Genomic DNA, 69,513 nt, shown 5'->3' with positions numbered 1-69,513 from the left:
TGGAAAAGGAGAAAACGCAGCAAGCTGAAGTAAAATCGATCGGATATCGTGAGTGTTGGCCGATCGATCAGTTGAAAAAGATAAAACAATCGCTTCTTCCGTCCCTGACACATGATAATGATGGGATTAGTGTGTTTGATGCGAAGGCTCCATATGTTTATGGTGACACAGAATCACGTTATTGGAAATATGTTGGTGATTTGGATTGAATTTGGTTGTTTGTTTTATAAAGGAATAGTGGGAGAATTGTTGATGGGAGTACTTCTTTTCAGTGTGAGGTTCAGAATGATCATGGACCGACAGTGGACGTGTGTATTTATTATTTGATATGTCAGAAAAATGTAATTAGTAAATTCTGTTAGATGTTGCAATAATAATAATAATCAAGGTCAAATTTTGTAGAAAATAAGGAATTGCAGTTTTGATAATATCAAGGAAGGAAATATCAAACAGGGACAGGGTATCTGTATGAAGGCAATACTCAACATACAGCTACTACCGACAAGAAATAGGAATATACTAGAGCAATTACTATAGAGTATAATAATGAGAATAAACAATAAAGGTATTTCAAACAGGATAGCATCACCACATTTAGTCTATATGATAATAACATTCTATCGAGTAAATAGTAAGAGTATTTGTATCGATTATCATATCATCAAGGATTATTTTTATACCAGTAATCACAAAAAATAAAACAATAATTACTTGAATTATTATTATCAAAAAGACTTTGTGAATATTGAATAAAATAAATTGACAAAAAACAAACACAAATCAACAAGAAATCTAAATCAGTCTAGAAAAGAGAAGCTAGCCTGCTATTCACGTCTAAAAATAGAATAGAATTAATCACATAATACTCGATATTGATTTGCATTCTACGTTTATGAATGAAGAATTTATGTCAACATTTTGCACATTAGGAATATCTATTTACATTAATATGAACTAACAAAGACGACTTTCCAATGTCACTGAATGATATTCACGGAAACTGGAATATGAGGAACTAATAGATGTTAGATTAGGAAGATCTACATTCAATCATTTCGAATCATCATATTCATACTTCGCATTATTAAGGAACAAGAATCTTCATCACTTCCTTGTAGTGTAAACCAACCGAGTTGAATGGATTCTAATGATGGAAGATCTAGATCAACTATTTCCTTTTCCTTGTTGAATACTTTCAATTATCGTTAATGTGGAAGCACGGAATACTTGATTACCTAGTATAATAGATTGAAGATTTGGAAGATCTAATCATAATATAATTAGTCCTATAACTACTTCGAACCACAAACGAACTATTATAAAAATTGTAAGAAGAATTCTGATTAAAAGCACAAAAGAGTACAAGTTCCATATCTTCATTGTCTTCGTATCTATGAGGATTTTTAATATTTCCGATTTTGATTGATCGTAATGAGGGCAGATTCTTTAATTCAAAGTCTCCAGCAAAATCGCTGAAACAGTATTGACCAATATCAATTGATTCTAGTGATTCACAATTCAATATGTGAAACGATTTCGATTCATCTTTTCCATACTTATTCTTTTTTTCGGTAAACGAATTCATTTCTATTTTTAGAGTTCTCAATCGATGCAATCCATCAATTTCGAATGTTTGTACTGATTCAAAACATTTTTGGCAGATTACAATCGATCGTAGCCATTGGAATCGATTCAGATCTAATGTATATAAATCGTTACAGCAATTATATGAAATCATTAAATCCGTCACTTGCAAACTCACTTTACTCAGTTTCATATTTTCTGTTACAGTTATTTTAAGAGGAGCAGGAGCAGGAGCAGGAGCAGGAGCAGGAGCAGGAGCAGGAGCAGGAGCAAAAATTTTAAGAGGAGCAGGAGCAGGAGCAGAAGCATATTTACAAGACAACTTTTGAGCCTTGTTCATTGAAGTAAGGTTGGCTATTTGAGAGTAATATAAAAAAGAATATACTATTTTTGAACATATCAGTACACCAAAAAAAGTATTAATCTACCATCAAAATGGAGAAACTCAGTTTAATTCACTGTTAATTTATAACAGAACGGTTCAAATACACTTTTGGAGATTCACATTGTATATGCAAGTATAATTATTGCGGAAATCAATATAAAAATGACTTATTCAAGCAAAGGATTCGTAGAGTTCAATTAGCTTTCAATTCATGTTCTTTCCGTATTTTATTATGTATTAATCAGGAAAAGGCGCCGTTTGCACAACACACAACATGGCCGTAATATTGTACCCTTACAAAAAACCAACAAAACCAAGAGTAGTTAGTAACAGACTCGTTTTGCGCAAATACTATTTCCCGTTTTTTCCAACCATTTTCGATCAAATTCATCTTTCAGACCCCATCTTCCATCACTCACCGTTGCTTACTCTGGGTAACTCTTATTCTACCCTTCATTACCAATAAGTCGCGAAATGTTAACCTTCCCTGAAAATCGACGACGAACAATGCAGCAAAATTATCGGCCGAGGGCCAAAGTGAATACTTGTTAGATTATTATCACTTATCAGCCAATCGGGAATGCCCGAAAGCCAGTTTATGTACATTATCGACCAGGATCCAACGCTTGTCATCCGTGCAAGTCATAAGAGTCTTAGTCTGTTCCTTGGTGGTGATATCGAATCCCTGGTTATTGATGTGTTTGAAGTTGCCTTCGATGACTTCATTTCCCTTCATCTCTGCCTCAAGAGCACGTTTGAATAATTCGATGTTCTTCACGCTCATCCTCTCACCATCGATCACCACGTTGCGAGGAACTCCCTTTGCTGCGTTGTGTATCACATGCTTCTCATCAACCAAACAGTACATCTTCGGTCTAAGTCCCACGAACTCCGTGATGCGATGTCCGTTGTGCTCGTCCTTGAATATCGGACCAGGCAACTTCTTGTTGAAGTTGAGGAACGAGTCCAATGAAGGGAACTTGCTCTTGTCCACTTCATGCTCGTAATAGTTCACGAGTTCTCCATAGAAGTAGCTCGTGTTGTCCAATTCCGAGAAGTCGAACGATTTGTACATGTCACACATCTTGTAAACGATGTTAGCGCGATCGTGCAACTGCACGATGAGTGAATCCGTGTCCTGTCCCAACAGCTCCACGGTGTCGAATGTGTTCTTGAGCACATTGTAGTAGAAATCGTATATGATGTGTTTGGACATGTCGAGAATGGCGAACCCGATGAAGAACGGCTTCTCCACCCTGCGCACCGGTGTGTTCAACTTGATGCCGATGAGATTCTCGGAATACATGGTTGTCCCAGCGATCATATCGTACCCATGCTTCTGAATGATTGCCTCACGTTCATTCCACGTGTTAGCGAACTTCACTTTCATTCGTTTCAGCCCAGTCTCAACGAATTTGCCATAGGTCGAGTTTGCCAACAGTTTGTACAGGTTCTTCTCCACGGTGGTCTTGGACTTCGCTCGTTTCTCACTCAGCATGTTCACGTACTCGAAGATGAATGGTGCCTGCTTGAATCGAATGAGGTGGTGAATGTGTGTGACACGATATCCCTGTTGAATGCCCAGTTGTAACAGTGAGTAATGCACGAGATACTTTTGACGAGGTACAAGATCGCAGATGAGCTTCGGTGTATTCACCTCTTTCACTTTGTCCACAATGTCGTTCTTCTCTGCGTACTTCTTGATTCCATCGGAGTACATTCCCGCCTTCTGTACGGGGAAGAATGGCAGATCATTGAACTTGTCGTGCAGCTCCACTGGTGCCTCGATGTCACACTCGATGATGAACCCATACTTGCCGAACGTCTTGAGTGATTGTACCCACCCATTTGGATCACGATTGATCTTCTCCATCACTTCTCGTCGCTCAGGTACACCCACCAACTCATAAGGCATCATTCGATGCATGGCTCCACCGTACAGGTTGTTGGCGTCCAGGTAGTAGATGCCTTGGGACGACGTTGCTTGCTCCTTGTTGTCAATGTCAACCTTGGCATGTCGTTTCACTATCTGTGTGATACCTCCTCGCAGGTTCTTCAACAATCGCATGAAGTCATCGATATCATTTGTTTCCATCAATCGAATGCCCTTGCTATCATAGAACTCACCCATGCGATTCAAGAACACTTTCACGAGTTGTTTCTCGGTGAGCCCCTCATTCGCGTTGATGCGCATGATGTACTGAGCCCATTTCCTTGCGAGGGTCATGAGGCTACTCTCACTATGATCGCCCTCCATTGTGACTTTCAAGAAGAGCGAATATGCCATTTGTGGTGCTGTGATGTAATGCATGGGATCAACACCGAATGCATTCAGTGTGGTGTTTCGGAAATGCTCGAATACATCAGCCATGAGAGTCACATCGAGTACATTGTACAATTCGTAGTATTCACACCATGTCTTGATATCGAAGGTCTTCCACAGCTTCACCATATGATCATATTCGTCTTGTGGCATCATCTCACCCTTCATATCATCAATGCATTGCTCGCGAGGAGGAATGACAGTATTGTTCATCGTCTCGTACGACTTGATGAGACTGTAGAACATGGGTTCTTTCCGTGTCAACAGATCGATGTATTCGTCATTCCATTGCTTGCCTCGAGACTCACAGTACTTGCATAGTTGTTGTTTGGTGTGCACATAGAGGTCCAAGTTACCACCGAGTGTCTGTGCCACAATGGAACGCAGTGGACTACTGATGAGCTTCAACGAGTCCTTGAATTGAATGCCATTGTACTCGATCTGCATTTCCTTGTCCTCAGTGGTTGGAATGACTTCAAGGTCCCCGGGCATTGCCGCTATGAGTTTCATGATGAATGTGAAATCATAGTGCGATCCATTGTGGAAGTAGACGGGTAGACGATAGTTCTTCTTGTTGAACGAGAGCTGCAAATTGCATTTGGTACAACAGGTGCCAATGTACTGTCCAGCCTCGTAGAAACGGGTCTCAGTGTCATTCGAATACTCACCTACCACATGTGCATTATGTTTAACCTTATTATCCTGAAGTTTCTTGCGACAGAATGGACACATAGACGTAGACTGATAATCTCTTTCAATCTCGGGAGTGTTCTCACGGGGTAATTCATCGAATAGATACTACTTCACGTTTTCTTGTAACTGAATCAGATTCTCCATGAAAGGACGAAGATCACTCTCGTTCTCCTGTGGTGAGTGGAAGATCCACAGTTGAGTCTGAATGGTTAAAATGTGTGATACGGCCAAACAGGACAACATGATGGGTTTGTGTCTATTCTTGTCATCAATGGCTGACTCGAAGTCAACATACACGACGACCGGTGATGGCATTTCGTATTGCTGGTTCGTGAATCGCAGACGTGTTTCTTCACTCGACAACTTGTATTGATCACGATCATCCATCAGTTTGTGATATGCCTGTACTTCATGGGTTCGGAAAGCTCTTTGTGATCTAAAGAAGTCACAGAACCTGTACTCCACGTTTCTTGCAAGATGCCTATTCTTTGCATCACTCTGACGAAAGATGCGATGTTTGAAATCGCTCAAGTCTTTGATGTATAAGAAGTACTTGGGATTTTTGTTATCTCTCCCTCCCCTCGAGTATCATTTACAATATAAAGAGAGAGGGTGGTTCCATTCACCTCTGACTTGTATACCTGATAACATGTGAATAGCTCATACTCATCCTTGCAGTTGTCAGCGTAACCAGGCAACAGAGTGATTTCTAAAACATTAAAAGAGACTTTCAATTCTTTCAATCTCGCGAATTTCTCTTCACTTTGCTCGAATGCCTTGTTATCACAAATGTCCATTGCTTCCTCGATTTCGTGAATTGTCATCCTAAACACCATGTGCTTGTCGGGTTATTTCCACCATATGTTGTACCCACTCGAATCGCCCATCTTGCGATTCATGATGATCTTGTGTCCGCCATCACTTGTCAGGATGAGACATCGCTGTAGGCACCGGATGTCATTGATATTCGGGTTGACAACTGTGCATCCAAGGATCAAAGGTGTTATGATGTTTGTAACCCACGAATCAGCGAAGTGGGAACATCTCGACATGGAAGCCGATCTAACCACGGTACACAAATCCACTTCCTTCCATCTCTTTCTCTTTCACTGCATTTTTGTACCACTTCAGATAATCCTCCAACCACTCGTCGATACAATCCTTGTGAATGATACGAAGGTGTCCCAATTGATCATCGGTGAGATTGAGTATCTTGAGTTCACCGGCATGTGACCACATGAGGTTGTATGCCATGATGGTGATGAGACACTGTGGATAATCACACATACCATTGAGAATGAACTTCTTCGCTACCTCATTGAACTCACCCGTCTCGTCCATCATCAGGTTCATCGGTTCCACTTCCTCTTCGTTCTTTCCATCAAGAAGTCGAACCCATAGTCTCTTGTCTTCATCGTTCTTGAGGCGAAAGTCCTTCCTGGTTCGCTTCTCATTCATCTATTCTGTGTATATGTTAGTATCCGCGGTGTGATAGAAAGTGAGTGCACATTCAAGTGAGAAAACGATCACATCCGACAAGTTTCTTTCCGCGACTTTGCGATCGAACATAGCAAAGAAATTGTTGCGACGTGTTATTTTTTGTCGCTTCTCCACCGTGTTCATGGCTTCAAATAATGGTTGTTTTCTCTTCTAACCGAATTCATGACCATTCCATTAATATTCGAGATATCTCTCGTTCCATGCTTTGCTTCCCACAATCAGATTCTTGCACTCTCCTTTGGGATCACCAACTCATTTACAAGGAGTTGCGTATTTTGGTTTCTTTGCTGTTTTCAATGACCTTGTATTCTCATTCCATACCTTGTTTGACACATATTCTCGTGAATCAGGAATGAGCTACTCTGTGAACTTCCCATCGATCAGATAGTACTTGGCAGCAAAGCGTTTCCAGGTATGAGCGCCAATCTTGATTATTCGTCCAGTCTCCGGGTTGATAGTATATTCGTTGCGATGAATACTTATTAATATATAGGCAACCAAATTGTTTAAGTCTAAAGTAAAACTTAGATGGCAAGTAGCTAGTAGGTACCAGACCTCAAATGGGATAATCGCATTTCCATCTTAGTCATATTTGAATTCATCGATGTCGTCTGGATAGGACGATGAGTTGTCCGAATCATCTTTCTGGTCGTCCATGAATATCTTCTTGATATTCGAATCATTATCGTACGCTTTGGCTTCTTCTTTCGTCATTTTCACCCATTTGCCGCCTCGTGGTCTAGAGTTGTCACGGAGAAATTGGTAGTAGGCAGATTCTCCAATAATCAAGGAATGATTGTTAGGAGAGAGCAATCTCGATTTGGGAACGTATTTCATCGTACCTGGTGGTAATGGTTTGTCCTACAAACGATTCAATTTCTCGTTGTACTTGAATCCACGCCTGAGAAGGTTCCAGAATCGAACTCCGTTGATTTGAATTTCTCGTCCTGTATTGGGATTCAATGTGTGAGTTGGCTTGTTCATATATGTATTTATATATTAATATTTTCTCTTTTAACCCCACTGGATGCCTTGATAAAAATGAAATACAAGAAAACAGAGAACAACACATGGTCTTCCCTGGTACGCACTTGTGAGGACGAAAATATCGAACTCGCCGATATCATTATCCATACCAAGTATCCGATCAATTGTGAGCGTCTATTCGGTTTCAGTGTTTGCACTCCGCAATCGAATGTGAACTGTGGTTTGATCCTGCACGACTACGATTGCATCGAGATGACCCTGGACGAAGCTCGTCCCCCCATATTTACCGAGGATGAATGGGAATATCTATTGCCTCAATTGGAATCCTATGGTCTGCTCGGTGTGCCTCTGAACGTCTTCGGCAGGACGTACTACACCCAACCCTACGTGGTGTCTGTGGAAACTGAGAATCGTGCTGTTTACTTCTTCTCCAACTACTATGTACGCGTGGTCTACAAGGTCGTGAATGATGAAGTGCCTCCCGAGTTGTCCGATCTGTTCATCGATGATGGCGCGTGTCTGAAGGGTATGTATGTCAAACCCTATGAACGAAATCAACCAAAGTTAATTGTATCAATCAATGTTGTACATATTCAGCAGCAATGGAAACAATTACACGTTCAAGAAGCTCGATAACATGCTCATCAATATGCCAGAGAACGACGGCAAACATGTCCTCGTGCGTGAAACAGTGGATGGTGTTCATCAATATTCATGGACGATACCTTCTGAGTGTTTTGTGAAAGTCAATAATGCCACACTGTTTAATTATACACACACATCCACTCAACCATTCAATAATCAATGCCAATTCGAATTATCTTCGGCTTTATATCTGTCGATCACATCGATTGCATGTTACAATGAGAATGATGCCCTATTCAAACATTGTGATTCCATCGAATCGGTTGTGGATAAGGAATACAAGGCGAGTGTTTCAATTAATGGGGTGTCTTTGCTCGATGTACCATTCATCGATATACTCAACAATCTTGTGCCCCTTTCCCATACCAAACTGATAAATGGAATAGAATGGACAAGTGAGAGTCATATGATCTCTGTATTCACGAATATCTCTTCTCTCGTATGTCTGAAAGGTGTGAAGAGCATCACGATCGTTTTCGAACACTTGAATGAGGTTGTTGTTGCTTCATCTTCTGGGTGCTCGTAATTGGTCGATGTGATCTTGTTGCCTCTCTCAATGCATTGGGTTCCTTTCGACTCTTGGATCGAGTGATGGATGATACTGGTTGTGGTTTACATTTGCTAGCCAACAGTTCCCAATCATAACACTTCTGTGTGCTATCGCTTTCCACATCTTTCACTTCGTACATCAATGGCATGATGTGATCGTCAATATCAACAACTTCAACCAAGTCCTGAGACCATTTGCTCGTCAATGATCGCTTTTCCAGAATGCGAGGTCTTCGTGTCACTCCAACATAATCACCAACATCGAATTGAGGTGTTGTGTTTTTTGTTGTCATGTTGGATGGTTTTGTTTTCTCCATGTACAAGATATCGTTGTTGTTGTTAAGCCAAATGTCATTGGGTGTATATCCGATGTCTCTGTTCTTCCTTCCATTATGTCGACGAACTGCACCATCGATCAAATCAAACCATACACCTTTCCATTGATTGAATGGAATGAAGGAACCATGATGTGTTCCTTGATATCTCGAATTGTTCGTTCGGCTAGTACTGCCTTATTCGCTAAATCCATGTGATACATGGTGATATCATACTTGTTCAAGATGTTGGTACGAAAGATGGCATTGGTGAATTCGGTACCTCGATCCGAGCAACTATGCTTTGGTGATTCACCATATGTTAGAATGATATCCTTCATCGCATGAGTGACTTCTGTGGCACTCTTGCTTTTCAGTTTTCGTGTCATCAGATATTTCGAATATCCATCAATCCATACAAGGACATATTTGTATCCACGATTCATGTAGAATCCAGTACTCTTTTGTCTTCTCAATACTTTCTGTATCGATTTGTGTTGTTTGGAATAGAAATCGATAAAATCGATGAAGTATATGTTTCTCTTGAAGCCACTAATGATCATTCGAGTGGCACCTCTTCGTTTTGCTGGTTTCCATAGTTCCTTGATCTCATTCATGTTCCCCACATACCTCGATAAATGAGTCACTATATTCAAGGAATGAATAAGTTGTGTCAGAGGAAGAATCACAAACTGGTTATAGATTCGAAATACATTTTCTCAACTATACACTATTTCAAATAGAGCATCACTCGCATTCAACATTGCAATGATCGTTTCGATATCATATGTACCTCGTGAAATCGATAGAGTATGGAGACTGGATCCAAATACACTCATAACTTGTATCCATTGTGGAAATTGAGAATGTAGTATTAATCATGGTGTTCAGAATGGCAATGATTTTACTCAGTGTAAAATAATCAGGCGAGATCGTTACCTCTTCACCATTGATGTTTGTCACCACATTGATTGAGTTCACAATATTGAACATGAATTGATTGGGTTAGAATAGAACAGTCATGGAAGTGATAAATGGATTTCTGAACTTGTAAGGATTGATTGAATCGAATGAACCATTGATAGGTGAATCTTGTATGAGAATGGAGTAATGCATGTTCTCTCTTTACCAAAGACACTTATGACTTGCATAGACAACAATAGATGGATTTGTGATGACAATGTACACACATTGGCTTTCGGTCATTACAAATTAGTAAACAAACATGTAAATACGAGAGAAATAACAATAATTCACATTAGCTAGGTATGTCTACTGCTTTCATGCATCCAAGTATAACTGACGCAGCAAGCACAACAATAGAAATGGACACTAGGTTGATAGTAGAAAGGAATAGGAGTAAGAAAGCACGAAACCTGGTTCTTGACCGATGATTGTCGACCAGACAGCCTAGGAACGATAGTTGAGGACTCAGAATCGGTTGGTCGATTACAACAACTGACAAAGGATCGCAATTGTGGTCATTGTGCAAAATAGCATATAAAGAAAACTGCCACCAGGTTTCACACAAATAGTGCCATTCTCTTACTACTATTGTTCCATAGTAATGAGGTTTAAGATGGCTACAAGTTGATAAATCATATTATTATTGATCGAAAGCTTTTGTTATTGTGAAAATAGGATCATTTTTGTTATGTGACATGTATCAAATATGGATGAACTCATCAATAGAAATAGGAAGGATGAATCAGTCATTTATCACAAGTATTGTTGTATTTCCTTTGATATATGACTAATCTGTATACTATAGTCTCGAGATACTTTGAATCAATACTTGGAAAATGAATATCTGCAATAGAATAACAACAAATGTGTATTGTTTCATTTTTGTGCATATTGTGTGATATGAATTGTATCAAAGCCTATAATGAATTCACATTCTAAATGTGACAACTAATAATGTTGTTAGTTCGTGTTCTAAGCTGAGAGAAGGAATGAGCAGTATTAACAAGCAAGAGTCTTCACACTAGTTATTCTCAATAGTATTGATTGTGAATAGTTGATGTTTTGTCATCATCATCATCATCATTATTCTGTATGGGAAAATAGAATAATGTGTATTTGTGATTGATTGTATATTTTGGCTTATTAGTATACTCCATGGAATAGAATACTGTGAAAATAAGATAGATAAGTGTGGAATAATCAGAAATGGCCAATATGAATGAAAACAACAACAATACTAGAATGTAATAGAATAGTAGAAAATAACATATGTATGAAGTAGTAATGGAAATGAAGTCATTTTCACAAATTATGACGAACAATAGCTGAAATGATGATATTTCACAGGGATCTGTTTTAGCACATCCTGAAACGAATTACATAGATCATGCATAGTTTTGCTTCAAAACAAACAAAATCCAGACAAACACGATTCTGTCATTTCATTGGTTTAACACAATGTTTGATTCTGTTAAATCCATTTTCATAAAATAACTAATTCTGAGTAACAGGAACAATACTGTTGATACTTAGTACTGGAATAACCAATCGATGAATGAATGATTGGAATTTGTAGTAAATTCCGTTATTGTTAGTTGGAATGCACAATGATTAGTATATAGTGGTTGGAACTGAATGATTCCTAGATATTATCACAGATTGTATGCTATATGTGAATAGAATAGTACTGGAATCATTTGTGTAATTGGTCACAATCTATTGAATGAATATGAGTTGGATGTACAAAGATTGCATAGCATGGAGATGTTTTGTACCATGAATGGATGAAAGAAAGGCCTAAGGAAAAGAAAAGAAAAGAAGAAATAGTATTCATTGCTTAAGATCTTAATCCATTCAATGATATGTATTAGTTATTTATTATGAATGTAATACGTGATAATGATAATGAAAAGTGAATGAGAGAGAATCGAAATGAATGGGAATGTGATTGGTTGTGATATTGGAGTTGGATTCGATTCGATTTCAGCAATTCAACACTGAAATGAAAACAAATGAATGAATGAATGAATGAGTAATCCTACAAACATCGATTTGAATTGAGTGCATACTGTGATTATGTATATTTTGTACCATAAGAATGAATGATGGATTGTTGACAAGGAAATATCGTTAAATCTGTATAAAGTGGACCAATCATGTGAATTGCAATGGGATATTTGAATGATTATACCATCAAATCAATGAATGAATAAATGAATGAATGAATGATATCTTATCTAAGAATTGATTGACAATCTCAATACACTACTCACAACCAATGATCTGTAAATCAGTAACAAGGATGCCATTCATTCAATCTATTGTATTCTATTCTATTCATTCATAGTATCATATTTGATTCACTTTGGTTTGGATGGCTGATTGAATGATTGAATCAACCAACAAATCATTGAATTAATCAATGAATGAATCAATGAATGAACGAAAGATTCTCTCTCTGTGGAGTGATTCACAAAACAACAAAGACCTTTATCACAACCAATGAACTGTAATTCTGCATCAATAATGTCATCGATTCAATCATTCATTCATTCATTCATTCATTCATTTGTTCATGCTTTTAGAACTGTTTAACGCATGATTGATTGATTGATTGATTGATTGATTGAATCGATGCCTATTCTGTATACTCTTTCATAATATGAATCTATCAAACAACAAAGCAAATAACAATAATAACGACAATGAATTCGTTAAAATGGCACAGCAACAATAATAACAGTAATAGAAATCAATGAAAATAATAATAATAAGATTATGTGTTCAAAAGCAATGTCTAGAACAGAAATGAAATGAAATGAAATGAAGTAATGAGCAGCAACAACATAATAGGAACGAACAATAATATGAGTAATAATCCAAATGGATGAATTGTGAACTCAATGCAGTGTCCGATATCGAATCAATACCAAATTGATGTAGAACAAACAATGTGTATGTGAATAACAAGCAATAATGAGAATAATAACAGTAAAAGGAATAAGAAGAAGAAGAATATCTGAGAACAATCCATAGCTATTGATGATTAATAATAATAATACTAGTAATCATCATAGAAAGAGATACTGAAACAATCATATGTGTAGTTTAATAAAGAAATAAGGAAAGAACCAAATCCATGATAATAATAGTCATATTATTGGTAATATGAGTATTATTATTATTATCATGGATCAATCAATCAATCAATCAATCAATAATACTTACTGATCGATTCTGGATAATAGATCAATTAGATTGTTATGTGGGATGATCGAAATGAAGAACAAACTCGATATGTGAAAACAAACAAATACCAAGAATGCATATCAATTTCAAACAATCCACATAATTGAATGAATCTATGTGAATCGATTCAGATTAAAATATAAATGAAGAGGAGATCATTTGATTGTAGGTTTCCATGGAAAGATTGATTGTTGTCACGAATCATCAATCGGATTGATTTGAAATGATTTCGTATTGTAGGTTCTGATTATTGATTAAATCATTTGATAGATAGTTTGGTCCATTGCTTACAACTACTACTACTATTATTGCTGCTGTTGCTGTGGATGTTGCTGCTGCTATTGCTATTTCTCTCTTTCTCCCCTACCATTCATTCATTGATTCCAGACCATCAAAATCGATAACAATATTTCTTGTCAACAAAAGAAGAAATGGAATCAATGAAAGCAAAGAATCAAGTGTTTCCTTTATGACAATCAATGATCCATTAATCTATGAATGAATAATTGAATGAGTGAGTGATGAAGGAAAACAAAATGAATGAATGAATGAATAAGAACGAAAAACAATATGATCATATGATATCGGATACTGGAAGGTAGGGGAGAAAGATGGGATGATGATGATTCAACTTCATTGACACTTCGAAGTAACAATGAATCGATTAGTTATGATTTGCTTTGGATCTTCCAAGTCTAACATCACTAACTTCTGTATAATGGAGTTTCTGTTGTCCTCGTTTTGGTGACATTGGAAAGTGGATCTAAATATTGAATAGAGATGGTAAATAGATATTCCAAATCTGTTTCAAAATGTCAATCTACTTGTATCATTGGGGTATGTTCAATCGAAATCGATTCGAGTATAGTTGATAAATAGAATGGAATTGATTTCATATAATTTTCATAGATTTCAATTCCATTTGGTAAGTCTAAGCTTATCTTATCTTGTTAGGTGATTTGATTTGATTTGATTCATTGTGTTTCATTCGATTCCGCTTGATAATTTGATTTGATTTGATTCGTTTAATAGGAACACATTTCGATTGATTATGATTGGAACAATTCTATCTGGTTCATTTTACAATGATCTGTGGAATTTGTATTGTTGTTTCAAACTGATGGCACATGATTGATTCGATGATTGGTTAAAATGGGTATATAATAATAATAATAATAATGATGATGATGATGATAAACAGAAAACAAACAGAAATAAGCAAAACAAAACATGGAACAATCCAAACAAATAATCACATATTTCCTTATGAGAATTGAATCAGATAAAAATCGACACAATTCAATTTGTCTGGTGGATAGTGAATAATAAGATGAATGTCAGAATATAAAAAAGGAAATAAAGAAAAAGAAAATACAAAAAAGAATAACTAAAAACAAATTAGAATCATATCATACAAAACAAAACAAAAAGGAAGAGGAAAAAAATGCACAAATATAAGAAAATAAGAAACAAAGAAAACTAAAGAATAGCAAAACAAACAAGAATAAACTAAAAATCAAAATCGAAAATGAAATAATAAAATGAACTACAATGAATTCCAAAAGTTGAAAAACAACAACAACAACAACAAATGAAAAATGGAATAATCAAAAATAGATGAGCAACATCAAAACAAAAACAAACAAAAGAATAATGAATCATTGAGTATTATCCAAATTAATACTATCTCAACAAACAAATATGGATTGTGTCGATTCCTATTGATTCAATTGGATTAAGTGCAATGAATCTTGTCAAAACGATTCGATTGAAGTCGTTCGATCAAGATTCATTCGAAATATGTGATTTGTGGATTCATCGGTGTATAATCACAAACAGCATATTGGATATACAATCAAACAATGGATTCCAAGAAAGGCCATTATCGAAATACTCATATTCAAACCACAACACAAATGGTTCTCACAATATGTCTCATTATTGTATTGTGATTATCAAATGCTGATTCCATATTGACTTGTTCGAATGGGATCTAATGATTTGAATGATATCAATAATAATAATGATAATAAGCAGAAAGAAAGAAAGAATGAATGAAAGAAATAAGAGTATTGTTAGACAATACAGTACAATGATAGATTCCTGCTAAACCAATGATCGAACATAACGATTTCATGAATCTCGATCGATTCAATTGCAAAACAACCATTGAGACTACAATGTGTTTGAGTGATTGTTCCATTTGGATTCGATCGAATCAATTGTATAATTCTATCAGTCGATTAGATCGCTATCAATGAATCATTCGATCCATTCTATATCATTGATAATCGAACAAAAACAAAAACAAAAACAAATAATACTAATAATAATAATCATGAGGATTGATGGTTGAATACTCATCATCAATCTGATTCTGATTCTGATTCTGATTGATCGATCCTATCCAATCATTCTATTCATGATCAACAATACCAAAGTGATCTAATGGTATTCAATATGCTGAAATAGACCGATGAATAATGTGGATGATCATACAATCATAATGATAATAATGATGATGAATGGATATCGAAAACTAACCAAATACACACCATTCATTCAATCAATCAATCATTCAATCGATCAATGGATTGAACAGCCTTTCTATTCTTATCAGTATTATTGAGTGTGAATGATGAATTGATTCTTTACGATATTCAACATTCATTTGCATTTTGAATCAGCTATCTTTCATCCATTGATTGATTGAGTGAGTGAATGAGTGAATGAGTGAATGGTTTGTGTGATATTGAAGAATACGACATTCCATCCAAATATCGAATTGTGAAACCACGATTGATATTATTACGAACTACAACTATCAAGTATCAAACACATCCGATTTGATTCCATTATTATCAAATTGATAAATCCATGTTTTGTAACTCATTGATAAACAAACAAACAAACAAACAAATGATAGATAGTTGAATTGATTGAATGGTGAATCCAATATGATTTCCAATGCTATTCAATCGGATTCTATTCTATTCTATTCCATGTATACAATGATCGATTCCTATTCAATAAGTCAAAATCAATATCCTAATTCAATATCAATCATTGTATTGTATTGTATTGTATTGTATTGTATTGTATTGTATTGTATTGTATTGTATTGTATTGTATTGTATTGTATTGTATTATCTACCGATTTAACAATGGATTCACAAATGTGAATAATCATCCAATATCAATCGATTCCAACCATTCCATTGTGTCACTATCAAATCCAATCTTATTATTCATGATTATGATTATTATGATTATGATTATTCTAAGCAAGCAGTTTCCTATCAATATTGAACAAATCCTAGTTCAAACCTATTCAAACCATCATTTGTATATTATTATTATTAATATTGGTAGATTGGATTCATCATTTGTGAATGTTGAATATGTGATCATTGGGTCATTGGTAATTATAATAATGATAATAATAATGATCGAAAACAATGATTGATTGATTGATTGAAACAACAATCATAATTCAGTATCATTGTTAAAATGGTAAAGAAAAACATCATAATAATCAGGCAGGATTGATATTTTGATAATTATAGAATCATGAATTGTGATCAAGAATCGGTTTGAAACAAACAAACAATCAAACAATCAATCAATGGAAATGTTCCTAAACAATGACGAATCACTGAACAAATCAAATCAAAATTATGGATTTAATGCTTGATTTAGTGGACAAGATTAGCGAGAATGGAAGAAACATCTATGAATCAAATCAAATCAATCAAACTATACTCGAAATTGATTTCGATCGAACACACCCGAATGAATTAGGTAGATTGACATTTTGAAGATTTGGAATATCTAAATACTATCAATATTCAATATTCAGAAATACTTGCCAATGTCACTACACGAGGATTAACGAAACTATATCGTTCAGAAGTTATTGATGTTAGATTTGGAAGATCTACAAAACAAATCATAACCAATCAATTCATTATTACTTCGAATTACCAATGAACAAGAATCATCCTTTAATCTTCCTTGAAGTGCACGCCAACCGAGTTGAATGGATTGTAATGACGGAAGATCTACATCAATCATTTCATTCGAATTCATTCAATACTTTCAATTACTGTTGATAAGGAATCATAGAATGCACGATCACCTAATGTAATGGATCGTAGATTTGGAAGATCTATGCATCATTCAAATAATCAATATCATATCAATACCTCGAATCACAAAGGAACTACAATAGAAATTGCGTGAATCACTTCCAATTGTACCAATTCGAATGGATTGTAATTGTGGTAGATTCTTCAATTCAAAGTCACCAGCAAAATAACTGAAACTATATCGACCAATTTGAATGGATTCCAATGATTCACAATTCAATATGTGGAATGATTTCGATTTCTTGTCCATCTTTTTGTTGTACTTGAACCAGTAAAATTGTTTCACTTGAGTAAATGAATTGTATCCGATTTTGATAGTTTTCAATCGATTCAATCCATCGATTTGGAATGTTTTCACTGATCCAAAACATTCATCGCCGATTTCGATAGATCGTAGCCACTCGAATCGATTCAGATCCAATGCATTCAAATCGTTACAGCAATTCGATGAAATCTTCAAATCGGTCACTTGCAAACTCACATCGGTCCATTTTGTAGATCCAGTGACGCTGAATCGAAGAGGAGCAGGTTCTTTGCGTTTTGGAGCAGGAGCAGGAGCAGGAGCAGGAGCAGGAGCAGGAGCAGGAGCAGGCACAGGCATCGGAGCGGGTTTGGGTTTGGGTTTGGGTTTGGGTTTGGGTTTTGGAGTTGTGGATCGAGTGTACCATCCATCATAGAGATCTCTTCCACTCACTTCCACTCCATCTTTCCATTCCACTTCGCGAGTAGCAATCCGAGTTCCTTCATCGATCCAGTATCCTCGACCATTTCGAAGAAACGATTCTTTCGATTCATCATAAACGAATTCGCCCACATAGAGGGGAATTCGATTCGAAGCGATGGTGTTGTTCCCGCTTCGCTTGAACTCAATCATAATGCCTCCTTCGATCTTGCGGATGATCTCCACCAGCTTGTTCCCCTTCCAGATTCCCTCAAGCAACATGGCACCCGTTTTATCGTCATACGCGATGCCCCATCCTTCTCGTTCTCGCTTCTCATTAAATTCACCGTGATAAATCAGGTGATCACTCGCATGCGAATAGATTTCCATTCGCTCGCCTCGGACATGGTTTATAATACGATGAAAATTCCGATTATCCCAGATTTCATCATAGGATTGCACAAATGCGACGCGTCCCTTATCAAATCGCGTGAAGTCACCGATTTCGCTCCCGTCCGCATCCACCTCGTAACACATTTTTAGTATGCCATTTTGGAATAGGCAAACCTTCCCAGCTTTCGTCAACGTGTATTCATCCTCGTGATCGCCTTGATAATATTGGAGGCTATAGTTGCAGCCACCAATAGTGATTTTCTTTGCTTCACCACGCGTTATGTAACCGTCCAGGAGAAATTCGCTTCCCTTAAGTTCTTGCATTCTACCTATTTATAATCACATATCCTTAGCCTCTACTCTTTGAATTCGTAATTTGCAGCCAAATATAAAGAATTTATGAAGAAAACAGAGAGATCAGTTTGTTTCCGTACACCTAAGTATTCTTCATATTTAAAAATTATGATAGAGTGCTACCATATACACATTGGATCCAAGATTTCCAAGTGAAGTACTCACTTGTGTTTCGCATCATTTTGTTCACATTTTTGTGGTTGAAATAGTTCGGAGGTATAGATATTTATAATAATAATAATTTCAGGATTGTTTGGAAACACTCAGAATGGAAAAGTCCATTTTGTTGTCTACTATGTCTGTATAGGTTGTATATTTATGATATCATAGTGAAATCGTGTTATGAAGCAAGGATTTGGTTGTTCACTCCACTTTGTCTAAATAGTCTATATTATTATTATCATTATTATTATTATTATTTCGATAATCCAATCTATCCATCCATGATTCTAGCCAAATCATTTTGACTTGGGACTGGTTGGGTTTGAAAGCAATTAAAACTAGTAAAACTAGTAAATCAAATGGAAATTGGTTTTGATCCAGTGATTTTCACACAAAGAACCTATCTTCGCACATCGTTAACCATTCACTCCATTTTCTATCATTTCCTTATCCTAAACCAACCAACTCTAAATACACTTTCTATCTATCTTTCTTTCTTTGTTTGTTTCAACTATCAACTCACAGCACCCTATTATTATTATTATTATTATCAACTAGAGTCGTTTGGTTCCTCGTTCTGGATTATTCTGTTCATGTTTCTAAATCATTCCAACACCCTACACACTCTAAATCTACATTTTCCTTCCTTCCTTCCTAAACACATTTTCGATTCTCATTCAAATCCTACAACGCTTCAACCATTCCACATCTCTACAATTCCATCCATCCATCCATCCATCCATCTTCCAAACCAAACACCGCAACCATTTCTCTCTTTCTTTCTCTCAGCAACTGCCAAATCGGTCTGGATCGTGGAAACGTGGAAACATCGCGACCCACGACGCACCAGGCGTGATCGACGAGGTGGGCGCGGATGAGCGCGCCGGTCACGTCGTAGGCGAAGAGGAAGCGGAGGCGGAGGCGGAGGCGGAGGCGGAGGGGCTGGGTGACGGAGACCACGGTGGCGTTCTGCGCCCAGTTGGACAGGAAGAGATCCAGAGAGCCCGGTCGACTCTGCACACCTTCGTAGGGAGCCACGGACCCCACCCCATCGCCCACCAGATTCCTGCTCACTCACACCCACACCCACACCCACACCCACACCCAGAGCGAACCGGTGAGCGAGGAGGTTGGCTCGCCGTCCACCACCAACACCCAACGAATTCCGACGTGGCCATCGTGGACACTCCGAATTGCCTGCCCATCCACTCGGCACTGCCCACTTCGCTCGGGACGCACTCCAGCGTGTAGGAAGTCGCGGGGATCCCACCCTCCAACACGTCCCACACATCGCGTCCCGCGGGGAACCAGACGGTTCGGCGGAAGGAGGAAGGAGGAAGTCGCGGGAGCGCGAAGCTCGCACGTGGCGGTGCAGAGATCATGGAAGGATCCGGTAATCAGCCATCGCACAGTCCCACTCAATGCCCTCCGCCTGATTCCACACACACCGCATACAGAACCGCGGGGATCTTCTCTTGGCGGGAGAGATACCCGGTGAACGCGGCCACGCTCAGATAGATGGGCGTGTGCTGCACGCTCTGCACGCTCTGCACGCTCTGCACGCTCTGCACGCTCTGCACGCTCTGCACGCTCTGCACGCTCTGCAGGTCCAGGAAGCAGTTCGTGCTGGCGACCTCGCTCTCGCTCTCGCTCTCGCTCTCGCTCTCGCTCTCGCTCTCGCTCCGGATCACGGCCATCGACGCCATCCACGAGCGTCGCACCACGTAGTACCGAATGCTGGCGCCGCCCAGCTCCGCCGGCTCTGCCCACTGCACGCGCAGCGAGGTCGAGGAGAGCGCGGCCACCTCGAGGTTCTGCACCGCGCCGGGCGCGACGACATACGCGGCGAGGGTGATGGGAGAGGAGGCCTCGGAGAGGATGGAGCACGCGGCGGAGCACAGCGCCACGCGCACCCAGTAGGCCACGCACGCATCGAGAGAGAGCGAGAGAGAGAGAGAGAGCTCGGGTTGCTGGACGTCGCCCTCTTGGAGGAGCGCGTCGGCGGCGAAGAGCTGGGAGTGGGAGCCAACCAAGGCCTGCACGAAGAGCTCGCACCACCACCAGACCCAGCGCACCTGCGTGGCTTCGAAGGCGGCAGCAGCACGACGGGCGCGGAGGGAGGGAAGCAGGGAGGCAGCACGACGGGGCGGTAGACGGAGAAGGACGCGAAGGCGGACCAGGAGGCGCCCTTGCGGACACGCCAGCTGATGGCCATCACGCTGTTCACAATGGCGCCCGCCACCAACACGGAGCGCGTCTCGAAGAACTGGCTCTGCACATTGCTGCCCATCAAGGCCATCCATCGGGGCTTCATCGGAGATGCCACTGCTCCAGGGAACCTCCATCTGCACAGACACGCTGCGCTGCGCTGCGCCTACTCCACTTCCCTCATACCAATCGCGCTCTCCACAATCCGAGCAGGCCACAACCGAACGCCAACCGAACGCCAACCGAACGCCAACCGAACGCCAACCGAACGCCAACCGAACGCCGGCGCGGGTCGAGAAGGTCGCGATGAGGGTTTCCGCGGGGAAGGGGAGGCCGTTTCGGGACACCAACCTGTTGGCATTGATGTAGAGCGTGCGTGCCTTCGCAGAACCGCGGGAAGGAGCCATCGAAGGCGAAGGCGAAGGCGAAGGCGAAGGCAATGGTGTAGTCGGAGATGGAGATCGCGGTGGTGGGATAGGAGAACGTGGCCTCGGCCAATTCAAACACGATGTGGATGTTCATGGGCTCGAATGGGTCGTTGATCACCTCGCCCACGCCCACATTGCTCGTGCAGTACATCGTGGATTGCTTCCCATCTCCCATCGTCCACAGCGCCACGTCCCTCGCCCCATCGCCCGCCACGCAGCGCAGTGCAGCGCAGCGCAGCATCGGCAGGATGGGCTGGCAGGAGCCCGTCCCCTATCGATCGATTGATCGATTCCCACTGCTGATAGGCGTTGCACCCATCCGTGATCATGCCCCACTAGTCCACATCGCACTTCGTATCCAACACTTGCCCCAAGTGCCCTTCCGGCTACCCCGCCGCTTCGTCCGCGGGGCACACCACCGCCACGCACCTCACCTCTCTTCCATTCCACCACTTCCCACACGCCCGCACCACGCACACCTCCACCTTCCCATGCTCCACAGACCCACAAATGCACAACTGCACCGTCTTGGAACTCGCCTCCTCCCACTGGCCATTCCAGTTCACTCGGCTCGCATCAATCAGAGGCGAGGACCGTACCCACAGCAGTTCGCATACTCCGCCTTCTTGTCCCATTCTCCCAAGTTCCACACACGCTCCGCTTCTACAAACCTACTGCTCTTGCTCCCATAGTTTGCCCTTTCACTCATCGCAAATCCGTTCTCTCTACCACACTCTACCACCTCACAATATGAAAATGAAAATACGAGAAACAGAACAGCTATCCTAGGCAAGAACGTCGTGCCTGTACCAGATACCTCCCACGTTGCAAGTTATCTCCATGTATCCGCGGTCCCACATGCCATGAATGGGTTCGCCACGTTGCACAGTTTGAAGTACAGAAATTCCTCACTCGGAACACACTCCACACAGCAAAAATGGAACCAGGGTCCACCGCCATTATGGTATTGAATGCGTTCACGATGCATATCTCACACACACAGTTTAGTCAAAGTAACGATAGCGCACACTACACTAGCTTCTTCAAACACACCAACTTGACGACAGAACCCATCCCAGCTACAATACTTACACTCCCACAACACAACACACAAAAACACATAGAAGTCCCAAAACAAAGCAAAAGACAGGACATACAAGTCCAATTCCAAATTTTGAATACATTCAAACCCAGTAAGACGAAGCTAATAGCTTTTATTGTAAAACAAATGATTTCAAAAATACACAGGAATTGTGCAATTGTGAAAATAGTGTTGAAATTGGGTATGAGTGGAAGAATAGATTTCGAATAGGGAGGGAGTTGTTTTTACTGTGAAGTGGAAGGAAATGAGCGGAAATGGGATATTGTGGAATGAATAGATCGAAGAGTGTTGTTTCCAGTGGAAGCGTTTTGTTTTTCGTTCTATTCATTTGGAATCTACTCTAGATGGGATAGAAAGAAATAGGGTATGTAGAAGATGATGATAGGAATGAAAATGGAAAAGCTAGCGATAAGCAGTTTTTGGGTTATCATTTATATAAATAATATGTGATATGTATATAGTAGAATCGAATAGTAGAGTTTGTGAGAAAGGTGGGTGTGTCGTTGAAGAACTGAGGAAAATAATGTAGAATACATAATATATTTTATACGAACAAATAGAGATATATTCATATTCCACTGTTTCTAGGTTTTTGGATAGTTGGTGTCCAGTTTTTGTCGTTTTGATGCACTCTGAACCTATCAGAGATTGTTATATTGCCAGAGAATACTATCCCTTATTCTAACCCATATAGTATCCCCCACCTGCCAAATAATACAGAATATCTCCTATTTAAAGGAAGGATCGAATTGTACACCACTTCAATAGGGATACAAAGTGATTCACAATGTTGTTCTATTACGAGCATGAATAACAATAGTATACATAATACTTGCTGTTTGAGTTGGTTGATGAAAGTGAAATGCTTTGGTTCCCAACTCATTAGGATGAATAGAATTACTCACTAATAGTGATATCAGTATTGTTGATGATAAAGCTGAAATCCATAAGAATGGACTCTATGGGAATGAGTAGTTGTCCAATATCAAGCTGTGACACATATCTGGCTGATGATTTGTTGGAGGCAACAATCAAACTATTACTTTTCAGATATATATATATATATATATGTATATAGAAGATAGACATTGATATCTATCTATTTATCATCTTGAATACCTTACTGAAGTTGTGCTAGTAGTATGTAATTGACGAAGAAAGCGCGAATATGATTCCAATCAAAGTCGCCCTCTAATCCCTGGCAACGAGTGTTTCTTGTTGCTCACAGGGGCAACTTGTATTTTTGCCCTTCATAAGAATGAGGTCGAAAAATAGGCTTATTCACATCGTGCGATTTATCACCTCGCGTCCCATCCCATGTAAAATAGAGATTACCCATGCATTACTCCATTCTCATACAAGATTCACCTATCAATGGTTCATTCAATTCAATCAATCCTTACAAGTTCAGAAATCCATTTATCACTTCCATGACTGTTCTATTCTAACCCAATCAAGTCATGTTCAATATTGTGGACTCAATCAATGTGGTGACAAATACCAATGGTGAAGAGGTAACGATCTCGCCTGATTATTTTACACTGACTGAAATCATTGCCATTCTGAACACCATGATTAATACTACATTCTCAATTTCCACAATGGATACAAGTTATGAGTGTATTTGGATCCAGTCTCCATACTCTATCGATTTCACGAGGTACATATGATATCGAAACGATCATTGCAATGTTGAATGCGAGTGATGTTCTATTTGAAGTAGTGTATAGTGGAGAAAATGCATTTCGAGTCTATAACCAGTTTGTGATTCTTCCTCTGACACAACTTGTTCATTCCTTGAATAATGCGATTCATTTATCGAGGTGTGTGGAACATGAATGAGATCAAGGAACTATGGAAACCAACAAAACGAAGAGGTGCAACTCGAGTGATCATCAATGGATTCAAACGAAACATATACTTCATCGATCTTATCGATTTCTCTTCCAAACTACACAAATCGATACAGGAAGTGTTAGGAACACAAAAGAGTACCGAATTCTACAAGAATCGTGGATACAAATATGTACTTGTATGGATTGATGGATATTCGAAATATCTGATGACTCGGAAACTGAAAAGCAAGAGTGCTACAGAAGTCACTCATGCGATGAAGGACATCATTCTAACATATGGTGAATCACCAAAGCATATTTGCTCGGATCGAGGTACCGAGTTCACCAATGCCATCTTTTGTACCAACATCTTGAACAAGTATGACATCACCATGTATCACATGGATTCAACGAATAAGGCAGTACTAGCCGAACGAACAATTCGAGATATCAAGGAACACATCATGGTTCCTTCATTCCATTCAATCAATCAATGGAAAGGTGTATGGTTCGACTTGATCGATGGTGCAGTTCGTCGACATAATGGAAGGAAGAACAGAGACATCGGATATACACCCAATGACATTTGGCTTAACAACAACGATATCTTGTACATGGATAATACAGAACCATCCAACATGACAGCAAAGGACACAACACCTCAATTCGATGTTGGTGATTATGTTGGAGTGACACGAAGACCTCGCATTCTGGAAAAGCGATCATTGACGATCAAATGGTCTCAGGACTTGGTTGAAGTGGTTGATATTGACGATCACATCATGCCATTGATGTACGAAGTGAAAGATGGAAACAATCGCACCCAAAAGTGCTATCACTGGGAACTGCTGGCTAGCAAATGCAAACCGCAACCAGCACCGCCTGTCACTCGATCCAAGAGTCGAAAGGAACCCAATGTATTGAGAGAGGCAGCACGATCACATCGACCCATTACGAGGAGTCAGAAGAAGCAGATGAAGCGTCCCCTAGGTGTTCGAAAACGATCGTGATGCTCTTCACACCACCGAGAAGCATGATAGGAAGATTCGAATACGTACGAAGGACAGGAGAGGTACCAACATTTACAACAGCATAACCAGTATGAGATACAAGACTATTCAATGTATCGATGTATGGCCTGTCTAGGATAGGAGTATTGTCAAACGTGACTAGCACTCAATAACCCTTTTCAACCACCGATTCGATTGAGTCGCAATCGTTGAACATGTCATCGGGAAGATACGTTATGACAGTCGTGGTCACCAGGTATGATCCGGACGGCATAGGTGGCATACCATCACCACCCCACTCGCCATTGAATGATTCGGTAGCTTCTAGCGTGTACTCGAAGACAAATGCTTCGTTCGCTTTCACGATGCATGAAGCACTGCCCCACGAATACGGAGGAACGCTATCCATTGTCTCACGCACGAGGACATGCTTGCGGTTGTTCTCTGGCATGTTGATGAGCATGTTGTCGAGCTTCTTGAACGTGTAATTGTTTTCATTGCTGCTGAAGATGTACTACATTTACTTATTTACTTTGGGGGAGACGATGTCTCCCCGGGGCAACACAGTTGCCCCCGTTTGTCGCTGATATGCACGAACGTACACACCCTTCAGACACGTGCCATCATCGATGAACAGATCGGACAACTCGGGTGGCACTTCATCATCTGCCACCTTGTAGACCACGCGTATATAGTAGTTGGAGAAGAAGTAAACCGCACAATTCTCAGTTTCCACAGACACCACGTGGGGTTGGGTGTAGTACGTCCTGCCGAAGACGTTCAGAGGCACACCGAGCAGACCTTTGGATTCCAATTGAGGCAATAGATATTCCCATTCATCCTCGGTAAACAAGGGAGGACGAGTTTCATCCAACGTCATCTCCATGCAATCATAGTCGTGCAGGATCAAACCACAGTTCACATTTGCTTGCAGGGTGTGAACACTGAAGCCGAATAGACGCTCGGAATTGATCGGATACTTGGTATGGATGATGATATCGGCGAGTTCGATATTCTCGTCCTCACAGGTGCGTACCAGGGAAGACCATGTGTTGTTCTCTGTTTTCTTGTATTTCATTTAATCAAGGCGTGAACTGGGGTAAAAAGAGATAAATATAAATATATAAATATTTAAATGAATAGACCTACTCACACATTGAATCCCAATACAGGACGAGAAATTCAAATCAACGGAGTTCGCTTCTGGAACCTTCTCAAGCGTGGATTCAAGTACGACGAGAAATTGAATCGCTTGTACGACAAACCATTGCCTGAGGGTACGACGAAGTACGTTCCCAAATCGAGAATGCTTTCTCCCAACAATCGTTTCATGATTATTGGTGGCACAGCTTTCAATGAGTTGATCCGAGACAACTACAGACGCGTGAAAGGACAATGGGTGAAAATGACAAAAGAAGAAGCCGAGGCGTACGATAAAGACCCGAACATTGACATGATGTTCTTTGACAGTGACTCGGTTAGCGATAGCGAGTACGTCGACATTGATTAGTTCGAGTACGACGCGGATGGCCATGCTATTTTCCCATTGTAACTAATTCACATCATTTCACTTTGGGTACTTAAAAACTCTGTGACCCTAATATAAATGAGTTCACATCGCGTTGGCTATACTATCAACCCTGAGACCGGAAAACAAATCAAAATCGGTGGACCAACTTGGAAGCGATTGGCAGCCAAGTACTACGTGATCGGCGATAGGTTCACCGATCAGACCATTCCTGACTCGAGAGCCTATGTGTCGAACAAGGTACTCGGGATGAAACAAGTAACCCCTAAAGGGCGCGTGACGCACAGACGAGTGAGTGACCCTGCGGGAAAGCACAAGTACATCTACGTGGCAAGCAAGGCATGGAACGAGCGGTACCTCGAGTACGAGCGGGATGGGCACATATTAGGTGAGAAGCGACAACGTCACCTACCCGGTTACCTGAACACCGTGGAGAAGAGGCGTGAAATGAGACGCAATAAGGCATTCGAACGCTTCGATCGCAAGGTCTCACAGGGGCGTTTGAGTGATGTGATCGACTTGTCTCTGGGATATACACTCGCGTACTATCACACTGTGGGAGGAGACATGTACAAGGAATGGATGAATGAGAAGCGCACCAAGAAGGACTTCCGCCTCAATAACGATGATGACAAGAGACTGTGGGTTCGACTACCGGGTGAAAAGGGCGATGAGGAAGTGGAACCGATCAACCTCGTATTCGATGAAAGCGAGGAGTTCAATGAGATCGTGAAGAAGTTCATCATGACTGGTATGCGCGAGTACAACCAGTGTTTCGTCACCATCATGGCATACAACCTCATGTTGACACATGACGGAGATCCCAAGATTCTCAACCTCACCGATGATCGATTGGGACACCTTCGCATCGTTCGCCGAGAACGCATCGATGATTGGATCGAGGAGTATCGGAAGTGGTACAGAAATGCCGTGGAAGAACGGGAGACGGAGGGAAGTGGGTTCGTGTACCATGGGTGGATCGGTTTCCACATCGAGATGTTCCCACTACGGACATTCGTGGGATACAGACATCCGACTCCGTTCGTCATCAGGCGTACAGTAATCAACCCGAATATCAATGACAACCGATGCCTACAACAATGTCTCATTCTGGCAAGTGAAGGCGGGCACAAGATTATTGCAAATCGCAAGATGGGCGATGCAACCATGTACAACAAGTGGTGGAAACAACCCGATAAGTACAAGGTATTCGGAGTAACAATTTTCGAAGTGGAGGAGGCGATAAACATTCGCCACAATGCACCCTTCAATCATAGTGAAGAGAAATTCGCCGCATTGGAGGCATTGCTGAAAGTCTCTCTCAATGTATTCGAGGTCACACTCTTGCCTGGATACACCGATAAGACGAAGGAGCAATTCGATTTATTCACATGCGATCTAGTGTACAAAGGTAAGGAGAAAGCATGTCTCCCTCTCTCTCTCTGCTTCTTGAACGATCTGAATCTACCCGAGGGCACTCCCAAGCATTTCTTGTACATCAAGGACTTGAGCGATTTCAAGCATCGCATGACACGACAGAATGATGCGAAGAATAGACATCTCGCAAGAAACGTGAAGTGCAGATTCTGTGACGACTTCTTCGGATCTCGCAAAGCCGTTCATGACCCCGAAGTACAAGCACATCGAGAACTCGTCAATGAAAGCGAAGAGTACGACTTGGCGAACGAGGAGACTAGGTTGCGATTCACCAACCAGAGATACGAAATGCCAGCACCGGTCGTCGTGTACGCTGACTTCGAGTCAGCCATTGATGACAAGAACACACACAAGCCGATCATGTTATCCTGTCTAGCCGTGTCACGCATTCCAGCCATTGATACCCAACTGAGAGTCTTCCATGCACCGCACGAGAGCGAGGAGGATCTTCGTCCTTTCATGGAGTATTTCGTGCAATTGCAAGAGAGTGTAAAAACATACCTCTTCGATGAATTGCCATTGGAGAGCACATCGAAGGTCGAGAAGGACTTTCGTTCAGCAACCGTGTGTCCCTTCTGTCGCAAGAAACTATAGAACGACAAGGTTAGACATCATGCACATGTGGCAGGTGAATACACCACAGGGAAGGGAGGGATATGCAACTTCAAAGCTCGGCAGTACATCTTCACCTGTTGCACCAAGTGTAACCTACAACTCTCGTTCAACAAGAAGAATTATCGTCTACCCGTCTACTTTCACAATGGATCGCACTACGACTTCACATTCATCATGAAGATCATCGCAACAATGCCTGGCGGGAATCTCGAAGTCATTCCAACCACTGAAGACAAGGAGATGCAGATCGAATACAATGGCATTCAATTCAAGGACTCGTTGAAGCTCATCAGCAGTCCACTGCGTTCCATTGTGGCTCAGACACTTGGAGGCAACCTCGATTTGTACGTGCACACCAAAAGACAACTATGCAAGTACTGCCCGTCTCGAGGCAAGCAGTGGAATGACGAATACATCGATTTGTTGACACGGAAGGAACCCATGTTCTACAGTCTCATCAAGTCGTACGAGTCATTGAACAATACCGTCATTCCTTCTCGCGAGCAATGCATTGATGATATGAAGGGAGAGATGATGCCTCAAGATGAGTATGATCACATGGTGAAGCTGTGGAAGACATTCGATATCAAGACATGGGGTGAATACTACGAATTGTACAATGTACTCGATGTGACTCTCATGGCTGATGCATTCGAGCACTTCCGAAACACCACACTGAATGCATTCGGTGTTGATCCCATGCATTACATCACAGCACCACAAATGGCCTATTCGCTCTTCTTGAAGGTCACAATGGAGGGCGATCATAGTGAGAGTAGCCTCATGACCCTCGCAAGGAAGTGGGCTCAGTACATCATGCACATTAACGCGAATGAGGGACTCGCCGAGAAACAACTGGTGAAAGTGTTCTTGAATCGCACGGGTGTATTCTATGAGAACAAGGGCATTCGATTGATGGAAACAAATGATATCGATGACTTCATGCGATTGTTGAAGAACCTGCGAGGAGGTATCACACAGATCGTGAAACGGCATGCCAAGGTCAACATTGCCAACAAGGAGCAAGCAACGTCGTCCCAAGGCATCTACTACCTGGACGCCAACAACCTGTATGGAGGAGCCATGCATCGAATGATGCCTTATGAGTTGGTGGGTGTACCTGAGCGACTAGAAGTGATGGAGAAGATCAATCGTGACCCGAATGGATGGGTGCAATCACTCAAGACGTTCGGTAAGTATGGATTCTTCATTGAGTGTGATATCGAGGCACCAGTGGAACTCCACGACAAGTTCAATGATCTGCCATTCTTCCCCGTACAGAAGGCGGGTATGTACTCCGATGGAATCAAGAAGTACGCTGAGAAGAACGACATTGTGGACAAAGTGAAAGAGGTGAATACACCGAAGCTCATCTGCGATCTTGTACCTCGTCAAAAGTATCTCGTGCATTACTCACTGTTGCAACTGGGCATTCAACAGGGATATCGTGTCACGCACATTCACCACATCATTCGATTCAAGCAGGCACCGTTCATCTTCGAATATGTCAACATGCTGAGTGAGAAACGAGCCAAGTCCAAGACCACTGTGGAGAAGAACCTGTACAAGCTGTTGGCAAACTCGACCTATGGCAAATTCGTGGAGACTGGGTTGAAACGGATGAAAGTGAAGTTCGCTAACACATGGAATGAACGTGAAGCAATCATTCAGAAGCATGGATACGATATGATCGCCGGGACTACCATGTATTCCGAGAATCTCATCGGCATCAAGCTGAATACACCGGTGCGCAGGGTGGAGAAGCCATTCTTCATCGGGTTTGCCATTCTGGACATGTCCAAATACATCATACACGATTTCTACTACAATGTGCTCAAGAACACATTCGATAACGTGGAGTTGTTGGGACAGGACATAGAACTGCTAGGACCCAAACTCAAGGACGAGCACAACGGACATCGCATCACCGAGTTCGTGGGACTCAGACCCAAGATGTACTGCCTCGTGGATGAAAAGCATGGAGTAGTGTATGGCTTACTCTCTTTACCATAGACAGCACGGTGAACAGGGGTAATCTTTGATCGTCCAAGAGTAGTACGGTTTTAACGCAACATAGTGTTAAACCCCTGATTACACCGATCAACGACTCCAGGCTAGCTGGAGTTGCTTTGAGAGAACGAGGTCAACGGGTGGACACAATTGTCGACATGGAGTCTCGTGAAACCCCTACGAAAATCGCGTAAATGGTGGGATGGGTTTTACACACTTTGCCTTCAACGTCCGCGTAAGCTAAGGTTACCATTTCACACATAGACCTATACTTTTCTTCATCATTTTTTCGCTTTTACACTTTCTGGTCCCATCCTCACTTGAGATCAACTATCCACTTTTATTTCCCTTTATTTTGCTTATTTCTTTTAACAATCAAACCACAAAACTCTATTCACAATATTATTACTAACTACAGTAGTTTCGCCCCTCGTTCTGGATTATTCCGGTGAAATTCCTGCATCATTCGCAGACCCTCCGCAGTCCCAATACTCATCTTTTCACACGCTTCCTCGCCCATCTTCTTCTCAAACACAATTCCAAACTGCTTCAACTCTTCCAACGCTTCTTCGAACGTCGCATAATGCATCACACCCTTCAACAACTCCAGCGACACCGTCGGTTTCACCCTTCCTTCGCAATCTCCCTCCAATCTCTACGTGAAAAAAACGCTCTGCAACGCCGTCGTTCGCACTCTCCTAAAGAACTGCTTCATAAAATGACGGCATTCGAACGGAATATCCGAACGATCCCACAATGCGAAGAACCCCGCGGAATCTTCGCGTCGGAGCGCCACGCACACGCTCAGAACCAATCGGATGCGCGGATCGCTCAGCTGCTCCACCTTCAGCGACTGCAGCATCGCATTGCAGTCCAAATGCTGCTGGCTGAACATTCCGTAGAGCAGCTGATAGCACGCGAATTCGATTTCGTTCTGTGACTGCAATCCGCGCTGATACAAGTCTTTCAGCTGCGTTTGGCACCGATTGAACTCGTTCATGTCGTTCTATCTCCCACATCTCCTTCGAATCTACGTTGCACAGCGCAGAACGCGCGTGTTCCTCATACACCGTCACCGTGAAATCGTCGTGAATGTGCTGCACCTATCCATCACGCCCGAACAGGAGTTCCACTGTGAGATCTTGGCGAATCGCTCGCATCTGATTGGAGTAGTACTCGTACGAGACCTCCTGTTTCTCCATTTTGTCGTGGAGAATGGAGAGCCATTGCTGCAGAACGGGTTTCGGCCGAATCATATCGGGAGTGGGGATCTATTTCTCGTCGAATTCGAAGAACATTCTACGGTGGTAAGTCGGAAATACTCCTTTTCCATCGTCATTCGCGTTCCCACGATCGGTTTGTCCGTCTAGTTCTAAGGAATTCTGATCGAACACACTGAAACCGGCTCCACCTCCGTCACGTGCGTCGAATTCGAAGGCGTTTCATCCACCGCGAAGCGCTTTTTGCGCGTTTGCATTTCCTGCTGCAGCTCCAATTTCAATCTTCGCTTTTCGCTCGCTAGTTTTTGCTTCTTTTCGCTTTGCGTCATTCGTCGAACCACCGAATTCGAAGGCATCGAAGATTCGTTTTTCTGCGATGAAACGCCTTTCAAATCGGAGGGATCCGAAGACGGCGAATTGGATGATCGCGAATGAGACCGAGACCGAGATCGAGATCGAGATCGAGATCGAGAGCGGTGATGACGATGAGAACGCGAATACGATCGAGAACGCGATCGAGAACGCGATCGAGAACGCGATTTGGAGCGCGAAATGGATCGAAATCGTCCTTTGGATCGGGTTTTTGGCTTAAATTGGGGAGTTTTGTAGAGGCTGTCCAGCATTTTGGGGTCCAGATTGCCATCGGAGGGCGCAGTGGGAACTGCCGAGCTGCTGGGCATTGCCGAGGTGGAGGAAGGCTGAGAAACGGAGGGCTTGGAGGAGGAGGATTGGGATGAGAGGGAGAGCGGGGCGGAAACGGGGACGCTGGGAGGTTCCCGGACGATGTCGACTAAAAATGAGCGAAATGAAGAGAAAAGAACTACATTTGGTGACTCGCTTTTTGGGGGCTGTGGAGGAAGGAGCTTCGAAAACGGATTTATTGTAGCTTGCAAATGGATTTGAACTAGATTCAAAAAAAGCCAGAAAAAGCAAACTAAGCTCCTCCCATGGTCGATGTTGTGCTTCCTGACGGCTGAGACCATGAATAGTTTGTAGACGCGGTAGCCGTAGAAGTAGAGCCTGAAGCGGGCGGAACGGAGGACGAAGCACTGGAAACCGTCGAATTCGCTCCATAGCTCGTGGAGTACATGTTCTGAGCACTTGCTGCAGTAGTTGCCGCGGACTGAGAAGTGCTTTGAGGATACCCATAGCCATAGTACATTGCAGGTTGCTGATACGGGTTATAGTACATCCCGTACGGGTTTAAATACATAGAAGTAGAATTTACCATTCTAGAAAGTGAAACGGGCAACCATGACTCAAACCCATAACTTGGATAGGAATATTGCATCCCCATATAGTTGTAACCCGAATACGGATTCGGCATCGATCCCATAGGAGATGTACCTGTATTGGCTCCCACGGCATTGGTTGCCGGCGATGTTCGAGAACCAACTCCGGGAGGACCATATGACCCCGAACTCATTCTACCGTAACACCTTTTTGTTGATGTAAAAAACAACCTCAACACACAACTACTATTACACAGAAGACACACTCTGCCTCTTATTTCTCAACGATTTCATATCTCTATACAGCTCATCCAGCTCACTCTCGCGATCCCTCAAACATCCCTTCAATTGCTCGATCGCCTGTCGATACACGCCTTCATTCCGCTTCAGCTTCTCATTCGCCGCCTTCACCGTCTCATACAACCTCTCTCTCTTCTCCAGCGCCACCTTCCCTTCCCGCACTCGCTCCTCCAGCACCGTCCCGCGGTTCTCCGCCTCTTTCAGCGCCTCCCGCAGCTGCTCCAACTCTTCCTTCATTCGCTGCTGCGCCGCCTCGCGCTGCGACCGATCCTCCTCGCGCAGTTTCCCCATTTCCTCCTCCTTCCGCCGCAGCTGCGTCTCCAATTCCTCCTTCATCGTCCGCGTCGACGCCAATTCCGACCGAATAACCGCGATTTGGTCCGTCAGCGTCGCGCTCTGGCTCAGTGCCGCGGTTTTTCCCTCCCGCACGGCCTGCAGCTCCTGGTCCTTCTCGGCACGCAGAGCCTCCAGCCGCGCCTCCAGCGCGGAAGTGTGGCTCAGCAGCGACTGAATGAACGCGCTCAGCGCCTCGGGGTTCGCCGTGCTGATCGCTCCCGACGGCGTTTCGATCAGCGACCCGCTGCGGAGCCGCTGCAGCTCCGCTTGGAGGCCGTCCACGCGATCGTTCGCGTGCTGCAGCTCCTGCTTGAGCGACTCCTGGTCCAGAAGCCGCTGCTTGTCCACATCGTCCGCTCGACGCACGCGCAGCTGCAGCATCGCTATTCGTTATCAACCCAACAAGCTAGCTCCCACTCAGTTCCTTCGATCGACTCTCCGAAACCCCACGAAGCTCCGCTGCTTCCGCGGTTATCGCGCGTAACTGCGTCTCCGAAGCCGCCAGCGCCGATTGCAGCCGCGCCGATTCCGTTTTCGCCGCTTCCAGCGCCGCTTGCGCCATTCCCGCGGTTTCCTCGCTGCGTTTCCACTCGGTTTCCACGATCTCCAGCCGATTCTGCAACTGCGCGATCTGCGCTTTCCCCGCGGTATTCTCCGCTTCCGCAGTTTCTAGCCGGCTCTCTAGAGCCTTCTTCGCCTCCTCTTCGACATCCCCGCGTAACTGCAGCTCCGCCAATCGCTGGTCCGCCTCGCTCCGCGCCTGCTGCTCCGCCGCCAGCGCTTCCTGCAGGCGTTTCACGGCCGTTTCATCGGCCAAACAGCCGCCCGCGACGCGGCGTAACTCCTCGGTGAGCGCGGCGACGGCGTCTTCGCGGTCCTCCAGCTGCACGCGGAGCTTTGTGTTCTCAGCGCTCAGCGTCTCCAGCGCGTTCTGCGTCTCCACGACCTGGTTTCTCCGTTTCTCCGATTCGGTGTGGGCCTGGGCGAGCTGCGAGCGCAAACTCTCGGCGAGGGTCTGCGCGAGAAGCAGTTCTTTCTGTACGGACTGCATGTCGGCGCGCAGAGAATCGAGCTCTTTCAGGCTCTGCTTGTAGAGAGACGCGAGCGACAATTCCTCCGCGGCGGGCTGCGGCGACTGCGCGCCGTCCGCGCCGTCCGCGCCGTCCGCTGCGGGGAGGGAGGAGAGGAGGGAGAGGAGGGAGGCGTCTCCCGCGGGGAGGGAGGCGAGCGGGTCGATGGAGTCGGTATCTGTGGGGATATCGTTGAAGGAAGGGGGGTTGGGTTCGATGGAATTCGGTGGATGGGTGGTGGGGGTTTCATTTGTGGTGAGAGTTTCATTCATGATGGGAGTTTCATTCTCATTCATAACGGGAGTTTCATTCATAACGGGAGTTTCATTGAAAGAATCTATGGATCGAGAATTGATTGGAGTGAAACTACTCTGCATCAAATCAGATTCGATAACCGCGGAATCTGCAACGGAAGTGGAGGTTTCCCGCGGTTCCTGGTTGTGATAGTCCGTTTCGATCTGATTCTGCAATTCCAAAATTCGCTTTGATTTCTGCGTGATGGTGGTTTCGAGTTCTTTCAACTCGGCTTTCAATGATTCAATCAATCGGCTTTGCTCTTCCATAATTCGGGCCGATTCTTGGAGTTGGGCTTCGCAGCCCTGCAGACGATTCACTTCGTTCCGCAGATCTTCCAGTTCGCTCTCCTCCCCGCGGGAATCAGCGTTCAAGGGAGGGAAGGATTCTTGGAGAGCTTGATGGGAAGCGTGGAGGGAAGCGATGACGGTTTGGAGCGTTTCCTGCTCTTTGGAAAGATCGAGGATCTCGCCTTCCAGCTTCGATTTGGCTTCGGTCTGCGTGCGGATCGATGCCTCGATGGCTTCTTTCTCGGAGTGCAGCGAAGCCAGGGATTGGCGAAGCGCCGATTCCTGCTGAGCCAACGACTCCAATCGATTCGAAAACTCATCATCATTATTGTCATTATTGTTCTGATTCACATTCACATTCGAATTCACATTCACATTCGAATTCACATTCACATTTTCATTTCCATTTTCATTGTGATTCACATTCACATTTTCGTTTCCATTTTCGTTTCCACTTTCTTGATTGATTTGATTTTGATTGGCTCGCTGCTGCATCAACAATTCCACTTGCTGGCTCAGCGATTCGATTTGTTTCTCTCGCTCCGCCATCATTTCATGCATCACTTCGATCTCTTCCCGCAGCTTCTCTGTCTCCTCGCCTTCCCCAGTTTCTCCATTTCCACCATTTCCGCGCGCCTCCAACGCGGCCTGCGCCTCAGCGAGCGCGTTCTTCAGTCTGTAGAGCTCCTCATTCTTCTCATTCAGCAGCAGCGTCGTGGCGTTGGACGTCCGATTGCTGTCCGCGATCACTTCGTTCAGCAGCAGATTGTTCGTATGCAGCGCCTTGATCTGCGTGATTAGCGCCTCCACGGAGAGAGAATCGGGTGAGTCCGCGGACGAGTTGAGCTCTTGATCGGGTTTTGGATCGGAATTGGGAGCCAAATCGGAGCGAAGCGGCAGCGGATTGGCGGACTCTTCGCTGAGAATCTGCTGGACGACGGCTTGCAGCTCGGTCTGCTGCGTTTGAAGCTGCTCGAGCGTTTCTCGGCTCTGAAGGATTTGCTCTTGAATCGAACTGACGACCTGCTCCATGGCTGTTTTCTGCTCTTCCAGACTCGATAAACTGCGTTTTTCTTCTGTGATCGACTGCTGAAGCGACGCGAATTCGCTCTGCGCAGCGCGCTGCTCGCTCAGAAGAACCGATTTGGATTCTTCAATAGAAGCTCGCTCCGCGTTGAGGGCGTTCAGCGCTTGTTCGAGGGTTGCCTTGTTTTCGGTTAACTCAGCGATCGATTCTTCCAGCTGGTTTTGCTTTGCGGTGAGTTCGCTGGACGATTCTTCGAGGACTTCGTGGGATGTCTGCAGCGAAGCGATCACGGTTTTGAGGGTTTCCTCGTCGTTCATGAGGTCCTTCACTTCGCTTTCCAGCCTCGCACGCTCTTCGCTTTGCTGCCGGATTGCGCTTTCGATGGACGTTTTCTCTGCTTGGAGCTTGTTCAGATCGGCGGAGAGCTGGGATTTGATGACTTCGAATTGCTCGACTTGGGAGAGTTGAGCTTGGTCCAGTTCGCCCTTCAAGGAAAGAACGTCGTTCATTATTTTCTCCTTCTCTTCGCTCAATGATTCGATCTCCGACTGGAATTGATTCTTCTTTAGAGCGATTTCGTGCAATGACTTTTCCTTCTCTTCGTTCATTGCTGCGATTTCCGCTTCTAGTTCATTCTTCTTGATGGTTAAGTCGTTCAATGATTTCTCCTTCTCTTCGTTCAGCGATTTGATTTCGTTCTCGATTTCAAGCTTATTGGCTTCCAATTCATTCAAGGATTGTTCTTTCTCTTCGTTCAATTCGTCGATTTCTCTCTCCAATTCGCTCTTTTTCTCATTCAACTCATTCACACACTTCTCTTTCTCTTCATTCATTGATTCAATTTCATTTTCTATCTCGCTCTTCTTCTCGTTCAATTCATTCATTTGCTTTTCCTTCTCTTCATTCAATCTTTCGATTTCAGATTCCAATTCATCCTTCTTTGCATTCAATTCATTCAGTGAATTCTCTTTCTCTTCATTTAATTCTTTGATTTCATTCTCCAATTCATTCTTCTTCTCGTTCAATTCATTCACAATTTTTTCTTTCTCTTCATTCATCGCATCGATTTCTCTCTCCAACTCGCTCTTTCGATTCAGCAAATCACTCGCTTCCTTCTCTCTTTCTTCATTCATTGCTGTGATCTCTGCCAGTACTTCGCTCTTCTTCTCCTTCAGCTCATTCAATATTCTTTCCTTCTCTTCATTCAATCCTTCAATTTCCTTCTCCACTTCATTCTTCTTTGATGCCAAGTCATTCAACAATTTTTCTTTTTCTTGAGTCAATCCCTCGATTTCCGATTGGATTTCGCTCCTCTTTCCATTCAGTTCATTCACACAATTTTCCTTCTCTTCATTCAATTCGTCGATTTCTCTCTCCAATTCATTCTTCTTCACATTCAACTCATTCAATGCGTTTTCCTTCTCTTCATTCAATGATTCAATTTCCTTCATCTTTGCATTCAGTTCATCCATCCGCTTTTCCTTTTCTTCGTTCAGCGCTTCGATTTCAGATTCCAATTCGCCCTTTCGACTCAGCAAATCATTCGATTCCTTCTCTCTGTTGTCATTGAATGACTGGATTTCACTCTCCAATTCATTCTTTTTCACACTCAACTCATTCATTACTTTTTCCTTCTCTTCGTTCAATCCTCCAATTTCACTCTCCAATTCATTCTTTCTCGCTGTCAAATCGTTCAATGATTTCTCCTTCTCTTCGTTCAGCGATTTGATTTCGTTCTCGATTTCAAGCTTATTGGCTTCCAATTCACTCAAGGATTGTTCTTTCTCTTCGTTCAATTCGTCGATTTCTCTCTCCAATTCACTCTTTTGCACCGTCAATTCATTCATTGATTTTCTCTTTTCTTCATTCAATCTTTCGATTTCATTCTCCAATTCATTCTTCTTTACATTCAATTCATTCACACACTTTCCCTTCTCTTCATTCAATTCTTTGATTTCATTCTCCAATTCATTCTTCTTCTCGTTCAATTCATTCACAATTTTTTCTTTCTCTTCATTCATCGCATCGATTTCTCGCTCCAACTCGCTCTTTCGATTCAGCAAATCACTCGCTTCCTTCTCTCTGTCTTCCCATTCGCGTATCTTCTCCTCCAATTTCGCAATCTTTTCCTTCATCTCCTCATCATTTCCACTTTCTTTCCCTCTCTGCTCGTTTTTCTCCCTCAATTCGCTCAGCTCCGCTTGCAAGAACAAAATCCCTATCCTCAATCCCACCCAACATCGCTACGCTCCGTATTTTCTCGCACCAACGCGTCTCTCTCCTCGCATTTCTTCTTCAACGAGTCGTTTTCCGATTGCAACTGCGAACATTCCTGGCTCAGCTGCACATCATTCCACACCCAGAACACACTACGCTTTCCACTTTCTTTCGCATCTCCTCCGCTACAGCTGGAGGAAGAGACGAAGTCGACATGGAGTCATACAAATTTTTGAAAAAGTTCACGTCACTCTCAAGCTGTTCCTTCTCTTGCATCGACTTTGATATCTCCTCGTTCAAACGCATGATCTGACTAATTTGGCTCTCGTAACGCTGCTCTGTCAAATTAATCTTGCTCTTTAACGATTCGTTCTCTTCTTGCAACAGAGAGAGCTGCTCACTCATGGTGCTGTTATTCTCGGAGAGTTCTTGAAACATCGATTTATAATACTCCAATTCTTTCGTTAGGGACTGAATATCGTACCCTGCACTTTCAGAACCGTTTAAGTCTGCTAATATTTCTGACTCTACCGAATCACTCCGATATTTAGCAATTTACCATTGAAGTAGCGTTGCTGCTGATCTCCCTCATCCGACATCGTTGCATGTGCCTCCACTCCCCTACCAATGCCTGCAGAGCGAGAAACATTGCCATGATTTCCGGAGAGGTGGTTTTCCTGACCATTCTCAGAGTCAGAGTCCGATGAGTGGAAATCGTCTTTCACCATGCTCCTTACAAAATCAGAAAATCCTGATGTAATAAAGGACATACGCAAAGATTCTGTGATGTTCGTTATTGTTCGAATGCATGTGCGAGTGCGTTTCTCGCCACAGCACGCGTGTCCGCACCATGTATCCGCTGAATTATTACCTTTTTCCAGTACATGTCATTCCCGCCCGAGTGAGTTCAACAAAAACACCCAATACATAAAATACGAAAGAATTACAAAACCTTATTCAACAACTGCCTCCACTTCTCGAAGAGATTCGGACCATTGCCCATTCTCCCTCCCTTCAGCTGCTTTTCAATGTCCTTCATCTGCCTCTCGATCTCCTTACTCCACTGCGGCGGAATCGACTGCAGCAGCTTCTGCAGCACGAACATGCCGTAATGATTATCAAGCAGCTGCTGCACGGCCGAGACGGTGAGCAATTCCCTGAAAATCGTGTTGTCTCCCAGCATCACGCTGTTCGTGATCGACTTCTCCACCACATTGCTGCTATACTTCTGCTTGCTGAGCTCCAAATAATGCCCGGCCAGTTTGCTCAGAATTCCCCGGATGATCGAGTAATACCGAGCCAGCTTCTCCTCCGAATATCTACGATCGACCTCTCCTTCCCGCACCGCTACGCATCGGGGAGCATGAGGATGTGCTGCACGACGTAGTTGCCGACGGGGTCCGCGGACAAGTCCTTGGCGTGCTGGATGATCACGCGCGCCAAGTCCTCCTTGCGGTCGATGTCCACCTGTCCGTAGCACAGCCGCAGCACCATCGAGCCGTTGCGGTCCCGCGCCACGTCGTAGCACTTCTCCAGCAGGATCGAGTAGATCGGGGTCCATAGCGAGCTAGTTCGTTAGAGAGCGAGGGAGCGGGCACATGTCGAAGGTCTTGATGATGCGCTGGATCACGTGGGTGCCGCGCTCGTGCTCGATCAGCGGGAGGATCACGTCCTCCGTCGCGCCGGTGCCGGAGTTGACCACGCTGTGCTGGAGCGCCTTCACGATGATCTGCCCGAGCTTCGCGCTCTCCTTCATGTAGTCGATGATGTTCTGGAACGCGAAGTTCCCCGTCTTCTTCACGCTGATCTCATAGATCGTGCTCCCCGGCTCCTCCTTCGGAAACAGCATCGCCTGCAGCAGCGCCTCCTTCTGCGCCACCGTCGCCTTTTTAAACAGCAGCTTCCCGTCACCCTCTCTCCACGCATTCTACCTGGTAGAAGTAGTTCCCGAACGTGTCGCAGATGATTTTGCACCCCGTCGGAAGCACCTCCGCCACGATCTCGCCCACCACCGCCGCGCACAGATCGCCGGACAGCGTACCCAGATAGTGCTGCAGGCTCTTCGAACCGTTCTGCGTGCACACCTCATCCGTCACGTGCCCCAGGTGCGACCGGAACTCGTTCCCGCGCTTCACTTCCTCCGCAGCTAGCGTTAATTCCCCGCGGTGAGACTACTCAGCGTGCCCGAACTCAGCAGCGACGCCAGCGACCGACGCGTCGCCACCGTCTCTCCCATCGTGGAAACCGTGGAAACCGTGGAAACCGAGGACCCGGGATTGGAGGCAGAGCGAGAGGCGGCGGATGCGTTGGGGGGGTTGGAGGCTTCGTCGGGTTTGTGCACGTGCTCGACGGAGTGCATGGGGGACACGCTCTCCTGCGGCGTGGGTCCGGAGAGCGGGGATACGGAGCTGCGGGTGAGGTTAAAAACAAAAGAAAGAAGGTACGATCGGCTGTGGGAGAGATGGACGGGGAGGTCGGGCGGGAACTTGAAGGGCGCTTCGAAGGAGTGGTGGTGCGCGGAGGCGTCGGCCAGCGCGCTCTCCGAGGCGGGCTCGAAGCGGCGCGGGAGCGGGCCGCAGCCCAGCGAGCCCATCGCTGCGTACGACGGCGCGGGCTTGAGGATGTGCGGCCGCAGACGCTCTAGCGGTGAGGGGGCGGAGCCAAGCGCACTGGAGTCGGTGGGGTCGTCCAGCGGCGTGACGTCCAGCGAGGGCACCGTGAAGAGCGGGTCCAGCGACCCGGTCATCGGCGGCATCTCCATCTCGCTCACGCTCCGCGGGAGGTACACGTCGATCCGCAGCGGGTCCGTTCCGGGGTCGTCGTACACCGCGGGGCCCCGCTCGAACGACGGCAGCGTCGACTTGGTCCGCGGCAGCGTGATGAACAGACCGCTCTCTCGCGACGGGTCCGCGCCGTACCCGCCCAGCAGGCTCGAGTCCAGCGGCTCCTGCGAGAACGAGCCCATGAAGCGATGGCTGCTAAAGTGACCTGCGCGTCAAAATACCCCCGATTTCGGGACTTTGGGGATCCGAATCGTAGTCCAGACCCGGGCCGTCGGCGTAGGGACTCTCCGTAGCGAGAAAGTTGACCTCCGCGGTGGTCTGCGAGCGGCGACGGGGGCCCTGGGGGTTACGGAAAGGGGAAACGGGGAACCATGCCAGAGCCGGGGGTGGGGGCTTGATACGGATTGGTTTGGGGGGAGAGCGAGAACTCGAGAGAGTCCAGCTCGCTTACCATCGCACAGTCATCCAGCGAAAAACGACGTGATAGGAGGTTAGATGGGCGGTGAGAGGGGAAGGGCGAATTGGAATTCTTCATATAGTTCCTATAATTTAAAAAAAGTAGAGCGCAGGTACAGTTGGAGCGAGTTGGCCTGGTTCAGTGTGGGCCAATTATCTTCTCCCCCAATTCCACGCTACGCGTTAAGATTCGGCCAAACAACTACGCTAGAAGTATTTTCACCAACGGAGATCGCTTCGGAAGAGCACACAGCCCTCTGTGTCAATCTACAGGGAATTGAACGTTCAAGCACCTACCTAGTCTTACAAGAGGGGCATATGGTTTCTCCGTTAATTTTGCAATGGCAATCTACAGAATAAGCCCACACAACTCAAGTTCACTGAAGCACTCGTTCACTGCTGTAATTGGACTTTGAGATAGCTTTTCTTTAGGGTCCATAGAAATTGGACTGTCTTGACCGTTCCACATGGTTATACAAAAAAACAGACAATAACAAATAAAAAGGTAAGCAACAAGTTCCCTATCGATGCAGAGACTAAATAGACAGACTAGAGACTCAAGTTGTTGTCAACAACAACACCTTTTTAATGGTAAAACTAGATAATTTGTGTCAACGAAACCCCCTTGTCTTTCGTTGCGAACTTTCAATTCTAACCTCAAAAATGGGTTTAACATGGGCAATGGAAACGTGTAGGCGTCGAATTTCAAAAAATGCCAGAATCACAAATGGACTCATTTCGCGCTCTCGATAGAAGGAGAAGAGAAAGGAGCTATAAAACTCCTCCGATACCGATTTTTGGGACCATCATTGACATACTTCCATTTAAACTGCTTTCAACTTGTACGGTAATCCAGTCCACTGCGGGTGGTCCTTTCCACACAAGAGCCCTTATCATTCCAATATTCGCAGCTTTCCAACAAACAGGTTATACTAATTACGATTCAATCAGGCGTTCATATCAATAGTTGCGTATAAATCAGAGTATTAACGAAGACTTTTTTCTTTTCATTATCTAATTACGGTTCAATTCAGGAATGCTCAATCAGTTGTTGCTGTTGTTAAAGGAGCAGATCAATAACGATCTCCTCGGATTTCGGATTATTCCGGGTAGCCATAAAAGAACTATAGAACACTACACAGTCAGCCCCCAAAACCAAACTCCCTACTGTTGTATGTCGTTCGCGTCACTTTTTGGAGACGCTGAGTAACATACCGGCTATGGAAATAAGTAAAAGGGGTTAAAAAGATAAGTGAAACGAACCAGTTCAGGGGCACACGGTTAATGACACGGTGCTATCGGTAACCACTCCCGCAACAACATCTACTCGAACTGTTTCGGAATCACCCGTTTGGAGATAGACAGAAGGAATAATCCCCGCAGCAATCATCAAAGGAGAAAGACTCGAAGTAACACAAATTCTTTTCAGAAGAGAGTAATGTCCAGATCCAGGATAAAGCTTGTGGACGATTCGGTTCACGGTAAAGGATAAGGGTCCGGAGATGCAAAAACTAGAAATCCCAACACAGGCAAACCGTTTGAAATCACTACCCATCAGGAACTAACCTTTACGAAATACAATGGTTTGGCCTGAGGAGACATTTTCTGAGCCACCGCGTCTCCTACCAACATTGTACAACTAAAAGCAAAAGAAGAAGATAGGAGGCTGGTAACCAGCTCAGGATTTTCTAGGACCTTTCTCTGCAATAGGCGAAACATAACTAATAGAATACAAGTACAGCTTTAAAAAGATTTTGAAGGAAATAGGGTGACACAATTATCATGGAGTGACCTGATCACTGTACATCTCAGTGGCGGAAGCGCCAGTCATTTGCCTATGTAAAAATGAAACTCCTAATTGTTTGTATATACAAAATTGCACCCCCATGGAAAAAAGGATTGTAGGAAGAGGGATTAATATGAAAGTTGATGGGTCGTCTTCTCTATTGGTCTGTTCTTTTCTTGTATGGCAAATGAGGGGATTGGTGTCAATGGAAAGTGTGGTTGCTTTAACTGTTTTTGCTCCTATTGTCCGTTTTCGTTGCTGATTGTTGGTGCGTTTGTGAAGCATGCACATAGACACCGTTTTGCAACTCGAAGTTTCCATGTGATGTCACTCTTCGGAGTAAGGATGGATGAAATAGGGCTTTGCCATATCCGGCATTCCATTTCTTTGACTCGATTCTTCGTTTGCACCCTTGTCAAAGTGGCACACTTTTTACAAATTTTGCGCAAACACTTTATGAAACGATACAACACAGACCCAACTTTCTCTTTGAACCTTTATGAAGGCAAATAGAAAAATCTAACTTTATGGAAGAAACAGAGAAAGGAAACTTTTTAATTAAGAGACTAAGGCATTGGGCAAACGTACAGCCAGATAAGGAATGAATCTCTTGCTTTTAGGTAATCGTGTAGGTTGCGCTTCGTTATTGTAATAATTCTGGAAAAGAAGTGACTAGCTGCACGTATTCTGTAAGAATGCGAGGTGATGATCATGAATTAGCAATTAAACTATGTCACATACCGTCTCTCCCAAGTCCTTGTAAATGAGTGGATGTAGTATAGTAGAAATAGTGTAATTTGTAGGATTGCAAGAGGGGACACTGTTCTATTGGTATATCCACCCTGTATCGACTTTCTTATCGTTTTTCTGAGTTGTTTGAGGGCAGGAATCGTCGCTGTCCCTGTTTATCCTCCGTGTACGCTTTTTGGATTTTCTTTTGATTTCTAAGACCCGAGTGGAGCGAAGAAGAACATCCACTTATTTGCAGGAATTCAAAAGAATTGCTCCGCCTCTGTTGTATTGTGCAACAAGTTTTTTATTTATCGAAATCGCATTAAATCTAGTGAGTATATGAGGGTGAAGCAGTTAGCGGACATAAAGAACGTGTTTTCTCGCATTAGTAGCGAGTGGCCTTCCGTGACATGGCGCTGTACGGATAGCTATGTATCGGACCTTTCTCCCTGTGAGATTCCGGACGGTTTTCATTCGCAAGCCAAATCATCCTCTAGACGAACCTGCTCTCTCCTTCCCTGCGTCATCCCTCTGCTTCCTTCAATACACTTCCGGAAGCACTTCCTTCCCGAAAGGCGTCATGATCGCCATTTCCAACCTTCACTGCAACATGGACATCATCATCTCCGCTCTGCACGCCGATTCTTCTTCCATCGTCGTGAGTTGGCTTCCCCAATATCACGATATGGGTTTGATCGGATCATCGCTCTGCCTCCTGTACATATCCCTTGCTACCTGGATCCAATGTGTTCCAAAGTGTTCCAATGATGTCTATTTGTGTTCATTATTGTTCTGTTTGTGTTCTATTTTTGTGAATTAGTGATTATTGTTCATTTGTGTTCCGTTTGTGTTAATGAGTGATTACTGCTCACCATTGTGTTCCCATTGTGTTCCCATTGTGTTCCAATCTTGTTTCTTTGATTCACTGTGGGGGTAGTGGCATCTACTTCTCTCCGCTCGCCTTCATCGCCGATCCTTGTCTCTGGCTTCTCCTCATTTCTCGCTACCGCGCCACCCATCTCCAAGGCCCCAACTTCGCCTACTCCCTTCTCCTTCGCAAGCTCTCCCTCTGCGCCTACCGCCATCGCTTCGATCTTCGCTCTGTCCGCCACATTTTCAACGCCGCCGAGCCCATTTCCACGCTCACCATGCGCCAATTCGCCGCGCAATTGAAGCCTTTCGGGCTGCGCAGCGAGGCCCTCGTGGGCGGATACGGCCTGGCCGAGTGCTGCGTCTACGTCAGCGACGGCGGACACACCATTTTGACCGTTGACCGCGCGAAGATGGAGCAAAGCGGGGAAATTTGCGTTCTCCAACAGCGCGATTTGAATGAGGAGAACGAAACGCCAGACACGCGAGACGCTCCGAACAGAACTAAACCGCGGGAATCCGCAGATAATAGCGATCCAAAACCACACGAATCCACCCTGCAGAACAATGAAAAACCGCGGGAAACAACAGATCCACACCACCCGGCCCACGAAATCGTGGAACCAACCGGGGAAACCTCCCCTCCAACCGAGAAACCGGAGAAACCGGAGAAATCAGAGGAATCGGTGGAACCGGAGAAACTAGAGAAACTGGAGAAACTGGAGGTCCGGGAGTTGTTTTCCTGCGGCAATGCGTCGAAAAACGCGGGAATCCGGATCGCGATCGCGCGGGAAGCGTCGATTTGCGGCGAGGATCGCGTGGGGGAGATCCACGTGCAGTCGGGGTCGGTGGCGCGCGGGTATTACCCCGATAACCGCGCGAGCTTCACGGTGGAACTGAGGGGAGCGTCGGGCGTGTGGCTGTCGACGGGGGACTTGGGGTTCCTCCACGTTGGATTTGATTGTTTGTTTGTGACACAGAACGGCGAACTGTACGTGTGTGGCCGAGCCAAAGATCTGCTCATCGTGCGAGGCCGCAATTATTACCCACAAGACATCGAACAGGCCTGCTGCCTGCTTCCACAGGTCAAACCCGGCGCCGTCGCCGCCATCGCCGTTCCACGCAACGGGCAGGAATCGCTTGTCGTCGTTCTCGAGCTCCGAGACGCCGTGAGAACCGGAGAAACCGTGGAAACGGTGGTAACGCAGCTGCGGCAGGTGATCGCGGAGGAAAACGGGCTGGTTCCGAGCGAAATCGTGGTGATTCGACCGAAAACGATTCCGAAAACGACGAGCGGAAAGATCAGTCGACATCGCGTGCTCGACGAATATCGCAACGGAACGCTGCAGATTGTGTATCGACAGCAGTTCATCGATCTGCCCACACAAGAAGAACAAGAACAAGAACAAGAACAAGAAAACTCTTCAAACAAAGCGGAGAATTCGCAGGCCACAGCAGCGAAATCGATTCAAAGCACGCTGCCTTCGCAGCTCGACGGCATCGATACGGTCCGTTTCCACGTTTTCTCTCATATAGTTGGCGCTACACGGAGAACAGCTGCGTAGCACGCTGCTCGAGGACGTGTGCTCGCTGTGCGGGACGCAGTCGTATATGGTGACGCCGAACGACACTTTGGAGATGATGAATGTGGATTCGTTGCGAAGAGCCCAGTTGCAGGGCGTGCTCGAGCAATACTATGGCGCGAAGGTGGATCCGGAGTTGCTGTACGACGTGAATACGACGTTTGAGCAGCTGGCCAGAGCGGTGGATGTGGGGATAAAGGGATGATGTCACGGATAGAGCATTCCCGATCGGAAACCCATTGTGCAGGAGGTTCCGGCTGGAGAGGCAGGAGAGAATGTGGAACAGCCGCTATTGAAGCCGGTCCACGTTCCCAAGGAAAGAACATGTCTACAAAAGTATTGCTGCTTGGTGCATTTTGGTGTTTGTTTCAAATTCTGCTGCGATGAGTACGAGTTCGAACAGCACAGCGTCTGGCGAAACACAGAAGCAGTCATTGGAACAGCAACAGCCGCAAGAGGTTGCAAATGGAAGTACTGTACGTAGCAAATACATCTATATTAGAATAGACTCTAAGGAACCAAGAGCAAAGAGGGGCAGGAATAGACAATCGTTTGGATGGAAATTTGCATAATAATCAGAGCCTCTGTCTGCAGCAAACCTTTTCAGCCCGATTACGGAACCTATGGATAGGAATGCCCTTCGAGTACAAGCGAAGATTACTTTTCATGTAGGGAATTACGAAGGAGCTGCGCCAGTTGCAGTCTGCGCTTCAGCAATGGAGAAAGAGTCGAAGGCAGGAGATCAAAGACCATGTCTATGTCCCTGCACCTTTCGTCGTGATTAGTCATCATTATACAATCCCAAAACAAGAGAACGGAACAGTTTTTGTGTCATATCGGAATTCTCGTTATTTAAACGCGATGTTGAGCAACGAAACAAGAAGCGAGTCACAGTAGCGTGTTTATCTGTTTGTTTGTTTGAACAACGAGGAAGGGTTGTGTTTCATCACCACAAAAATGCAGCCGACTCTTTTCCTTATTGCTCTCTTGACATTTTCCGTACTTTTCTCATTGTCCATACTCATTTTAGGTATGCCTTGCCACCCCTGGTCCGATTACTTACTCTATGTGTTCGGAGCCGGGTGCGATTGGTAGGATCGATGGTACGGGATGAAGGGTGTTTGTGATATGTAGATGTTTCCATTTCCCCCAATCCTGTTCAACCCAGAGTTGTTACCGTTGTGAATGCGACTGGGACGCTGTCGAAGACCATCAACAAGGGAGCAACATGGAAACTGAGTGCTTCATTTAACAAATTGACCGTGTTGTGGAAGAATGGTGACTTGTGCGAGGATTCTGTGATTAATCTGCCATTCTGGACGGGTCATATTTATATTACGGGTCTGAAGTGCCCTCAAGTATGTGTGTTTTGTCAGTGAGTTGATGTTCAGGAAAAGGGCCAAATCACGCTTCAGGAGAGTGCGGAATTCTCTGTAACGCCTCTGAGTGGCGTTTATGGTATCCACGCTGAAATGTTCGATGAAAACCATGACCAGATCCTGTGTCTGGACATCGAAGTACCGATGTAGTTCATTTTAGCTCTATTCACTACGCTTTGTTGGTTGGAAACAAACACACAACTTCTTCTGCTCGTGCTGCAGCACCAGGTCAAACTGCTTAATGGGCAGGATCGGGCAATAAGTCACATCCTTCAGATTCTCGTCATGGAATCCGCTGCCGATGCTGAACTTCTGGTAGAGGTTGTTGTACAGATAGTAGTACAATCCGTTCACCGGCTCGTCCTTTCCGTTCGCCTTCCCAATGAACACATCTCCATTGAAGTAGAACAGGAAGATCGGGTTCTGATCCAGCAAATACTTGTTATGGTAGTACACGCGGTCTTCCAGCACCATCACATTATACCTCGTGATCTCGTCCGCATGATCGAAATCGTAATTCAGATCCTTGATCGCGTTCGCCACGTGCACCGTGCACTCCCCCATCGGCCGGCCTTCCTTCCACTTTCCCTCGATCCACAGGCCCGACGGCAGCACCATCCGTCCACTCGTCAAGAACTGGTTCTGGAACGTTCCCACCCAGATCGCGCCGGACGACTGGATCCACCGTCCTTGCATCAGCGCGCCCTTCTCGAACTCTCCGCTCTGCACCAGCGCGCCGCGCTCATACCGCGTGCCCTGGCCGTGGAACACGCCGTGGTCCCACTGGCCCTGATAGACCACTTGCTGCAGCGTGGCGTCGATCAGCGTGCCCACGCCGTGCGGAACGCCCTCGCAGAGATCGCCGTCGTAGAACAGTGTCGGCGCCATGCGGACGAAGTTCCGCGAGAGAAGCGGCTTGGAGTCGGAGAGACGCGGAGCGGTGCATTCGGCGTTGAGAGGAAGGCGGTAGGCGCGGCGACTGAGCTCCTCTTCGGTGCTGATCTGGTAGTCGGAGAGCGTGAGCGCGAGGTGGAGGTCGGAGAACGCAGAGGGATGGTTTCCCACTTCGATTCTACGCGATGAGGCGAGGAGAGGAGAGAGAAGTACACGCGATTGTGGTTCTGGAGCCAGAACTCCACGTCTTCTTGCGAAACGTACCGCGAGAGATAGTAGGTGTTCTCGTTGATCTCGCGCCAGTGGAGAACCATCGCCTTCTGCATCGCGCGACGCTCCTCCTCTTCGGCCAGCCGCTTCTTCTGCCGCTCGAGCTCCGCCTGTCTGGCTTCTTCCTCCTTCCGCTTGCGCTCCTCTTCGAGTTCTTTCTCGCGCTTTTCGTGGAACGCGCTCATCGCCTCGTCGAACGATTTCTGATATTTCTCGCACATCTCGCGGTATTCTTCGCCGCTGGCGTTCGACTGCGTCGCTTTGACGAACCATTCGTTGGCCTCGGCGATCATGCTCAGCATTTGGACCTGGTTCAACGCGTATTCATTCACGACGCCGTCCGCGGAGACTTTTTCCCCGCGGACCAGCGAGTTGATTTGATTCAGCATCGTGGAAAAGGAGTTCTGCCAGCTTTTGATGTTCGATTGCTCCTGGTTTGAAACCAGAATGGACGCTTCGAGCTGCTTCGCGGCCGCTAAATCGGAGGCGTGGGCTGCGACTAGCGATGAATTGGAAGAGTGTGTGTGTGGGTACATAAAGCGTCGAGAGAGCGTGGCGCGGAGGCGGCGTTGGGCGCTTTGACGGCGTTCCAGAGACAGCAGATCGGTTTTACGGAGTTGCAGATGGGGGAGAGAATGGATTGCAGCTCGGGCTTTCCGTAGTTCTCGCAGAAGAAGGCGAATTTTGCGTTGCCTTGCATGACCTGATCGATGATAAACATGGAGCCAGGCTTTAATTCGACGTGGAATAAAGGAACCAACCGAGCATTGAATGGATGATTCAGTGAACAATCAAAAAGCCAAGTCATACATTCAAGTCATTCAAGTTATTCATTCAATTCATTCAACTCTTTCAATTCATTCAATTCATCATAAGGATATATTCTGCCCACTACTCTTCATCAATTCATTCAAACGGGTCAAAAACGGTGTCATAAACACATTTTGATTCATCGGCTCCACGCAATCCAGCTTCACATTCCCCGCTTTCTCCACACATTTCTTCACCATCCCGCAGAACACTTCGCTCAATCCTTCCTCTTCAATCCGCTCGCTCAACGACGCGTATTCCACAACAAACGGGAAGTCCTTATCCTCCAAAATCTCCGGAATCGTCGCTTCGAACTCCGAAAACGACGGCAAAAACTGATTTCGACACTCCATTACCTTCGCGGCGATCTTCGAATACACGAACGGAAGCTCCTCGAAGCCGCTCTGCGTCTCCATTATATCCTTATAATTCTTCTCGACCTCGTGGAAGATGAGGGAGTTGATTCTTTGCGTGCCAACGTTCGGCGTGAATTCGTAAGAAAGAATGTCGTAAGAGTCATTGCTGAAGCGAATCACGCAGGCTTCGGCCGCTAAGAAATCCATACCCACGAAGAGAACGGTGCGAGGAGAAGAGAACTCCTTGTGGAGAGCTTTCATGTAGCTGTACGCCACAGCGATGGAATCGATGTTGTGAATCAGAGTGTATTGACTAATTTGCGCTATATTCAATCCCAGCTGGAAGTGACTGATCTGCTCTTCGGTAAAATACGACGGAACGGAAAGCACCAATCTCAAATCATCCAAATGGCGCTCCGCCTTGATATCACGTATCCGGTCGGCAGCGTAACTACCTAGTAAATGCTCTGGGGTGAATTGTATCTTCTTTCCAGCAAACGGAACTTCATAGATTACAAATCCGTCTTTATCCGATTTCATCGAAGGAAAACACTTCAGCGTCTCCTCTTGAATCTCTGATATTTGACAATGGATCACAGCTCTCAAATTATGACAGATGGCCGAGTAGTCCGGGCGGCACTAGGTATTCAGAAACCACATCATTTATACTATCAATCGCGAAGCTTCGGCGGATAATCGCTCTTTATCAGCAAATGCAACGGATGTACTAAAGAAGTAAAGATTTAGCCTAACCATGTCCTACACTGGAAATTTCGATCCATTTCGATCCGCTGTTACAACAACACACGACTTTTCGGGTTCAGAACGGTTTTCAAAAAAAATACCACTCACAGAGACATCGTCTCCCAAATCAATTCCTGAACAAAGATAATTGCTCATAGATATAAAAAGAAATGAGGAAATAGCACATCAGTTTAATATCAAAGGTGTATCCATGTATGTTGTGGAGGCGCAGGCACAGTGGTAATCCCACATGGTAAGAGTTCCATAGATTACTGTGATATTAAGAACAAGATTGTTATAACTGTCTAGAACATCATAAGGTCCTATTTCGAGAGCACAAGACGAGAATCTAGTAGAGTCCAAATGAACTGGTATTCTTCTAGACAAGAGATTACCGACATTTCTCATTATGAGCTGTATCGCTTCCATACAAGGATGTTGGAATATTATCATTAGAAATTAGTGAAAAGCAGATGAAGAACAAAGTCAGCAAGAATAGTCGTTTGATGTAAAGCAAGAAAGGAAGTGAAAATTTCGTTTTACATGTTTGTGCAAGGGTATTCAAAGCAAAATAACTCATTCCATTCGTTGTGAGGAATGGCCGAACCATTCGTGATAGAGATCAGCCAAAGACTGGAAATGAAGTAATAGAATTAGTTTGGTTTGGAAAACACAATATAAAGACAACGACTTTTCTAAAATATTCATAACTTCTTCCACATTCACAGTCATATCATCCCGCTTCGTAAAGGGCGACATGACGGCAAAATACCGATGGCCCAATAGCATCGCTTGCTGATAGGTAGACAGGTGCTCTTTGAACGTGGAGCCGGTAAAGATGGCCCCATTCGGAAGAAACTCGATCACCAAACATCCCTTCTGTGCAAACAAGATATTGCTAAACGCTCCTCCATGCGGACCAATCACTGCTGCAGCGGACGACCACAGCTGCATCAACGAGTCAGCGTCATTGTAGTCTGTATGGAAGAAGGGGACGTACCGATAGCCGTGCTCTGCAGCGAATTGCTTGAGCTGGCCTTCCAGCACGGCCTCGTTTACAACTTTTCGCCCACCTCCAATCGTTCCCTTTCTTCGAGACAAATAAAGAATTGTGTTTTTGGTAAACAAGGAAGGATTCACGATATGCGGGAGCTGCAGCAAGTACTGCGCACGCTGCCACAAATAGGGATGCAGAGGAGGCGTATTGCAAGGAATCACAAGCCTCTCTGCAGAAATTCCATCTCCCAAGTGTTTAATGCTTCGATAATCGAGCAACTGGTCTGCATGAATTCCTAGCCGCTCGAGAAGTGCTTTCACCAGCGTGTACTGTGGAGACAAATCTAGCAGATAACGGAAGGAGGCGTCGCCGAGAAAGGCTTCCAGCTGGACCAGTTTGGGAAGAACACTGTCGATAAAATGATGGATTGTGGCTCCATTCGGAACTAATAAAAAGACCACTGTCCCCGGCACCTTGTAGGGACGCTGCAAGGACGAGGAAAGAGCTTTGGAATGGTCCGAAAAGCAGCCACAGTCATAGGTAAATGGGAGTTCTCCGTTGCTCACCACATCGACTCTTCCTCGAATGTACTCTTTCTGAAAGAAGACAATGTAGTCCCTCTCCTTCATATTCTCAATGTCGGCAGCAGTAAAATCAGTAAACAAGCTCACATAGTGAGAGGGATGGGCACAAATATCCTCGTTCTTGCACTTATCACGTTTGTAACTTGCCAATTCTTGGAAATAGCTGGAAATCCCTGGAAGGGTCCTGCGTCTACTTTTAACATACGTAAAAGGAGGAGGAAGGACAAAAGCAGAATATCTGAAAACATAACTTGCATCAAAGTCAGATTTCCCTTCCAAAGATATAGGCATGATTTGGGATAACGTACCAGCAATCTGCACTTGAGCAGCCGTTGGGGTCTCACTCCCCACCGGTTTCTTCTCTTCGCGCAGATGGTGCACGCTTGTGGCTGACTTTTCTTCGGTATCACTCTCCTGGACTGAAATGACCGAAGGAACTTCCGTATTACTGGAAGGAACAGCTATATCCATAGGATTTTCAAAGTTTATCTTTTCGGAGCGAAAAGACTCAACAACATCCACTTGGTTTTGCAAATTCACTAACTCCTCCGATACGCGCAAAATATTATTGTTAAGAAATGAATAGACAAATATTATACAAACTACAATGGCGAATAGCAGCACACGGGCAGGTACCTTGCATCGACGATAAAACCATATCATAATATTCTTGCGAATACGCTGTACGCTTTTGAACGGAATATTATCCCATGGAGACATAATATAAAAAAAGTGACAATTCTGTTATGTGAGTAAGGTATTTGTGAGTCGAATCTAGGCAGGAGGTAATTTGAACGAATTCGAATTTCGGTAGTTCAGATGGTTTGTTTGAAGAATACTTTTTGGGAATTCAAATATCCGTTTCAATTCTTTGGTAGAAGGTATGGAAGGAACCAGATTTGAGAAAAACACACAAGGTAACACAGGGTCTGAAACAATCCAGGATCTATGTTAAGCATGTGATTGGTACGCAAGGCAGTATTTTCAGTATCGAAAATGAAATAGGTATATTCTAAGATGCATTTTCAATAGTAAACACTTTCGAGAGGGATTCTCACCTGACAATGTTGAAAATAGAGCTGCAATCCAAAATGAGTCATATTTGCAGAGACGAATTTTAGTGTCATATTGAAAATAGCATCAAAGGGAGTGCAAACGATTACTGAGATGATTCAGCGTATAATAGAGTTCCAAAATGTATTCCCTCATATTGTCAAGCATAATCACATAGAAGAAAACTGAGAAACGATCCGAACTTAGGAAACAAAATGGAGAAGTTCAATATTGTGACATAACCGCATTGCCATACAAAAAATAAGGAGCATATAGGACAGAAGAGCCTAGTGTGAACATGATAAGGGTTGGAGTGAAGAGGAAAGTACTGTATCCCTTATTGCATCAACCTATTCGACAAAGGAATATCAGTTCCAGAAAATAATACAGAGATGAAATAAACTGATGATTGACACTGTTACAAAGCGATTATATTACACTGAGCGAAATATGAAATCGAGTAGTAGGAACGATGGATATATCATTATGAATAGGTAGATTGAATAAACTTAAGGGAAGCGAGTTTCTTTTGGATGGGTATATTACGCTTGGAAAACCGAAAGAAATGACTTTGAATGACTGCACCTATATTCTCCAGTGTTATCAAGGAAATCATGCAGATGAATACACAATGAAGAAAGGGAGGAAGGTTCATTTATTCAAAAATGGAGTACTTAAAATGGCTTACGAAGAGGATGATGGTGGAGTTCAAATCGGGGAGTTTACTTACTTTGAGAATGGCTGTGCTGCCTTTGTCCAATCATTTGACGAAATTCTGGATCAGCACAACTTTAATCGTATTGTAAACCACGTTCGAGGCGAGCGTATGGAAATCTATTCGCATGAGAGTGATCACCTGATATATCACGGTGAATTTAACGAAAAGCGAGAACGAGAAGGATGGGGCATCCAGTATGACGAAGAAACGGGTGCCATGTTGCTTGAGGGGATGTGGAAGGGGAACAAGCTGGTGGAGATCATCCGCAAGATCGAAGGAGCCATCATGATCGAATTCAAGGAAAACGGCAACAACACCATTGCTTCCAACCAAATTCCCCTGTATGTGGGTGAATTCGTTTATGATGAATCGAAAGAATCGTTTCTTCGAAATGGTCGAGGATACTGGATCGATGAAGAAACTCGGATTGCTACTCGCGAAGTGGAATGGAAAGATGGAGTGGAAGTGAGTGGAAGAGATCTCTATGATGGATGGTACACTCCATGTCGTCAAATATCCACCATTAGCTCTTTTAAAGAATTGCACAACATTAATTTAGAAGTGACAGATTTGGTAATTTCATCGAACTGTTGTAATGATATCAGTGAATTGAATCTGAACGAATTCGGGTGGTTACGCTCAATTGAAATTGGTGATGATTGCTTTGGAAACGTAAAAACGTTCAGAATCGATGGAATGAATCAACTGAAAAGATTGAAAATTGGAAGAAACTCTTTTACAAAAGTCAAGCAGCAAGAATGGGATGCTGACTACAAAGCTGCAAAGGCAAGAGCAAACGACTCGACAAAATCACTCTACATAGTGAATTGCGAGTCACTGGAATGGATTGAGATAGGTCAATCAAGTTTCGCAGACTTTGGAGGCGAATTTGAACTGAAGAATCTTGCATCCCTTCAAGGTATTAAGATCGGTGACGTTGAAACCAATTCATGGAATTTTGATTTGAATCAATCTTTTGTTTTGCAGGGTAATGATTGTTTCTTTATTTTGATTTCTAAGATCTGCCTTATCTTCGTACGATAAAGTTAGGTGCCACAACTTTTGGTAGTTCGTCGATTATTTTTGAGAGTGATGTTCTTTACTGAATGGAATAATTGATTAGATCTACCTTCATTACTGACTATCGAGTTAGGGTACTGTGCGCTGTGTGGAAATGACGAGTCAACAATGTTGGTCATGAGAAGTATGAATTGCATTGGTGATTTCATATAATGCAATAGATCTTCCCTGTCTAATCAGTATCAATAATACTGGAGGAGGCAGTTTTTATGAACCCCGTTCCGTCACCTTAGAAAGTTGGTACATGGCAATGTGATTGAGAACTCTAGATATCCCAAATCTTAATCATATCAATATGGTCTATTCATTTGTAAACATCGAATCAAAATCAATCACCAGTTTTTTCACATGGAGGAAATAAGATATAGATGTGTCTTCTGTTCTGAATAAACACATCCAGATTCAATATATATGGTCAGCTTTGTATCAAAGAATATCTCAACTTCAAAAACAGTAGATTTGGGATGGATGTTAGTCTCTATTGAAAAGGATATGACACTTTTAATAATGTGAAAAAAGGCATTTGTATTTGTATTGATGGTTTTTTGAAATAACAAATCAGCGACAGTTCATCTATACAATAATTCGACTATACTGAATCATTTAGCAATAATAAGTACAACAATGATACAATTCCTGGATATGGGCGAGTCAAACGTATTACTAAACAAAGCCCTACACAAGAGTCGTTCTTCAGCGAAAAGAGTCTATATCTCACAGTAATAATGACAATTAGTACTCTGAGTTGTTTAATTTAGGATAACAATGAATGAGACACATAATAAGAAAGTATATTATCGAATGATTATAGAATATCATTTAGTATTGCACATACACTAGAAAACTGCTTTTACTGCCGAAAAATGTAGCACAATAGGTCTAAACACTAAAACACTCAGCTAATACATTCAAATAATGGTATACAATAGATGTGAGCATTCTGAAAATTGTCTTGGCAAAGCGAAAGCTCAGTAGCAGTTTTCACAAATTTACTTTGAAATAGTTAAGAATGTCGAGAAAAGTAGTTACACTCTATGAAAAAATATAAAATAGGTTGATTGGGAAGCAATTAGTAATGATAAGCACCGTTCCAACTATCTCGGGAATTCTATTATGGGAAGTAGTCTATCTCACAATAAAGGTATTATTTGAATGCGAATATTACTGTAGATAGTTTGTGGTATACAAAAGAGGAAAAACGGTCGGATGACGACAGTAAACGTCTACAAATCAAGGTAAATAGCTAGAGTATGTATTTTATTTTGCAGCTTCAGGAGGAAATCACAATGATGGAGATGTTAGGTCTTTCTGTACCAAGTATTATTCATAATCAATCGGTTGTATCTACCAAGCAAGAATCGACTCAGACTGTTTTTTTGCATATCTGTGTGTAATATTCAGGTGCATAGTGAAAGAGTGAGTACATCTTCATCCAAAGAAGAGGCGGGAAAGGCGTTTAGTGTAAAATACAATTCATCACAGACAGCTGATGATGGGCATAAAGTAGTCACAATAGTGTGTATATCATTCTTTTAGATTGCTTCCGCTCATCAGAGTGAGACAAAACCAGCTGATGAAGAGTCGATTGCGAATAGGGATGTGTCTACGCTTGATAGAAAGAATCATGAAGAGGACAATCGCCATCGAGTTGTTTTTTATAAGGAATTGTTATTTTAGAGGAACAAACCTTATCACCACGCAGATCATCACCACCACCGTCATCATCATCATCGTCATCACAAAAGATCTCGTTCTCGCTCTCGCTCTTCTATGAGTCATCGAAATTGTTCACATTCACATTCGCCTTCGCACTCATAACCTATCTATTCCTACCGTTATTTTATTGATTCAAATTGTTCTTTTATCTTGTTTGCTTGTTTGTTTTACAGACTGTTGGTTAGAAATACAGGGTTTTACATTAATGCTTGTCTAATTGTTTGATCTTGCGCTAAGTCACGTAATTCCTTCAAATAAACTAGATGACAGTATTGGGAGAATTAGTAAAAAGACTTTGAATATGGACATACTGTAGTGAAGAACATGTGAACCAATATCATCATTACTTTGTTTGATTTTTCCTTTTATGTTTCTTTGTTTTATGCTTTGCACATTTGTTTAAAATATACCTCCAATTCAGTATAGGTTGCTTTGCTAAATAATAGGAATTTTTGGAGGAATCTATATAATATAGTGTTTCTCAACACTCTTGAAACAGGTGTTCATAGAAATGTGATTATATGAAAATTACAACGAAACAATAAGGAGGAGATAAACTCAATACCAATTCTTAAGAGTACTGCACTATGACCAATAAAGCAAAAGGAAGCCCATTCGATGAAATATTGCTTATAAACAAACACAAGGAAGCAACCTGAATCTTAATAAGTCTGAGCATCCTTATTCTTCTTTTCACCAATCTCAAGGGTCTTGCATCTCTTAAGAGGACGCTGGGCTCTCATCTTGCACTCCTTACACTCGAGACGGAGAACCAACTTCTTGGTTTGCTTAGCCTACAAGATAAAACACAGAGCACGATCTTACCTTCTTGTGGAAAATAGGCTTCGTCTGACCACCATAACCCTTTTGCTTCATATCGTATCGTCGTTTTCCTATTTGTCAGCTTAGAATACAAGTTCCACCTTGCGGTCTCAAAGAAGCCTTTCCAGCCTTGTACTGTGTAACCTTGTGCTCAGTGTGCTTATTACACTTTTTGCAGTAGGTTTTCTCAGTCTTGGGAACGTGAACCTACATGGTGGTTAGATCTGTTCCTCACATAATATCAATAGTGCATGACATATATATACCATCTCGAATTCTGTGTCAGTGCCTCTAAATTAGAAAAAACGAGCAGGAGTTTCATCATATGTACAGTGTGAGTCGTCTTGATAATTATACTCGTATTTCCTCAATCAAAATCATATATTCTCCTACATATTTGCTTGCACTTTTAAAGAAATATGATAATCAGAGATATATACTTTGGTATGAATGGAAATTTTGATACTACTACTACAATTGCACAATACACGTGTATTTCTTTATTATTGATCCACATGTGAATGAAGCCAGTATTCTTGGCATATGGTACGTATTTATCATTCGATATTCACAGATTATGACTCTTTATCAGAACCAATGCATACTTGTTTGTTAGCTCGTTGTAAATAGCTTTATATGCATGAAAAACAGCATATCTCTAGTATTTTCGTAGAATACCCAAAAGCCTGTTTGATGATACGTGAGACTATGACATAAGGCTTATTATTACTTCAAATTTCCTATCTATATCAAAATGGTTTTAAATGAGTGTTTTCTGAGATAGTAACCACTATCATAGGGAAACGATGACAGCTACCTTTTCAAGCAATGTATTTTACATACATCGCGTTAAAAAGAAAGGGGAAAAACAGTGAGGATAGAAATGCAAAACCCAGTAAAAACAGGTTGTATTCTTCTAATTTCGATTTTATTTAAATATTAATATTGTATTGATCTTGCGTATTAATCTAATAAGTAGCAAACAATAATGCTTTCAAATGCAGCGATGTATACTGCTCTCTATAAGCATAATTTATCAAAGTTGGTTGGTATTGTATGCAGGTTCCATTGTACGATAATGGATGGAGAAGGCAGTATTCAGCAGGTTGCGCAATTTCTTTCATGATAATTGTAGTTCACCAAAGGAAAACCTTTCCACTTGCATGTTGGAGATTCCTTGACCTGGAAAAGAACATTTGACAAAAAAACAGTATAGCTTGGTAAAATGGTTAATTTTTCGATTGAAATTTATTCTGCTATTACGTGTGACAATAATCCTATTCATAAATGGGAGAATAAAGGTAACAAGCCAATTGTTCCCGGAATGCTGTTAGGTAGTATGTTCTCTGCGATGATCGGAAGCCGTGTATGATAATAACGAGCTGCTGAGTAGATTCCTGGAAGTCTTTACATGAAACAGTCTTTGAGCTTTTTAAAGCCTGTTTTATGTGACGAATGGGTTTCTGCAACAATTTCAGTTTCGCGATTATTTACAAAAAAGAATATTGCAGTATTGAGCACGAAAATATATGATAGTGTAAAATCAGCAGTTTCTTATTACCATAGAATTCGACGTGTGTGTGTAATGGGGAAGCAATAATATCTCTTCCTTCTTGTTCTCAAGAGAATTAGTGATGTTTTCAGGAGAAGGCGTCTACGTATTATGGAGAGAGCAATCCCTTGGGTCGTATTCGTAAAGATATTCGGTCTCTTTAGCTTTCTTTTTGTTTGATATGTTAGCAATAAGTGATATAGCACTGCACTTTTAACACACAAGAGCTTAGTTCATTAAGCATATTCGTCTGCTAACATATTAAACAATAAGGAGATCAAATCAACTTGATACAATGTATATCCAATCATAAGCATTTGTATCAAATTGTGTCAAGCAGAAATAGTCTATTATCGTCATCTCAATCCACAGTTGAATATAATCAACAATAGCAACAATACATTATATTTGTGAATATGGACAGCATATAAACTGACCAATAAGTGATCAGTATTGCAAATATACTAAGATTAATAAAGATAATAACAACTCAATAGAAACGATTAACTATCATATCTCTCGTTTTGAGATAAATCCAGTGGTTCATTGAAAACATCAATCAAACGATTATTCCGTATGTATATATATTGAAGTCAAAAAGAAAAAAACGATATCATCTCACATGAATACCTTATTAACATGTGCGATTGCATTATATGCCATAAAATACTAATCAGACATAACAGAGTGACAATTCTTGTAGATAATAACAGAAAAATAATAATACATAAACAAACAATGATATAAAAATGCAATGATGTTGAAATCAATGAAATAGAATATAGGGTTATGGATAGTCTTTTCCAGATAATGGCATTATAGAATTGTCATGTATAATACAACAGAAAATATAGTAAACAATTGTTGAAACAGAAAATACTTGGAGATTCCATTATTGATAAATTGCTTCCATAATATAAGAAACAATATGATAATACTTGTACCAATATACAAAAAACAGAATCTCTTTAATAATCCTTTATGGTAATACTATTCATGGATCAATTTCATAAAAAGGAAGCACTATAAATACTCTTTTTAAATTGTTTTCTATTATAATGCAGGTTATCTCCACCTTCAATGACACTTTATTATTATTGGTATATTTGCATCATATTCACACTTATAGTAATGCAGAAGTATTGATTCCAATTCACAAAAAGGTATATTCAATTTATTACATGAGTAATATCAAGTAACAATGATATTAGCCAATGTATGTGTTATGTACTCCTTAATCATTATGATTTATATTCCTCAACAACATATTAGAATAAGCATAAATGGTGTATTCACAAATATCCACAAATGCGACTCTTATGGACATTGGTTGTATTATCATTTAGAATGTTTGAATTGATAAGAAATTGTAATATAATAAAGTATCCCTGAAGACTTGAGCCATTTTATATAAGCTCACATAGCGAGATATTACAAATGTTGAGAGTTACAAATGGATACCAAAATAAAAACTAAGGCTCAAATGTCTATAAATGAACATGAATATTAGGGTATATGATTGTATTAGGTGGACATATCTACACAATAAAAAAGATATAAATAAACCGAAATGATTATCTAAATAAGTAAATACAAAATAAGGAAAAACACACATTTCAAGTATTAGAGTATAGTATTTGAAAATCAATTATTCATATAGCATCAGCCTTCACTATACAACAAACAGAAAAGCAGTCAATAATCATTTATAATCTTAACATTACTGAAAGCTAATCATTATTATTCTGTATATCCAGGACAATTCGGAGTAGTATCCAAAGGATATGGTCCAGTTATATCATTGTTGAAACTGCCATTCACTTCCCAATTCCAATTGAAACGACATTGAGCAGCATCTTTAGCATCATTCATATCATAATAGTAAGTTCGAGTCATTGTTTGAGACTGGAAATATTGGTCATCCACACAGAATACAGGATATTTCACCAAAGTCTCTCCAGCTTCAATTGTAACACCAGTTACAGAAGGAGAACAAGCACTTTTCAATTCCTCAGCAAAAGTAGCAGCTCCCACCAAATTGTATCCATTCATATTCAGATTTATGTATCGCAATTTTGGGAAATTGGCTTTATTTGTACATATTTCATTCAGAATATCAACAATATCTCTAGTAAGATTAGCAGCATAACCAGGCTTCTGCCCCTCCATTATGTAATCATATGTAGCAATGTAGTTCTTCACAACATGGAATTCTTCCAAATTTACAAACCAATTCTTATTTTTGTTATCATTCATATACTTCAATACTTCTAAGAATCCTTCACGATATAATGTTCCATCACTAATATAGAGAATGCGAGGACGTGTGAATTGAGCCAATCTCAAATGAAGTATAGCAAGTTCAGTACTAATAGTTCGACCCATAATAGGATCATTCATAATGTAGAAATCGATAGGAGCAGGATTCCTTACTTGTTTATTCAGAGAATCAAACCATAATTGAATACTGATTTTATCAACTCCAGCAAGAGCAATTACACGAGTATGAGCTAAAGCTTTCGTAGGATAAGCATCACGAATTGTCAAATACAATCTAGTAACATTGGTTTCCGAAATGATCTCTTGTTTGCAAACATCAGGAGTTGCATAATTGCAATTATCTCCGAGAATGAAAGGATCATAGATGGGGAACCAAGGTTCAGGAGTAGGAGTAGGAGTTGGCGTAGGAGTAGGGGTAGGAGTGGGTGTAGGTGCTTGAGTGGTGGGAACCTGAGTAGTAGGTTCATATCCAGGACAATCCGGAGTACTAGGCAAAGGATATGGTCCAGTTATATCATTGTTGAAACTGCCAGTCACTTCCCAATTCCAATTGAAACGACATTGAGCAGCATCTTTAGCATCATTCATATCATAATAGTAAGTTCGAGTCATTGTTTGAGACTGGAAATATTGGTCATCCACACAGAATACAGGATATTTCACCAAAGTCTCTCCAGCTTCAATTGTAACACCAGTTACAGAAGGAGAACAAGCACTTTTCAATTCCTCAGCAAAAGTAGCAGCTCCCACCAAATTGTATCCATTCATATTCAGATTTATGTATCGCAATTTTGGGAAATTGGCTTTATTTGTACATATTTCATTCAGAATATCAACAATATCTCTAGTAAGATTAGCAGCATAACCAGGCTTCTGCCCCTCCATTATGTAATCATATGTAGCAATGTAGTTCTTCACAACATGGAATTCTTCCAAATTTACAAACCAATTCTTATTTTTGTTATCATTCATATACTTCAATACTTCTAAGAATCCTTCACGATATAATGTTCCATCACTAATATAGAGAATGCGAGGACGTGTGAATTGAGCCAATCTCAAATGAAGTATAGCAAGTTCAGTACTAATAGTTCGACCCATAATAGGATCATTCATAATGTAGAAATCGATAGGAGCAGGATTCCTTACTTGTTTATTCAGAGAATCAAACCATAATTGAATACTGATTTTATCAACTCCAGCAAGAGCAATTACACGAGTATGAGCTAAAGCTTTCGTAGGATAAGCATCACGAATTGTCAAATACAATCTAGTAACATTGGTTTCCGAAATGATCTCTTGTTTGCAAACATCAGGAGTTGCATAATTGCAATTATCTCCGAGAATGAAAGGATCATAGATGGGGAACCAAGGTTCAGGAGTAGGAGTAGGAGTAGGAGTAGGAGTAGGGGTAGGAGTGGGTGTAGGTGCTTGAGTGGTGGGAACCTGAGTAGTAGGTTCATATCCAGGACAATCCGGAGTACTAGGCAAAGGATATGGTCCAGTTATATCACTGTTGAAACTGCCAGTCACTTCCCAATTCCAATTGAAACGACATTGAGCAGCATCTTTAGCATCATTCATATCATAATAGTAAGTTCGAGTCATTGTTTGAGACTGGAAATATTGGTCATCCACACAGAATACAGGATATTTCACCAAAACCCCAGTAGCTTCAATTGTAACACCAGTTTCAGAAGGAGAACAAGCATTTTTCAATTCCTCAGCGAATCCAGCAGCTCCCACCAAATTGTATCCATTCATATTCAGATTTATGTATCGCAATTTTGGGAAATAGATTTTATTTGTACACATGTTATATAGCAAATCAACAATATCTCTAGTAAGATTAGCAGCATAATCAGGATGCTGTGATTCTATTGAGAAATCATATGTAGCAATGTAGTTCTTCACAACATAGAATTCTTCCAAATTTACAAACCAATCCATATCTTTGTTATCATTCATATACTTCAATACTTCTAAGAATCCTTCACGATATAATGTTCCATCACCAATATAGAGAATACGAGGATGTGTGAATTGAGCCAATCTCAAATGAAGTATAGCAAGTTCAGTACTAATAGTTCGACCTTTAATAGGATCATTCATAATGTAGAAATCGATAGGAGCAGGATTCATTACTTGTTTATTCAGAGAATCAAACCATAATTGAATACTGATTTTATCAACTCCAGCAAGAGCAATTACACGAGTATGAGCTAAAGCTTTCGTAGGATAAGCATCACGAATTGTCAAATACAATCTAGTAACATTGGTTTCCGAAATGATCTCTTGTTTGCAAACATCAGGAGTTGCATAATTGCAATTATCTCCGAGAATGAAAGGATCATAGATGGGGAACCAAGGTTCAGGAGTAGGAGTAGGAGTAGGAGTAGGAGTAGGAGTAGGAGTGGGTGTAGGTGCTTGAGTGGTGGGAACCTGAGTAGTAGGTTCATATCCAGGACAATCCGGAGTACTAGGCAAAGGATATGGTCCAGTTATATCACTGTTAAACATGCCATTCACTTCCCAATTCCAATTGAAACGACATTGAGCAGCATCTTTAGCATCATTCATATCATAATAGTAAGTTCGAGTCATTGTTTGAGACTGGAAAGCATTATCATCCACACAGAATACAGGAGATTTCACCATAATCTCTACAATAGCTTCAATTGTAACACCAGTTTCAGAAGGACAAGCATTTCTCAATTCCTCAGAGAATTCAGAACCTCCCGGCAAACCATATCCATTCATATTCAGATTTATGTATCGCAATTTTGGGAAATAGATTTTATTTGTACACATGTTATATAGCAAATCAACAATATCTCTAGTAAGATTAGAAGCATAATCAGGATGCTGACTGCCTATCTGATAATCATATGAAGCAATGTAGTTCTTCACAACATAGAATTCTTCCAAATTTACAAACCAATTCTTATCTTTGTTATCATTCATATACTTCAATACTTCTAAGAATCCTTCACGATATAATGTTCCATCACCAATATAGAGAATACGAGGATGTGTGAATTGAGCCAATCTCAAATGAAGTATAGCAAGTTCAGTACTAATAGTTCGACCTTTAATAGGATCATTCATAATGTAGAAATCGATAGGAGCAGGATTCATTGCTTGTTTATTCAGAGAATTAAACCATAATTGAATACTGATTTTATCAACTCCAGCAAGAGCAATTACACGAGTATGAGCTAAAGCTTTCGTAGGATAAGCATCACGAATTGTCAAATACAATCTAGTAACATTGGTTTCCGAAATGATCTCTTGTTTGCAAACATCAGGAGTTGCATAATTGCAATTATCTCCGAGAATGAAAGGATCATAGATGGGGAACCAAGGTTCAGGAGTAGGAGTAGGAGTTGGAGTAGGAGTAGGGGTAGGAGTGGGTGTAGGTGCTTGAGTGGTGGGAACCTGAGTAGTAGGTGCTTGAGTAGTAGGAGGGTTAATAGGTTCAATATCGACAGGTCCTTCATGGCCTTCATTGTTTTCAATCGATATCTTGATTTGAATAACTACTTCAATGGTTATCTCCACTCTGTATTGGATTAGACTGACATTGCTCATCGCATTCATACTCAGAACAAATTGAATATCGACACTCACTTGAGTCAGTACCACAATGCTAATGTTTTGCATGGAATTAGTACCAACAACCACTTTTTTCAATGCAGGAGTGTTGAGTACTAATTTTCCAGATACATCCAGCAATCTTCGAGTAGTAGCCAGTCCAGAGAAGCAATTCTCACCAATTATTAATTCTTCCAGAACAGGTGCATTTATCTCAATATACTGGGTATTCATAAATGTGTTATCCTCGAATATCAGGATTTTCAAATAAGGGAAATCGAGTACAACAGACGTCACATTGTTGAAAGAACCTTCCTTGAATGTCAGCTTAGTTACATCTTTTGGAATGTTGTCGATTGAGCCAATGCTGTCATCCACTACAATTTCCTTAGGACCTTCTGTAGGAGTCGGTCCAAAATTGAAAGTTGAGGTATATTCAGCATCCGAACTCATCGTAAACAAAAACGAAGCACCCATATAATACAGCTCAACTTTTGAACCTGAATCCCAGCCATTCGATCCACTGTCCTTTAACAGAATAGTGTGCAAAACTGGATTAATCCAGATTTCTTCAGTGCCCGTTACACAGCCTGTTACACTATATATTGGTTCTGACGACAGATAATCTTCTCCTTCAAATATAGCAAACGATTCCTCCTCAGGAGCCGTAGTTCCACAAGTACGCACTATTTGAATTAGTAACTTTCCTGGAACAGTAGGAGCCTGAGTGGTAGGAGCCTGAGTGGTAGGAGCCTGGGTAGTAGGAGCCTGAGTGGTAGGAGCCTGGGTAGTAGGAGCCTGGGTAGTAGGAGCCTGGGTAGTAGGAGCCTGAGTGGTAGGAGCCTGAGTGGTAGGAGCCTGGGTAGTAGGAGCCTGAGTGGTAGGAGCCTGAGTGGTAGGAGCCTGGGTAGTAGGAGCCTGGGTAGTAGGAGCCTGAGTGGTAGGAACCTGAGTGGTAGGAGCCTGGGTAGTAGGAGCCTGAGTAGTAGGAGCTTGAGTAGTAGGAACCTCCGAGGTCGGACCTTCGGCCGTGGGGGTAATCGTGGGAAGACTATCGATTGGTCCCGACGCAAACTTGATCGACATCGCATATCCAGCAATTCCAGCATAGTTTGCATTCGTATCGCTATCCACAACAGGAAGATTCATCTCGATATTCTCGCAAGGCACCACGTTGAAAGTCACGGTCCATTTCTTTTCATCGAATCCCTTCATCACACCGTACAAAGAAGGTTCGTCCGTAGCTCCCGTGTAAATGTCATCGCCTGTCACATCGTTCACAGTCTTCATTCGAACCAGGTCGAGAGCCATCAGCACAATCACAGGATCTCCCTCAGCAATAAAGTTCATCAATCCGCTCTTGTTCGGAATATCGTTCTTCGTCACTTCAAAATAGAACTTGTTCACATCAGCAGTACAAAGATCTTCTTCTGAAATCTGATTGGCGTCGTTTTCAGTCATCAAACCCTTCTCTCTAACAAACTCTATCATATCTGATGGAGAAACTTCATTGAACTCAACTTCCTGGCTTTCCTTCAAACACTTCAACACATAGGGCAAAGAAAAGTGTGCATCACGTCCCTCTTTTCGCAAAGCAGCTTCAGCAGCAAGAACCAAAGCACTGGCCCATGAAGTGGAGTCCGAGTTCGAGACAGAATACTTTTCAGTTCCCTCGCACATATCACGACCAACAACATACTCGTTTGGCCAGGAGGGTGCAGGAGTACTCTCAGGCTCAGCATAGGAACCCTCTCCAGAATACTTCACTCCAAGATCCATCATTTTTTCCAGGTCTTCGTCACTAAAATCAGATAGAATGGAGAAATTCATAGGGTATTTTCTGTAGGGAGCCTTTTTCTGGATGTCCTCACAAGATTGTTGCCAATCACTTAAATGCTTCCTATACAATATTATGCATCAACATAGTTTACGAAAAGTAGGTAGGATTGTTGGTACCATTCTTCGAGCTGTAGTGTGCTAAATAAGCTTCGTAGTCAGAATTATCGCACCCAGAGATAGACAAGGCATAAAATACCTGAAATAGAGTCAAAAACAATCCAAGTGATATCATTACCAGTAAAATTGTGAGCATTACGTACAAGAAATACGTCATATTTTTGGAATGATAATAATAATATTACTATTGTACATATCATGATCATTCCAGAGTGGTATTAGTAGTAGGGAAAAGGCGATAGATGCGCGAAAATCCATTTTCTACCAAATAACCGCGGTGAACTTTTTTCGACCATTTTTCGACCATTTTCGGCCATTTTCTGCCATTGTCTACCTGCTCACCTCGATGTCCATAACAAGAAACGCGCGGAAACCCATGGCTGCCAATTTCGGCCAATTCCTGCAATGTTAACCTGACTTCCATTGTAGGCCATGGTATCCATGGTTGTGATGGGGCAACGTACGTTGCCCCGGGAGGAATCTTCGATTCCTCCCCATTGTCTTGTTGACTAAGGTAAAGAGAGAAAGACCATGCACTACTCCATGCTTATTCAAGGCTCACCTACCAACGGCTCATTCACCTGGATCAACCCCTACAAGTACAAGAATCCTTATATCACTTCCATGACTGTCCTGTTTCGACCCAAGGATGCCCAGGCTATGTTCAACAACGTTGACACGACGAATGTGATTACTAACAGCAATGATGAGACTGTGACAATCCCTGCTGGTTATTACACGATCAGTGAGATCATTGCCTTGCTCAATACCATGACTGATACTACATTCTCGATATCTACTAACGCCTCGTCGTTCGGCTGTATCTGGATTCAGTCTCCACACACCATTGACTTCACAGATGCACCTGACATTCGTGAGATCCTCGGCTTCGATGGACGAACGGTCATTCTGCCTGCTTCGTTCAGTGGATCGAATGTGATTGATATCACGCGAAATCGCCAAGTGATTCAGGTCTACTCGACGATCGTGCGATCATCGGACCTGAAGATTGCCAACCAGAACAACAACCTGCTCACCACGATGATTATTGACGATCCAACGGCTGACTACGTGCGAAGTGTGGAAGACGTGCGTATACCAATGATCACTCGGTTTGATCAATTGATGTTCGTCTTCCGCGATATGGATGGCAAGATGATGCGACTGAACGGCGAATTCGAACTCCAGTTGACGATTGAAGACGTGTATGATGAAGTGCCTTCATCGATGGGGGAAGCTTGGGAGGCAAAGCCTCCCGGCGGAACTTCGTTCCGCCTAGCTTCGCTTCCCACGGGGGTGACATCGTCACCCCCAACGATTGCCTCTGCAAACCAGTTCAGTATGATCGAAGTGTTCGGTAATACCACGAAGAAGGAAGTGAAGCTGGACAATCCTCTCTCGTTCGACCAGTGCTACATCTCGTCTG

The 69,513-nt window shown here is 42.9% G+C and overlaps 17 protein-coding genes; 6 read left to right on the top strand and 11 right to left on the bottom strand.

Moving 5' to 3' along the window:
- Window positions 1-209, top strand: part of GSBLH_T00006855001 (uncharacterized protein) — a gene marked incomplete at both ends in the record, with an annotated part of 595 nt that extends 386 nt beyond the window's left edge. Inside the window, one exon of the mRNA XM_013043571.1 lies at window positions 1-209. This exon is cut by the window's left edge and continues 143 nt beyond it. Within this exon, the coding sequence (XP_012899025.1) occupies window positions 1-209 (209 nt within the window).
- A 22,996-nt stretch (window positions 210-23,205) lies between these two features.
- GSBLH_T00004632001 (uncharacterized protein) lies at window positions 23,206-24,161 on the top strand (the record flags this gene model as incomplete). XM_013043570.1 has 2 exons in its annotated part: window positions 23,206-23,440; window positions 23,472-24,161. The coding sequence occupies exon 2, from the start codon at window positions 23,910-23,912 to the stop codon at window positions 24,159-24,161; it is 252 nt and encodes an 83-aa protein (XP_012899024.1). The 5' UTR covers window positions 23,206-23,440; window positions 23,472-23,909.
- Window positions 24,162-31,741: 7,580 nt separating this feature from the next.
- On the bottom strand, window positions 31,742-32,419 carry GSBLH_T00004630001 (uncharacterized protein; the record flags this gene model as incomplete). Its single annotated transcript, XM_013043569.1, has 4 exons — window positions 31,742-32,092; window positions 32,121-32,189; window positions 32,220-32,357; window positions 32,390-32,419. The coding sequence occupies 4 exons, from the start codon at window positions 32,417-32,419 to the stop codon at window positions 31,742-31,744; spliced, it is 588 nt and encodes a 195-aa protein (XP_012899023.1).
- Window positions 32,420-33,240: 821 nt separating this feature from the next.
- On the bottom strand, window positions 33,241-33,732 carry GSBLH_T00006854001 (uncharacterized protein; the record flags this gene model as incomplete). The annotated part of the gene is made up of 1 exon (XM_013043568.1): window positions 33,241-33,732. The coding sequence occupies one exon, from the start codon at window positions 33,730-33,732 to the stop codon at window positions 33,241-33,243; it is 492 nt and encodes a 163-aa protein (XP_012899022.1).
- Window positions 33,733-33,770: 38 nt separating this feature from the next.
- GSBLH_T00004629001 (uncharacterized protein) lies at window positions 33,771-35,119 on the bottom strand. XM_013043567.1 has 2 exons: window positions 34,592-35,119; window positions 33,771-34,557 (listed from the first exon to the last, which is right to left on the bottom strand). The coding sequence occupies exons 1-2, from the start codon at window positions 34,734-34,736 to the stop codon at window positions 33,788-33,790; spliced, it is 915 nt and encodes a 304-aa protein (XP_012899021.1). The 5' UTR covers window positions 34,737-35,119; the 3' UTR covers window positions 33,771-33,787.
- Window positions 35,120-36,381: 1,262 nt separating this feature from the next.
- Window positions 36,382-37,463, bottom strand: GSBLH_T00006853001 (uncharacterized protein; the record flags this gene model as incomplete). The annotated part of the gene is made up of 2 exons (XM_013043566.1): window positions 36,382-36,415; window positions 36,472-37,463. 2 exons carry the CDS (start codon window positions 37,461-37,463, stop codon window positions 36,382-36,384), a joined length of 1,026 nt encoding a protein of 341 aa, XP_012899020.1.
- A 1,616-nt stretch (window positions 37,464-39,079) lies between these two features.
- On the bottom strand, window positions 39,080-39,842 carry GSBLH_T00006852001 (uncharacterized protein; the record flags this gene model as incomplete). The annotated part of the gene is made up of 3 exons (XM_013043565.1): window positions 39,080-39,196; window positions 39,229-39,557; window positions 39,632-39,842. The coding sequence occupies 3 exons, from the start codon at window positions 39,840-39,842 to the stop codon at window positions 39,080-39,082; spliced, it is 657 nt and encodes a 218-aa protein (XP_012899019.1).
- A 151-nt stretch (window positions 39,843-39,993) lies between these two features.
- Window positions 39,994-41,418, bottom strand: GSBLH_T00004628001 (uncharacterized protein). XM_013043564.1 has 5 exons: window positions 41,248-41,418; window positions 41,004-41,218; window positions 40,671-40,972; window positions 40,424-40,639; window positions 39,994-40,391 (listed from the first exon to the last, which is right to left on the bottom strand). The coding sequence occupies exons 1-5, from the start codon at window positions 41,306-41,308 to the stop codon at window positions 40,016-40,018; spliced, it is 1,170 nt and encodes a 389-aa protein (XP_012899018.1). The 5' UTR covers window positions 41,309-41,418; the 3' UTR covers window positions 39,994-40,015.
- Window positions 41,419-43,238: 1,820 nt separating this feature from the next.
- GSBLH_T00004627001 (uncharacterized protein) lies at window positions 43,239-44,052 on the bottom strand. XM_013043563.1 has 4 exons: window positions 43,891-44,052; window positions 43,639-43,858; window positions 43,480-43,606; window positions 43,239-43,445 (listed from the first exon to the last, which is right to left on the bottom strand). The coding sequence occupies exons 1-4, from the start codon at window positions 43,941-43,943 to the stop codon at window positions 43,372-43,374; spliced, it is 474 nt and encodes a 157-aa protein (XP_012899017.1). The 5' UTR covers window positions 43,944-44,052; the 3' UTR covers window positions 43,239-43,371.
- A 775-nt stretch (window positions 44,053-44,827) lies between these two features.
- On the top strand, window positions 44,828-46,102 carry GSBLH_T00004626001 (uncharacterized protein; the record flags this gene model as incomplete). The annotated part of the gene is made up of 4 exons (XM_013043562.1): window positions 44,828-44,850; window positions 44,880-45,013; window positions 45,047-45,546; window positions 45,767-46,102. The coding sequence occupies 4 exons, from the start codon at window positions 44,828-44,830 to the stop codon at window positions 46,100-46,102; spliced, it is 993 nt and encodes a 330-aa protein (XP_012899016.1).
- Window positions 46,103-46,112: 10 nt separating this feature from the next.
- Window positions 46,113-47,487, top strand: GSBLH_T00004625001 (uncharacterized protein; the record flags this gene model as incomplete). Its single annotated transcript, XM_013043561.1, has 2 exons — window positions 46,113-47,211; window positions 47,252-47,487. 2 exons carry the CDS (start codon window positions 46,113-46,115, stop codon window positions 47,485-47,487), a joined length of 1,335 nt encoding a protein of 444 aa, XP_012899015.1.
- Window positions 47,488-48,239: 752 nt separating this feature from the next.
- Window positions 48,240-48,811, top strand: GSBLH_T00004624001 (uncharacterized protein; the record flags this gene model as incomplete). The annotated part of the gene is made up of 4 exons (XM_013043560.1): window positions 48,240-48,281; window positions 48,313-48,385; window positions 48,417-48,640; window positions 48,674-48,811. 4 exons carry the CDS (start codon window positions 48,240-48,242, stop codon window positions 48,809-48,811), a joined length of 477 nt encoding a protein of 158 aa, XP_012899014.1.
- Window positions 48,812-48,823: 12 nt separating this feature from the next.
- On the bottom strand, window positions 48,824-50,546 carry GSBLH_T00004623001 (uncharacterized protein; the record flags this gene model as incomplete). The annotated part of the gene is made up of 3 exons (XM_013043559.1): window positions 48,824-49,733; window positions 49,769-50,324; window positions 50,360-50,546. 3 exons carry the CDS (start codon window positions 50,544-50,546, stop codon window positions 48,824-48,826), a joined length of 1,653 nt encoding a protein of 550 aa, XP_012899013.1.
- A 185-nt stretch (window positions 50,547-50,731) lies between these two features.
- GSBLH_T00006851001 (uncharacterized protein) lies at window positions 50,732-51,891 on the bottom strand (the record flags this gene model as incomplete). The annotated part of the gene is given in 5 exon segments (XM_013043558.1): window positions 50,732-50,796; window positions 50,823-51,185; window positions 51,201-51,630; window positions 51,661-51,750; window positions 51,790-51,891. The coding sequence occupies 5 exon segments, from the start codon at window positions 51,889-51,891 to the stop codon at window positions 50,732-50,734; spliced, it is 1,050 nt and encodes a 349-aa protein (XP_012899012.1).
- Window positions 51,892-52,311: 420 nt separating this feature from the next.
- GSBLH_T00004621001 (uncharacterized protein) lies at window positions 52,312-53,787 on the bottom strand (the record flags this gene model as incomplete). Its single annotated transcript, XM_013043557.1, has 1 exon — window positions 52,312-53,787. One exon carries the CDS (start codon window positions 53,785-53,787, stop codon window positions 52,312-52,314), a length of 1,476 nt encoding a protein of 491 aa, XP_012899011.1.
- A 3,389-nt stretch (window positions 53,788-57,176) lies between these two features.
- Window positions 57,177-57,561, top strand: GSBLH_T00006850001 (uncharacterized protein; the record flags this gene model as incomplete). The annotated part of the gene is made up of 4 exons (XM_013043556.1): window positions 57,177-57,188; window positions 57,221-57,308; window positions 57,338-57,402; window positions 57,436-57,561. 4 exons carry the CDS (start codon window positions 57,177-57,179, stop codon window positions 57,559-57,561), a joined length of 291 nt encoding a protein of 96 aa, XP_012899010.1.
- A 969-nt stretch (window positions 57,562-58,530) lies between these two features.
- On the bottom strand, window positions 58,531-67,217 carry GSBLH_T00004620001 (uncharacterized protein; the record flags this gene model as incomplete). XM_013043555.1 has 4 exons in its annotated part: window positions 58,531-58,677; window positions 58,709-58,776; window positions 58,807-58,912; window positions 62,079-67,217. The coding sequence occupies 4 exons, from the start codon at window positions 67,215-67,217 to the stop codon at window positions 58,546-58,548; spliced, it is 5,445 nt and encodes a 1,814-aa protein (XP_012899009.1). The 3' UTR covers window positions 58,531-58,545.
- Window positions 67,218-69,513: the final 2,296 nt, after the last annotated feature.

Source organism: Blastocystis hominis (genome assembly GCF_000151665.1).
Source record: "Blastocystis hominis, Singapore isolate B (sub-type 7) whole genome shotgun sequence assembly, scaffold_7".
Lineage (NCBI taxonomy): Eukaryota > Bigyra > Opalinata > Blastocystidae > Blastocystis > Blastocystis hominis.
The sequence above is the reverse complement of the archived record's forward strand: the minus strand, read 5'-3'. Positions and strand labels throughout refer to the sequence as shown.

Bases quoted from the DNA above. Each gene is read 5' to 3' on its own strand.
- GSBLH_T00004629001 (XM_013043567.1), bottom strand. From the start codon at position 34,736: ATGGCGCAAGCGGCGCTGGAAGCGGCGAAAACGGAATCGGCGCGGCTG. The intron at 34,558-34,591 runs GTGGGAGCTAGC...GATAACGAATAG, and splicing joins GAGTCGATCGAAGGAACTGA to CGATGCTGCAGCTGCGCGTG.
- GSBLH_T00004628001 (XM_013043564.1), bottom strand. From the start codon at position 41,308: ATGGGAGAGACGGTGGCGACGCGTCGGTCGCTGGCGTCGCTGCTGAGT. The intron at 40,973-41,003 runs GTAGAATGCGTG...GGTGACGGGAAG, and splicing joins TCGGGAACTACTTCTACCAG to CTGCTGTTTAAAAAGGCGAC. The intron at 40,392-40,423 runs GTAGCGGTGCGG...GGTCGATCGTAG, and splicing joins ATCCTCATGCTCCCCGATGC to ATATTCGGAGGAGAAGCTGG.
- GSBLH_T00004627001 (XM_013043563.1), bottom strand. From the start codon at position 43,943: ATGTTGGTAGGAGACGCGGTGGCTCAGAAAATGTCTCCTCAGGCCAAA. The intron at 43,607-43,638 runs GTAGATGTTGTT...GGTTACCGATAG, and splicing joins GTGATTCCGAAACAGTTCGA to CACCGTGTCATTAACCGTGT. The intron at 43,446-43,479 runs GTAGGGAGTTTG...CTGACTGTGTAG, and splicing joins GACGCGAACGACATACAACA to TGTTCTATAGTTCTTTTATG.